The sequence below is a fragment of the Rhinopithecus roxellana genome, chromosome 17 (assembly GCF_007565055.1).
Source record: "Rhinopithecus roxellana isolate Shanxi Qingling chromosome 17, ASM756505v1, whole genome shotgun sequence".
In the NCBI taxonomy this organism is placed as follows: domain Eukaryota; kingdom Metazoa; phylum Chordata; class Mammalia; order Primates; family Cercopithecidae; genus Rhinopithecus; species Rhinopithecus roxellana.
This window is the reverse complement of record NC_044565.1, coordinates 65,333,795-65,405,883: the sequence shown is the minus strand read 5'-3', so window position 1 is coordinate 65,405,883 and position 72,089 is coordinate 65,333,795.

The following is a 72,089-nucleotide window of genomic DNA, read 5'->3' as shown; positions in this document are numbered from 1 at the left end:
CACTGGTAAGCATATGGACTATCAGAGTTCCTCAAAAAAATTACCTTATACTGCAGTCAAGGGTGCATGAATCCCCATTCTTCACTGGTTTGTTACCTTTTGAAGGTAAGATCTTATCACCAACTTATCTAAGTGACATTACATCACAGAAGTAATGGCTTAGATTAAGCAAGCACACTCTTCCTTCTTTCCTCCTTCCTTCCTTTCTTCTTTCTTCCCTTTCTCAATGTTTACTGATTTCATACACTACCATATCACTGTTTGGTTGAATTGATTGGATGTGCTTAATTATCCTTCTGTTATGACATCATTTCTGGATACACTTGCTACTGACAATTCTGGAGATATTTTAATTGTTTGAAGCAACAGCAGGAATCCAGTTTTAGGGTCTGTCAAGAGAGGAGCACCAAGAAAGAAGCAGAGGAAGAGGGGAGCTTTCTAAAAGATAGAGATGTTCCTTTGTCTCTTCATGTCCATTGTTTCCCTTCAGATCAGTTCCAGGGCAGAGCTTCTTGGGTATTGCATTAGTCAGGGTCTCCAGAGAAACATAACCAATAGGATTTACGTATAGGCACATAGAAAGGATAGAACCAATGGGTTGTGTGTGTGTGCATCTATGTGTGTATACATACATACAACATAAAATACACACAAATACACACATAAGGGGACTTCAAAAAGTTCATGGAATATGGAATTACAATATAAAAATTGAAAAGATAAACTTTATTTCTCAACATAAGCTCCATCAAGTTCAAGACACTTTTGTAAGCAAGGATATCAGATATTTAATCCATCCCTAAAGAACTGAGGGTCCTGGGAATTTAACCTTGTTAGCGCATTCTTTTCTATACTATTAACTGACAAAACATGGGTGCCCTTTAATAATTTTTAACATTAAGATACAAAAAGAAGTGCGAAGGAGCCACATTGGGAATGTAGGGTGGATGTCTAGTGATTTCCCATCACAACTCTCACAAACTTGCCTTTGATTGATGAGAGGAGTGAGCAGGCTCACTATTGTGGTGGAGAAGGACTCTGTGATGCTTTCCTGGGCATTTTTCTGCTATAGCCTTGGTTAACTTTCTAAAGACAATCTCATAATGAGCAAATGTTATTGTTCTTTGGCCTTCCAGGAAACCAATAAACAAAAGGCCTTGAGGATCCCAAAAAACTGTTGCTATGACCTTTGTTCTTGACTGGTTCTCTTTTGCTTTGATTGGACCACTTGCACCTCTTGGTACCCATTGTACTTTGTCTCCAAGATCATACTGGGAAAGCCATGTTTTGCTTCCTGTCACAGTTCTTTGAAGAAATACTTCAGGATCTTGATCCCACTTACTTAACATATTCATTAAAATCTCTGCTCTTGTCTGTAGCTCATCTGGGTGTAATGGTTTTGGCACCCATTGAGTAGAAAGTTTGCTTAACTTGAATTTCTCAGTCAGCATTTTGTGAATTTAACCAGTTGAGATGTTGTGGTGCTGGCTATTGTTTCTGCTGCTATTCATCAGTCTTCTTCAATTAGGGCACACACAAGATGAATGTTTTCCTCACAAATTGATGTAGATGGTCTGTCATCACAGGCTTCATCTTTAACATCACTGCATCCATTCTTAAAACGAATCACCCATTTGTAAACTGCTGATTTATTTTTGACATTGCCCCATAAACTGTTTGTAAAGCATCAAAGATTTCAACACTCTTCTGCTGCCTGGATAAGTCCCACCCACATCAGGGAGGGCAATCTACTTTCCTTAGTCTACCAATTAATATGTTAATCTCACCCAGGAGCATCCTCGTAGACATGTGCCGAGTAAAGACTGACTAATGTCTGGGCACTCCTGCTCAGTCAAGTTGATTTGACACATAAAATTAACCATCACAGGTATAATGAGGCATGGGCATCAGATGATCAGTAGTGGGTGACATAGTGTCCTAAAAGCAAATAAATAATAAATTATACTTCTTCATAGTGTGTTTTGTGCCAATACCTTCAGAAGTGTTTTCCTTGGCTCAACATGTTATAAAATACTTCTTCCTTACCATTCACTGTTTATTTCCACCTATGCCTTCATCAACAAGGCCTGGATATAGAGCACTAGCATGAAACATTCAATTTTCTCATCTTGTGTCTTATTAATCTTTTGCTGACCACACTCAGTACCTATTGTGAGCCTCAGGTGGAGATGACGAAACCTGACTCAGCAGCAGCTCGTTAAAGGCCAAAGAGAAATGGCTATAAAGCGTTATTCAAATTGTATTTAGTTTTGGGGTTGTCATCTGTCAGCCTCCACTTATTACCTCTGCTTAGAGGTTTTCCTTCCTCTGCTACATGGATCTGGAGCCAGTGAGATGATGAGAGAAGGCTAACAATATGTGTCTGAGCATATTGTTATCATCCTGACTTCTTTGCCAAAGCTCTTTCATTCACTATTAGCAAAGTAAGAGAGGAAAGAATAGCTTCCCGAAGCCACTTGATTTTTTTTTCCTCCAGAAACACAGGAGGCTAACACAGATGGTAGGAAGACAAAATGTGGTTGAACAAGCTAGAGATTTGGTCTTCATGTTGCTGCATAATTGATTTGACTAATTTCTGAATCTGCCAAATTAGCCAGGAGAGTGCTGCAGATGCTGCATTCTTCAGTGCAAAGTCCCTTTTTCCTTTAAAATATGATCCTTTTAAAAAGATACTCCTTTGCTACATCTATCAGTAACCATTGCTCAACACTGTGATGCTATGTTAGGACAGCACAGGTACTGTCCTACCACTAATCACAGGACACAAATAAGAAATCAAATGTCCATGCCACAGACTGGGTGGAAGGGTTCCCATATGTGAAAGGGCTTTCATCTCAATTTAGCTTAGCGGAATACGATAGGGTTTCAATATTGTAAAACCTACATCGACAAATTGATGAGAAAACAAAAGAAAATCCTTTGAAGTGCACAGAATCTGGATGATCTTACAGAACAGTTTTTTCAATGTTTCAAAGTCACAGGATTTTTCTGCAAAAACCTTGGCTGAGCAAGTGAGCTGTGCTGAAGTCTGCAGAACGTACCTACTAAGATGAAAAGACTAGAGGTACAGAGGTATGAAACGTCTGCTAAGGTAGAATGCAATGAAAAAAAATATTTTAACTACTCCCTCCTCGTTGTAGCTCCTTTTGAAAAATCAATTTCTTTAAAAAAATTGTGCATTGTCTATTTTCATGCAAATCACTGTCACCGTACTCTCCCAAATGTAGGACCCACAAGTTCAAGAATGTTGCCTCTTATTCATATTTATAGTTTCCAAATCAAGAATGGTTTATGAGGCAAAGTAGACTCTCAGGAAATATATTTGAACTATTTGAATGAAATCATACAAAAATTGGAAAAATATTAGTGCTTGAAAGTATGGAAAACAAAGTGCAAGCCAGTTCAGCCTGAGAAAGAAAAGAATCAGTTGACTCAAGACTACCCACGAGTGGCAGGGTGCGGTGACTCAGGCCTGTAGTCCTAGCACTTTGGGAGGCCAAGGTGGGTGGATCACTGGAGGCCGAGAATTTGAGACCAGTCTGGCCAACATGGTGAAACCACATCTCTACTAAAAATACAAAAATTAGCCAGGTTTGGTGGCGCACAGTCCACTTGGGAGGCTTAGTCCCAGCCACTTGGGAAGCTGAGGCAGGAGAATCACCTGAACCAGAGAGGTGGAGGATGCAGTGAGCCAAGATCACACTACTACACTACTGCATTCCAATACGGGTGACAGAGCGAGGCTCTGTCTTAAAAAAAAAAAAAAAAAAAAAAAAAAAAAAGTATCCACAAGCAAAGAAAGAGTTGTCCCCAGGGTCATATGAATAGGAAGATCACTTAATATTATCCCATTTGCACTCTCAAGGTTGGAAGTCAAGATGTAGCCATGACACATTGATGGGGGAATGCTTAACTGATGACTTATGGAAATTATTCAGATGCATATAAATAAAACAGCAGGCAAGGGTGCTCATTTACAGGTGTGTTTTAGCACGCATGATGTGAATTGAAGTGTAATCCATTTCTATGGCAGTATTCAACAATATCAGAGCACAAAAAAAGGGAAGAAAGTCTCTTTAGTAACTCACAGCTTCCTCCCTACATAAAGCTGGAATGTATAAAGCTAAAATCTAGCAGAGCAACATAATCCTGGTGATCCTAGTGTTAATTTTAGGAAGTGGACTCAAATAATATAATCTAAAGTGAATCAAATGGAGAGGATAAATTGAAGCTATTGGAGATAGCAAGAGTGAGTAAAGGAAATAAATTTATGAGAAAGGATTGGAGTACAAATTCAAGGGCATAAGTAGCTAGGATTTTCTCATAATGGACATAAAATCATGAAAGACATAAGGACTGACAAATGCATCTTGTCTCTAAATCCCGGGAAAAAGAGGTAAAGGTAGTTATAAATATACAATTTTATCTTGGTGGGAGAGAGGAACTGATAAAGCTTGAATATTTGTCCCCTCCAAATCTAGTGTTGAAACTTGATCCCCAATGTTGAAGGTGGGGCCTGTGGGAGGCATTCCGGTCATGGCATCAGATCCTTCATGAATGACTTGGTGCTCTCCCCACAGTAATGAGTGAGTTCTCTCCATATTAGTGCATGTGAGAGGTGGCTGTTTACAAGAACTTGGCACCCCTTCTCTCTCTCTCTCTTACTCCCTCTCTTGCCATGTGATATGCCAGCTCCCCATGCCCTCTGCCATCAGTGGAAGCTTCCTAAAACCCTCACCAGAAGCAGATGCTGGTGCCATGCTTCTTGTACAGCCTCTAGAACCCTGAGCCAAATCAACCTCTTTTCTTTACAAAATGCCAGCCTCAAGCAAGACAAACACATTTAAAAGCTAGCAGAAGGCAAGAAATAACTAAGATCAGACAGAACTGAAGGAGATAGAGACACAAAAAACCCTCCAAAAAATCAATGAATCCAGGAGTTGGTTTTTTGAAAAGATCAACAAAATTGATAGACTGCCAGCAAGACTAATAAAGAAGAAAAGAGAGAAGAATCAAATAGATGCAATTAAAAAAAGGGGATATCACCACCAACCCCACAGAAATACAAACTACCATCAGAGAATACTATAAAAACCTCTATGCAAATAAACTAGAAAATCTAGAAGAAATGGATAATTTCCTTGACACTTACAATCTCCCAAAACTAAACCAGGAAGAAGTTGAATCACTGAATAGACTAATAGCAGGCTCTGAAATTGAGGCAATAATTAATAGCCTGCCAACCAAAAAAAGTCCAGGACCAGATGGATTCACAGATGAATTCTACCAGAGGTACAAGGAGGAGCTGGTACCATTCCTTCTGAAACTATTCCAATCAATAGAAAAAGAGGGAATCCTCCCTAACTCATTTTATGAGGCCAACATCATCCGGATACCAAAGCCTGGCAGAGACACAACAAAAAAAGATAATTTTAGACCAATATCCCCTGATGAACATTGATGCAAAAATCCTCAATAAAATACTGGCAAACCGAATCCAGCAGCACATCAAAAAGCTTATCCACCATGATCAAGTGGGCTTCATCCCTGGGATGCAAGGCTGGTTCAACATACACAAATCAATAAACGTAATCCAGCATATAAACAGAAACAAAGAAACCACATGATTATCTCAATAGATGCAGAAAAGGCCTTCGACAGGCCTTCATGCTAAAAACTCTCAATAAATTCGGTATTGATGGAACGTATCTCAAAATAACAAGAGCTATTTATGACAAACCCACAGCCAATATCATACTGAATGGGCAAAAACTGGAAGTATTCCCTTTGAAAACTAGAACAACACAGGGATGCCCTCTCTCACCACTCCTATTCAACATAGTGTTGGAAGTTCTGGCTAGGGCAATCAGGCAAGAGAAAGAAATCAAGGGTATTCAGTTAGGAAAAGAAGAAGTCAAATTGTCCCTGTTTGCAGATGACGTGATTGTATATTGAGAAAACCCCATCGTCTCAGCCCAAAATCTCCTTAAGCTGATAAGCAACTTCAGCAAAGTCTCAAGATACAAAATTAATATGCAAATATCACAAGCATTCTTATACACCAGTTACAGACAAACAGAGAGACAAATCATGAATGAACTCCCATTCACAATTGCTTCAAACAGAATAAAATACCTAGGAATCTAACTTATAAGGGATGTAAAGGACCTCTTCAAGGAGAACTACAAACCACTGCTCAGTGAAATAAAAGAGGACACAAACAAATGGAAGAACATACCATGCTCATGGATAGGAAGAGTCAATATCGTGAAAATGGCCATACTGCTCAAGGTAATTTATAGATTCAATGCCATCCCCATTACGCCATTACGCTACCAATGAGTTTCTTCACAGAATTGGAAAAAAACTGCTTTAAAGTTCATATGGAACCAAAAAAGAGCCCGCATTGCCAAGACAATCCTAAGTCAAAAGAATAAAGGTGGAGGCATCATGCTACCTGACTTCAAACTATACCACAAGGCTACAGTCACCAAAGCAGCATGGTACTGGAACCAAAACAGAGATATAGACCAATGGAACAGAACAGAGTCCTCAGAAATAGTACCACACATCTACAGCCATCTGATCTTTGACAAACCTGAGAGAAACAAGAAATGGGGAAAGGATTCCCTATTTCATAAATGGTGCTGGGAAAATTGGCTAGCCATAAGTAGAAAGCTGAAACTGGATCCTTTCCTTACTCCTTATACGAAAATTAATTCAAGATGGATTAGAGACTTAAATGTTAGACCTAATACCATAAAAACCCTAGAAGAAAACCTAGGTAATACCATTCGGGACATACACACGGGCAAGGACTTCATGTCTAAAACACCAAAAGCAATGGCAACAAAAGCCAAAATTGACAAATGGGATCTAATTAAACTAAAGAGCTTCTGCACAGCAAAAGAAACTACCATCAGAGTGAACAGGCAACCTACAGAATGGGAGAAAATTTTTGCAATCTACTCATCTGACAAAGGGCTAATATCAAGAATCTACAAAGAACTCAAACAAATTTACAAGAAAAAAACAACCCCATCAAAAAGTGGGCAAGGGATAGGAACAGACATTTCTCAAAAGAAGACATCCATACAGCCAACAGACACATGAAAAAATGCTCATCACCACTGGCCATCAGAGAAATGCAAATCAAAACCACAATGAGATACCATCTCACACCAGTTAGAATGGCAATCATTAAAAAGTAAGGAAACAACAGGTACTGGAGAGGATGTGGAGAAATAGGAACACTTTTACACTGTTGGTGGGATTGTAAACTAGTTCAACCATTATGGAAAACAGTATGGTGATTCCTCAAGGATCTAGAACTAGAAGTACCATATGACCCAGGCATCCCATTACTGGGGATATACCCAAAGGATTATAAATCATGCTGCTATAAAGACACATGCACACGTATGTTCATTGCGGCACTATTCACAATAGCAAAGACTTGGAATCAACCCAAATGTCCATCAGTGACAGACTGGATTAAGATAATGTGGCACATATACACCATGGAATACTATGCAGCCATAAAAAGGGATGACTTTGTGTCCTTTGTAGGGACATGGATGCAGATGGAAACCATCATTCTTAGCAAACTATTGCAAGAACAGAAAACCAAACACCGCGTGTTCTCACTCATAGGTGGTTGCTGAACAATGAGATCACTTGGACTCAGGAAGGGGAACATCACACACCAGGGCCTATTATGGGGAGAGGGGAGGGGGGAGGGATTGCACTGGGAGTTATACCTGATGTAAATGATGAGTTGATGGGTGCAGCACACCAACATAGCACAAGTATACATATGTAACAAACCTGCACGTTATGCGCATGTACCCTAGAACTTAAAGTATAATAATAATAAAAAAATAAAAATTAACATAAAAAAAGAAAAAACAAAACAAAAGCAAAATGCCAGCCTCAAGTGTTCTTTTATAGCAATGCAGACAAAGACAGAAAGCAGTTAGAGAGAATATTGATGAAACCTCCAATCTTCAAGAAATAACAGGCAAATTTCTCCACTGAGAATAAAAGGATGTATTTAAGTAAGAAATTTAAAAGAATATCTAAATTCTAAAATAATAATTCACAAGAATCAGAGTCATTCTACCAGGAAGTAAAACAAAAATTATTGCTGGGTGATGCCGAGGCTCTTCTAAGGGCAGGTGGACATGGATTTACACTGTCATCCACACATGTGATGGTGTTTTCTTCAAAAGTTCTCTGTCAGCCAGGCATGCAAATTAGAGTCCAGATTGTGGCATCCACCTGGGATGGGTCTGTTGCGAGAAATAGGTGGCAGATAGCAAGTTAACTGACAGTTCTGGTGAGAGAGGGGTTCAGATGAATTCCTTCACTCGGTTGACGGCATAACTATTCCCCTGGCCCTCATCACTTCAAAACTGTCACAAGTAGTGCAGAGTGACCTACCCAAAATGGAATCACCCCTTAAATTCTCTTGGAACCTCACTAACAACAAGTTAAAATCCAAGCACTCTTCTACAGACACTATGAGATACATCCCTTCATGATATGGTCCCTGCCTGCCTCCTCAGCCTTACATCCAAATATATGCCCCTTTGCAAAATCTTGCTCAAATGCTCCCTGGGTCCCTTTTCAAATGGGAACAATTCCTACATTACAAATGATGATAGAGTGGCACCTACATGTGACTGCTAGAGTGTTTCAATCCTCTGTGGTTTTACACAACCTGTTTCCTTTCCCAGAAGTCGTCATCTGTCACTCCCACTGTCATGCTTTCACTTCACAATGTCAATGAGTTTTGACATATGCAATGCAAATCATTCTTCCCTTTATACAAATTGTATACCCAGTTCATATTTTCCAAACTTAATTTATTGTAATTATGTGTTTACATAATGTTTCTACTAGATTGTGATCCCATTAATAGCAATGACTTTGGCTCATTTACTTTTTATGCTCAGGACCCAAGTATTATGTGAAACACAGGAGTTACCCAATAAAGATGCATTGGATGCAAGGCAGGGTGACTGTGGAAATGAGCATTGGGGGTGACATGACCTTGAGCTGGGAAGGGGCACCAAGAGGGCAATTTTGAGAGAAGGAGAAAGATGCAAAGAAGAGACTGTCGAGTTTGGATGATAATGACGGACTTGCCTTTATTGATCCCTTTAAAGAACAAGACATAATATAGACAAGTATATCAGAACTAGACTGTTGAAAACTTTAAAATTAGATAATGGAGATTAGCTGCAATGTCATTGAAAATTAAAATCCCAATGACCAAAAGGACTTTATTCTCTTCTCTGGAAAACATTGCCTTACGAGGTGAAATTACTCAACATCACATTATTGTAAGATATTTACTAGTCCACCCTTTACTACAGCCATAGGTTAACTTATTTTTTTATTCACTTAACTGAGCTCTTAAGACATTTTAAAAAACTATTCTAAAATGAAAACTATTCTAAAAAAAAACTATTCTAAAATGAAAGATGCCATACTTAACAAAATGAAATTACAAATAACAGAAGCCAGACACAAATTAGTCTAGTTTCATATGATTCCATTTATTCAAAGTACAGAAACATGAGAACACACTAATCTCTGCTGTTAGAAGTCAGGATAGCATTATGCTTGGGTCAGGTGGGGAACCGAGTGGATCAGGAGAGGAGCTTCTGGGGTGCTGAAATATTTCCTTTTATCTGTGATTTGAGTGCTAGCTACACAGAGGTGTTCAGATAGTAAAAGTTCATCAAGCTGTACATTTTTCTGAATATATGTTACTTTAATAAAAACATTTTAAAATTATAAACGTGAGACTGAAGGAAAACATTTGAAAATAATATATAGTACACAAGGTTACCATATTTAATGTAAGAAGATTTCCAACAAATTTATTCAAAAAAGAAAACTTAGGAGAAAAATGAACAAAGAACATTAACAGACAACACATAGAGGCATACAAATGGCTAATAAACATGTTTTAAAAATATTTTTAAGCCATGTTGTTCTGGAAACTGCAAATTCAAATAAAAACTAGCCACCATTTTTCATCTAACAGGCTTGCAAACATTAAGAAGACGGGTAATACCATAATGAGCAGCCTTTACTGAGTACACACTATGTGACAACACTCTTCTACATAGTTATTTTTTTTTCCCATTTATCTCCATTTTATAGAAAATATCAGTAATTTGTCTCATATAGTAGGTGGCAAATCTAGGCTTCAAATCAGGCAGTCTGACCCCAGAACTCATTATTTTAACTACCATTTTATATTGCTTCTCTGTTAGAATTCTGCCTGTTAGTAACGGCCATTCCTCCTGCTTCCCTACAGGCACTGACCGATTCACAAACTAGTCACAGGAGTAAGGGAGAAATTTAGAAATCTATTCTTCTGGCCGGGCGCGGTGGCTCGAGCCTGTAATCCCAGCACTTTGGGAGGCCGAGGCGGGCGGATCACAAGGTCAGGAGATCGAGACCATCCTGGCTAACATGGTGAAACCCCGTCTCTACTAAAAATACAAAAAACTAGCCGGGCGAGGTGGCGGGCGCCTGTAGTCCCAGCTACTAGGAAGGCTGAGGCAGGAGAATGGCGTGAACCCGGGAGGCGGAGCTTGCAGTGAGCTGAGATCTGGCCACTGCACTCCAGCCTGGGCGGCAGAGCGAGACTCCGTCTCAGAAAAAAAAAAAAAAAAAAAGAAAAGAAATCTATTCTTCTATTATGGTGGTTACTAAAATTGCTACATTAGTACTTTTCTTTGTCAGGGAACTGAACACAATTATCCTAAAGCTAACCTAAAGACAATCCTCCCATGCTCTTTTTAAAAAAGAAACTATTAACCACTTGAAAATTAAAACTCACTCTATAGTGAAATAGTGTCTAATTTATTTGATTACACAACCGACGTTGGGATTGTGCTTTAAAAAGGAGCATTTATTCACAAATACTGAAAGTGTAAGAATCCTATAACTCAACAAATGGTGGAAAACAGGGATGCTAATTTCTTCATTTTTTATAACCAAAAGTCCACTAAAATTAGGCAATTAAGAGAACAAGAAAAATAAAGAGAAAGTAAAAATTATTTAAATGTTATTATTCTCGAATGGATGATTTTTTAAAAAGTGATTTATATAAGTTATAGTTACCTACAGGAAGCCACTAGGAGAAAATGTATAAACATCCAAAATTATCAGAACACACATACAAAACAAAGCAGTCACCACATTGAGAAAAATAAAAAAAAAAACTAAATATGATTTTAAAATTTAAAGCAAATATATCTGTCATATATGTGCATGTAGAGATTGCCTTAAAACTCCAGTTGAAAGAAACTTTATCAGGTGGACCACAAATCAGAACCTCATATGCCCTGTACAAGAGAAGCACTTAAATGACTAAAAAAGGTTATCAAAAGTTTTAATTACAGTGAGTTGGTAAAATGTCCTTCACCCACACAGGCAGAAACAATAGATAATGATGTGGCTTCAGAAAGCAGAGATTAATCATAAGTCTCTTTCTCTTGTTTCTGAACCACACTGAGAACTTATGCAGGAATACAAATGAGGCACAACGCAGTGCCTATTTTGGTAAAACTATATTGGGAACATGACTTGGACTCAAGGCTCACTCTTTAATCCCGAAATTGAGTTTACCCACTGGGTGGCATATGGAGGACCTCGGACCTTGTAGGAGCCACAACCCTGTGATCCTACCACACAAGAAATAGAAGTTAAAGTACATTTTACGGCAGGACCACATATAAGCAGGAGGAGTGAAAAAGGGGTAAAGTGAGAGACAGAAACACCAGGAACACTTGTTTCCTTCCGGAAGGTGACCACTGAAGTCTTGTAAATAAGTTTGTGAGTGAATAGCATGAATTCTCCTTGACAGGGAACAATGGAAAGAGACCAAATTTGGGAGAAAGGATGTAAATCTAGTTTTACACATGATGAATTTAGGATACCCAAGATGAACATCAAGAAGACCATTGGTTGTATATGCCTGGAATGAAAAGTAAAGCATATGATTTCTCCAATGTTTCCTTTTCCCACTGTGGGATTTTATTAGTCATTTACTATGCCTGAGATTAAATATGTCATTTCTTCCAATGTCATTTACTTGTAGTATAATACTTAAAAGACATCAAAACTCATCAACAATCCTCTTTATCATGGTCTTCCTATTCATGGTTTTGGCTATATTTCATGGTTAAGGTGATTTTTGACTTTGGTTTTATTTTGCTTTTTTTTAATTTTTGTTACTTTTTTCCAGGATTGGCTCTCAGGTAGAACAGTTTCCTGAGCTTAAAGCTGTTTGACAATGTCTTCTTCTAACATTTTAATATGAAAGAAAACTTACCTTGCTATGATTTTTCAGTCATGTACTATTTTCCACTGAACTTGTAGACCTAAGCCCTTTTTTAAAAATTCAATATTGCTCCAGAGAATTAGAAAGGGAACATGACTTTTTCTAAACTTTAAGAGAGAGTTGCTTTTTTCTGCTTGAGGGACTGAAAATTTCTTCATTCATGAAGTTCAGTAATTTCATGAGGATATGTGTGGTTGGTGGTGGCTGTTTTTATGTATTCTTCCTGCAAAAGCCATAAACTATGTTTGTTAAAATCAGGTTCAGCTGCAATTGCCAGCAAAACCCAAAATAACAATGAGTTAACGGCCGGGCGCGGTGGCTCAAGCCTGTAATCCCAGCACTTTGGGAGGCCGAGACGGGCGGATCACGAGGTCAGGAGATCGAGACCATCCTGGCTAACACGGTGAAACCCCGTCTCTACTAAAAATACAAAAAACTAGCCGGGCGTGGTGGCGGGCGCCTGTAGTCCCAGCTACTCGGGAGGCTGAGGCAGGAGAATGGCGGGAACCCGGGAGATGGAGCTTGCAGTGAGCCGAGATTGCGCCACTGCACTCCAGCCTGGGCAACAGAGCCAGACTCCGTCTCAAAAAAAAAAAAAAAAAAAAAAAAAAAAAAAAAAAAAAAAAAAAAAAAACAATGAGTTAACAAGATAATAATTTGTTTTCCCTTCATGGTGAAGAAATCTGAAGGAAGCCATCATGTCAACATCCCAGGCACCATAGGAAGAAATGTCAGCAAATGAGAAAACTGTGTTCCTTTGACTTAATTCCTGGAATTCGTACATACTCTTCTTGCTTACATCCCATCGGCCAAAACTTCATTGCATGATTACACTTGAGTGGCAAAAGCAGCTAGGAAATGCTGCCTTTATTCTAAACAGATGTTTCCCAAATCCTTTGTTTTGATATGGTTTAGATGGATTTCCTTGATCTCTTTTCCACTTCATATGAGTCATTTGCTTACGCACTGAGCTGCCATTTAAGGACATACTAATAGTACACTTCTTATTTGTTTGTTTGTATCCTAAGAGGCATAGGTGATATTATGGAAAAGAAAATGGGAACAATAACATAACTAGGGAGACACATACATATCTTGGAAGCTATGTACTCTGAATTCTCCTCTGAGGTCATTTAGCCAACTCAGGAATTAATCCCATTCTCACTGAGTAATGCCCTTGAGTCTCAGTACAAATAAGACCCTTAATTTCCATCCAAGGCAACCAGTTTCATTATTCTTTATTCTTTTTGCTCACTAAAAATACCCTACAATGGTTTTCACCATGCCACTGAAAAGTCAGAAGAGGAGAAATATACTGAAGCCTGTGGAGAAGGACCATTTTTCCATTTTTAATAATTCAAGCTAAGAACTAGGGGAACTTCCCTGAGGCTCTCAGGAAATGCACAGAACTTATATAAAGAAACCTTACTGAGGTCTATGAAAAAGACTTGAAAGAAGAATGAAGACATAACATTAACTTAAATGTTCAGAATTGATATTATAAATCTTGTTAAAAAATCAGAGATAAAAAAAGCAAGGAAAACCCATAAATATAATACAAACCAATTGTATCCTGACATAATTTTCTTAATAAATGAAAACAAATATCTAATTATGTGAATGATTTATATGGAAGAATAATTGTCTAAGGGTTGCAAATTAGTTTTTATTTTAAATAAAGAGTGATAAGGGTGGATTTTCTCTAATAAAAGATTATATTTTAAAGCTACAGTAACTAAAGCGTGTAGTGTTAGGCAAAGAACAGGCAGAACACTTAATGTCATATGCTGGAAAATTCAGAGTAAAAAAATATACATAATGATAGCATATGGGCAGATAAGCCTTTAAAATTCAGGGAGAAAAAAACTTAAAGACAACAAAAGCTAAGTACCTGGGAGAAGAAAACCATATAAGATTCTCAAGCTATATCTGATACCAAAAATTTTAAAAGAATGCACTGAAGTTTCAAACTTAGAAAATGTGATCAAATATGCATTAGTAAAAAATAAGATGATACGATTAAGCATATTCTTCCAACATTTCTTTTTTTCTGATGAGCAGAACATTTTTAAGCAACACATCAATGGCAGAAATCTTAAAGCCATGATGGACAGATAGACCTTGAAAAACTGAGTTTACAAACTTAAAATGCAGACAAATACTAGGTAATAATCTCAACATAAATGAACGATAAAAACAAAATTAATGGAAAACAACTGATAGAGAAGAAGGAGGAAAGACCATCCTCCTGCTTAGTCAACTAAATGCTGCTGATTCAGCCTGTTTTAGTTTGTTTTAAAGTTGTTTTGTTTTTTGGTTTTTTTAGACGGAGTTTTGCTCTGTTGCCCAGGCTAGAGTGCAGTGGCGCAATCTTGGTTCACTACAACCTCCGCCTCCCAGGTTTAAGCAATTCTCTGCCTCAGCCTCCTGAGTAGCTGGGATTACAGGCACCCACCACCACATCCAGCTTTTTTTTTTTGTATTTTTAATAGAGACAGGTTTTCACCATCTGTACAGGCTGATCTTGAACTCCTGACCTTGTGATCCACCTGCCTCTGCCTCCCAAAGTGCTGGGATTATAGGCATGAGCCACCATGCCTGGCCTTGTTTTGAACTTTATTACTCCTTCCTTCCATTCTTTTTACTTACTAGCATGGTCTCTGTTTACTTCAAAGGAAATACACTCATATCTTTTTTGGGTGAGTATAGTGCACCAACTACACCTTTCAGCCTGATGTTGACACATGCTCAATTAGAAAAGCTTCCCCATCACATTTAACAGATCAATGTGAATATAACCAAAAGAAATGTTTGAATAGATGTTTATATTTTTATCAAAAAAGGTGTACTAAATAAACTGAATCTGGTGTCCTACTTATGCAATGTCAATTGTTGTGCCCAGGTTTACATAGAAAAAGTGTACCTCTCTAGCACAGGACTTGAACTCATCCTTGCCACAAGGCCTCAGCTCTGCTTCTAACTCAGACGGATTCGTGGGCTTGGAATGCTCCTCTCACCTGACTCAGAAGTTTGATATTTCCCAAGGCTCAGCTTCCCAACTAATACTCCTGCTCCCTAACCAGTCTCTATAATTCTGCTTGGTTTTCCCAGTCTCACAGGCTTGAGGGTCTCTAGTTGTAGTTTCCTATTTCCATTTCCATCTCAGTGTAGAGCAAAACACACCTTCAGGTATTCTTTACTACAAGACCAACTGAAGGTCCAAAAGATACCAAAATAGATCACTACTTTGATCCACTCAGGCATTCAGCTGCTTTGCTAACCTATTAGAAGCACACTGATTTTTTTTTGTGTGTCATCAAAACCATTCTTAGCATCACAAAGGAATAGAGAAAAGTGTCAATGTGATCACTAAGAAGTGGCCAGTTGAGGAGGCCACTCAATTTTTTAATATATTAATAATGCAAAGATCAGCAATCAAATGGTTAACATGAATTTAATGTTATGAATCCTAACTGGCAATTGGCTTGGGACCAATTAGAAATACTGAAGAATTAAAACAAATCAATTCCATTGAATTGACTTCAGATCATATGGCTGACAGCTAAGTGCTTTGTGAATTTTTTTTTTCCTTTTAATATAACTAGCAGATCTGTTTTCAACAACTTCCGTGCCTAGCGCAGTGGTTGACAGGTCCTATGGGTGGGAATGCCGGGAAACACATTTCAGGGAGAATGAACAGCAGAAAGTAATCACAATACTCAGTGGAAATGTTGGTAGATGCAATTCCTGCTCCAATTGATAATTCAATATCGTTTACATACACTCTTTCGTCTAGCTTCACCATGCAATCCTTAGATACTGAGATACAAAGATTTTTTTTAAATCCAAAATTCAGTACCGTTGATAAAAATATTCACAAATACCATTACTGATTTTGAGTTGAGAACAGAATCATACAGTGATAGCTCTTGTTTCTAAGACAGAATGTTTTTCGCTACTCTCTTTGGGCTGCTTAAATCTTCAACTATGATTTTATGATATTTTTGTCATTGGTGACATTAAGAGCAAAACCACTTATGAGGTTCATTTATGACTCAATGACCCTTCTGATTAATATCACATATGCAAGTAGAGTTTATAGAAATATCATGTAATTATGATGATAGTAAAAATAATGCAGCTGCTTTTTATGGAGTATTTACTCTATGCTAGTTGCATCTAGACATTATTTTAAATGTAATCATCAAAGAAATAAAAGAAAGGGACCTTGGAGATCTACAGCAGTGCATTCAGATACGAGATTCATTTATCATCCCTAACGTAAGCTGACGTTAAAGCTCATCATCACAGGAGTAACTGTAATTGTGAATGCAAGTTGTAGAGACAGGCAGAACCAAGTAGAAGGGGTAATTCCATCATTTACCAGCTTTTTTTAGCCTGGCGCAAGGTCTTTTCTACAATTCAGTTCTTCGTCTGCAAAATAAGGATGGCAATAACAGGGACCTGATAGGATTGTTGCATAGATGATGCAAGAAATATGATGCTCAAAGTGCCTGACTCAAACATGTTTTCTAATACTACAAATTGTGTTACTTATTATTAGTGTGCATTCATTCATGCATTCATTTTTTGAATATCTTGTTGTTGCCCATGATTTACTCATTCCTGGGGTGTACACTAGAAATGGTCAGTGCTACCCTTTCAGTTGTCAAAGGTATGATTTCAGTAATGCCTGGCTAATTAAGCCCTCCTAAATATACATACTTCATTTGGAATTTCTGAAAGCTTTAAATCTCATCATGAATGGTTCATTTCTGCACTTCTTATAGTAGGCACCAGCCACATGTGACTATTTTAATTTGAAGTTAATTGAAATGAAATAAAAACAAAACTGAAAAATCAGTCTCTCCGTTTTATCAGCTACATTTCAAGTGCTTAATAGGGATGTGTGACCAGTAGCTGTAGACGTGGACAGTTATGTAACATTCCCATCATGGCAGAAAATTCCATTGAACAGCAATAGATACTTACAATTGTTTCATATTAAAGTGCAAGTAACCAATAAATTATTCAGTATTTATGCCTTTGGGACAAAGTCAGTTTAGATACTTTTCTAAGACCCTATTTTAATACAGAGAAAGGAGAAGGAAATATGAAGGCACTGGGGAAAGTCTTCCAGACCTTTTCATTTCAGACATATTCAGCTTTGGTGCTATGTGTGCACTCACAGCATATGAAATTAAGTCTGTAGATCTGACACCTTTGAAAGAAAAACCTCTATGTTTCCCGATCCTACCATTTTAATTAGCACACCACTGTTTGGCATTACTCAAGGATATTGGTGTGAGCTAACCTCACTCGTGAGGAGAAGACATCAGTCTGAGAACAAATGCTCCTGAGTCAAGAGGAGAAATCAATCTCAGAGGGCTTGGGAGAAGTGATATTGTCTGAAATGCTCATCTTGCCCTTATGTTTACCCCACCCTCCCATATATCAGGACCAGCACAAACCTTTGAAAGCTCCAGATATTATGCTTTCTTAAGATCAGAATTTGCCTTCAAAAATGGACCAGAGTCCCATTGCATGTTCATACACACAAACCCACAATTAAATAAAATTAAACAATAACACCCAAAGAAGCCAGCAACTCTATTTGAACAGATCTTATCTTACTTTCCAAATGAAGGCAAAACTCATCACTTCCCAGGTTAGAACAGCTGAGACCCATCAACAAACGGAAAACAATTTGTTCAGAGGAGAAGCTGTCACCAACTATTACCACGTGGAACGTGAAGAGCTGCTATAGACCTCAGCTCCCTGATTCTGGAAGGCCTGCTCCCATTTCACTTGACAGCTGTGGACATTGGAATAATACAAAACATAACCTAATCAACAGACTGTGAAAAATCTGAAAGCTAAAGACAGATGTTCAACTACCATCACCACCTTTCATATTTAATTATATTTATGTGGGGGAAAAACAAGCAGTGAGTCAACTCCTTTAAGAAGCTCTACTTGACTGTAAACTTAGTGACGAGATGGGTAGGTATGGCTTTCTCAGTCAAACAATGGGCTGCAAATGGCCTAAATCTAAGTTATGGTGGCAGATGGGCCTATGCTGAATCAGCCTGTGTTCCATACTACAGTCTGCATGCTTTCTCCTACTTTCAGAGATACCTCATTCACCTTCACTTTTCCTTACCAGACCAGCCTGCCAATGTCAAATCTATATCCAGCAGAGGCTGAATGAAGTTAGCATATGCTAGTCACTGCCAAGCAGACTGAGGGTAAATACATTTTTTTCTGACTTGAAAAACAAACACACACACAAATTTTCCTTTCTCTATCTTAATCCACAAAGATCTCAAAGAAATATCAGAAATGAAAAAGAAAAATACTATATTACCTACTATAGTGTTCCATATCAGGAAGTGACTTGTTATAAGTTAAGCAGGGGTCACAAAGTTGTCTGCTGATAAATTAAATGAATGAAATGACCTTAGTTTCCTCATTAGGGGCCCCAAAGACAGTTAAGGGACCTGTGGAAAACTGAGGAATTCATGCCTGTTCTGTAGTTCAGCCCTTTAATACCACTTAGGAATGTGGTTCACATATAGATCAATTGGAGAGATGCTAGAAATCCAAGATTGTATATAAAATATAATTTCTAAATGTTGTCAATTACTCATATTTTTCCAACATAATCCATGGTGTGGAGGCCAAATAAAATGTGTATATTCTAAATATAAACTGACTTTTGCAAGCTTTGACTTAAAAGAGTTCAGAACTACTAACTTTTACAAAATATTGTTTTTCATGAGAGGTAATGACAAAAATACATCTATGTTTCTACAGGGCAGCAAGGATTAGTGTAACAGCCACTGAGCTAAAATTGAGAAGACTAGTGTCCTGCTGAGCTCTTGCATTTATAATCTGAGTGACTTTGGACAGATCACATATACAATCAGTGTCTCAGTTTCCTCCTATTTAAATTAGAGTCTCACCTGGCGTGTCTCCTTTATGTTTTTCGGATATCAAATAGTGAACACACTTTTACAATTGCCACACATTCTATTTCAAGGAAATATTATCTATTCATTTTTCTACAAGTTATTAATAAAAATTTCCATTGTTTGTCATGTACAGTACTCCCTCTATCCATCCAGAAGAGGTAGCTCTTGAGTACTAATAGATGTAGTTCAAATCATACTGTTAAATTCAAAGTAAAAGAATACATGTTTCTGCCATTAATTTAAGCAATTCCCTTAACATCTATGGGGATAGGTTTTCCTGTTGTCAAATATAATATTGATACTCTCTATCTTTATTCCAGGAATATTATGAAGCTAAAATGAAATAAAAGATATTGGGAAACAAACCCAGTAATACTGTAAGGTAGCATTTTCAATTTTGATGACTATTATTAACAACAATTTTTCTTTCAAAGGTAATCATTTTCCATGGAAAAGGAAAACAATGCTATCATTATATTAATTACCTTAATATTAGTATCATGCATAATGATTTATCACATACCAATTATACAACAATGTATATATTATAAACCAGCTCTACACGCTCTGTGAGATACACACTCTTGCTGAACCCCTAAAATCCACAACTCTTCTGCCTCCCTTTCTTTTCTTTTGCTAAGAATTGAGTAGTTTTATTTGAGGCAGCAATATTCCCAGCCCCATTCTCCACACTTTCTTTCTTAGAGTCCCTTGCAGGAAGGGGTAGACGCATAGCAAACAGTTCACATTATGCCAGAGAAGCGAAGTACGTGGGGGTTATAGGAAGGTTTTGCTTTATCTATGTAAGGCAACAGGAGGCTGAAACTTTCATTCTTCTTGTTTCTGCTCCAGACTTTTTCTACAGTTCCAGAGGCAGTGAAAAGGATAGAGAAAAGCTAAGCAAACTGTAGATCTGTTGTGGGTGAAATTTTCAAATAAGGAACCCAATGCTGACAGTTGACAAAGCCCACATTTCTTTTTGTGTGAGATCTATATTCCCCAACTTGTTCAAATCTCTGTAAATTATTCCTTTTATTTTTGACACTCAGCAATCTTAGATGAAAACTCATCCGTTTGCTTCTAACTCCATGATGTTAAGCCCTATTCTGCAAGACATGGAAGCCCACATGTGAACAATGAAATGAGAGAAGTTATTAATCTTTCTGGAAACTAATTCTTCCATCAATAAAATGGGGGGCTGTAACAAAAACTTCAGTGATTTTTGTAAGAATCAACAGAAGAGTTTGTATAAAACTATTCCATGAAAATTAAAAAGGGCAATAGAAATCAGGTCTTTAGTATTGTTCATGCAGATTAAAACTTCACAGCTTCTGATTATAAAATATGATTTTAGAATATTGTGGCACATTTTCTAAATATTTCACCCATGGAAAATCAGTGATGTCTGAGTATATTTAATGGTTCTTCAAGTTCCTTCAAAAAAGCTACAGATTATCTAATGTCATTCTATTACATTGGACTCTCTTTGGAAGATGCTTTCTTGGTTCTTGTTCAAATCCACATACCAGTCAAAATATCACAATATTGCCTCTTTAGCTTTCCTATGCAGAGAATTCAGGAAGATTTGTGAGGCCTTGAGTTTCCCTCACCTATTATAGAAGGTATAAAGGTATTTCACAGCAGAAGATATATGGGACAGAAGGCTGAATAGCCAGACAGTTAAATAAGAAGTGCTAAGATGGATTCTAATGTTTGAATGTGCAAGGGCCAGTGAGGACAGTGATGTCAAATACCTGTAGTGGAGAACGAGAGTTGAGAGAGAACAGTGCACTGAGCATCCTCTATTATTAGCAGCCAAATCAAACATGTAGCATACCTCATTTAATCCACACAGAAATTGAGAGATAGCTATCTACACTTGAGTTTTACAAATATTAGAGTGGTTTGCTTCTTTGCCCAAATTTACAAAAATTTGAAAAAGCATACTTAGAATCCCCATCTAGGTGATGTGAACTCAGACCACTAAGATATATTTCATTCCAGTTCCCATAACTGAACAGGGATGGGTCAACTGCTACCAGTTGTCCACAAAGACATGAGGATAAGTAGAGAGCCATTCTTCTAGGAGTTAGCAGATGAAATTACTAAGGACAGATTTTGATCTATGAGTGACTGGCATGCCTGAGACTGCAATGGTATTTTCTGGTCAGGATGCTCCACACATACTGGGTTAAATGAGTAACAAGAACATGTGCTAGTTTTCAGTTGGTGCAGTATAAAAATGTAAAGTTCAGGCCCTGGATTCAGACTGGGTTTGGATCTGGAGTCTGCCACTTACTAATTGTGTGAACCATGACATTAATTTAAAATCTTTTGCTTCAGTGTTCTCATTGTTAAAATGGGAATAGTATCAATTCTGCCTCATAGATTGATTGTTGGAATTAAATAAAGTAATTAATTTTAGCAGTTATATTTAAAGGAAACTTAAGACTGCTAGAGCTTCATTGTGTTTACTTGGTGTCTAAATTTACTTTAATCTGGAGGGCAATGAAGGCAAAAAGGCAAAATGAACTCTAGAAATGCATACATCACAATTCATCTTGTCAAAAATTTTTCTTCAGGGAATGTAAATTAGATCAATTTGAAATGAATAATTTAAGATATATAGAGAAGTACAGGGGATCATGTGAATGAGCACTTCAGATGTGGATATTTATATTCTTTTGTCAGTTGTTTTCTGGAGACAAGGTCCTGCTCTATTGCCCAAGCTGGAGTGCAGTGGCATGATCATGATTCACTGCAGCCTCAACCTCCTGGGCCCAAGTGGTCCTCCTGCCTCAGCCCCCCGAGTAGCTGAGTCTACAGGTATGCACCACGATGCTTGGCTAATTTATTTTTATTTCTAGTGGAGACAGGGTTTTACTATGTTGCCCACACTGGTCTTGAACTCCTGGCCTCGAGTAATCCTCTCACCTCAGCCTCTCAAAGTGTTAGGATTACTGGTGTGAGCCCCCAATGCCCTATGATATTTATATTATAAATTACAAATTATAACAGACAGCTTTGGTGGGTAACTGCTTAGGCTATACGTCCCTTAGGAGAATTGCTCCTGATCACGCTTGGTGAAATGGAGCAGCCAGGTCGGAACTGGATGACCCATCTCTCTCGCCATCACAGATTGAACTATTTACACAGTTTTGCCTAACAGACTGTGTCTCCTGGGAAGTTAAAATTGGAACTCAGAGAATGTAGTCAATTTCTGTCAGACACTTGAACTTGGAATATGTGCAATATTGGGGCTGGGACAGTCTAGTAAAGGCTGAAGCAGCAAAGTAGAAAAGGCAGGTTGGCCGAGAATAAAGAAAAACTGAAGTCGTGTCTGGAGCCAGGCAGCTGAGACCAAGTCAGGACTCTACTTTTTGTTATTTGCCAGTTTGTATGACCTTAAGCAAGTGACATAACTTCTCTGTACTCAGTTTATTCTCTCATTGTGATGACTGAATGAGTTAGGATAGGTGAAGCACCTGCAAGGGGATTAGGGAACCTGGCACAGGCTCTAGAGCGTTATCTCATTTCTAATTATGGGTTTCCTCTTTTTCTACTATCATATGTCTGTATTAATCTGTGTGGGTGATCTGTTATCACGAGAGTGCAAGTTGGGGTATGAAGGAGCACCTTATTCCCTGATAACGTTCTAGCTTCTTGACCCAGTCATGCACAATGGGACTTCATGTTTTTGGATTCCTTGAAATCACCCTATATGCTTCCAATAAATTATCTTTTTCCCCTCTATTAATAATAGTTCCAGGCCCTGTAAATACTTAATCTCTGAAGAAGAAACACCAATTTGCACCACCCTTTGGGAAAATTTGAACTACCTGTTCCTGATATTTTGGTGAACAATTCAGTATTAAGCATACCCTTGCTACCCCTGATGTAGAGGTTGTTATTGGGTACGTATAGAAATTTTGCAGTGCTCTATTAGAACAGTAATAATCAAAGAGAGTGCTAGGCATGAGAGTGATATGAAACTCACAGATCATAAAGGTGCCTCCAAATTATTATTATAATCTACATCTAAAATCATTTCTGTTTCATAGCTCCCTTTGGTAAAAAAAAAATAAAACTCATAATTCAGTTAGGTAGTTTCTAGATGTGGATGCTATTCAAAGAATTTCAAAACATATTCCCTAAGACCCTCTTATGGGTAAGACTGACATAATCATAAAAAATAAAAATGCTATTAAATAGACTATAAATTTCAAAATGATACAGAAATGCAATAACCAGCCAGAGATTTGAAGGAAATAATAAAAGCAAACAAAAACTAAATAGACCCTTCCTCCAGTAGAGATTATACCAAAGCCACAAGACAAGGATCAAGGAGCTTCTACAGTATCACCTAGTTCAGGTAAGAGATAGGGCTTTGAAGAGGGTCAGATAAATTGCTACATGGGCAGCCAAACCACAGTGCTTATAAATGTGCTTATAATGATTTCATTAGGAATTTAACTAAAAGCATAGCAAAATAGATATTTCATATTTTTTTGTATACAATATAAATGCACTTTGCTAGAACCTAAAAGAAAATCTATGTTTGTAAAATGTATGCAAACTCTTCCCATAAATCTAAATCAGGGATGATTTCTGGCTTTGAAGCTCTGTGGTAGTGTGCAATGCATTGCAATATGAGATTCTGGTGAAACAAGGAATAAAATCAATTAAGAAAATTTAGTCTGCACTGTAAAACCTAACTAAGCAAATAAAAAACAAAGTTATTTGTAAAATCTTTAGAGACAAGCTGATCATTGCATTTGCAGCACTATTATTGAAAGCATTTATTTCATTGTAGGTACTTCTCCATGCCACCCAGACAGGCAACTTAGCCAGAATTTATGACCAGTTATACAAGCTGAGCTCCCTGTCATGAGCCAATTGCAATACCTCTTTCACAAATGTATAATATGCCACAGTGTTATTCACATGGCATTCACCAGCCATGCTCACCATCGAGTACCAAGTCCCCAGGGTCAATGGCACCTGAAATATCTGTCATAGAGGCACTGAGATTCCCCCTAGGTAGCCAGAAGTATCACCTCTCATAGAAGGGTGGGAGTAGTTGATGATGGTTGAAATGTGGTATAATTCTCTGATCCGTGAAATTTTACAATCAAATTTTCTTTCATTTATAAGTCCGTGTTTGACTTTTTTGACCTATTTGTGGCATGTCCATGGGGCTAGGACTCATGAAAAGATTCTCATTTCAATTTTCATTGTATTGAAGAAACTGAGGGTTGGAAAGCTGTAGCAAATTCTTGTGGCTACCCAGATGCATGAGATCCAGATGGGATCCAAGTTTCCTTTAGTCATCCTGAATCTTCTTCAGCTCATTCCCAGGAATTCTTATATGTCTCTATTCTACCTGAAAATTATTTTGTAATTTTTCAAGCTTGATCTCAAATATATCTGGCCACTGCCGATCAGTAAGAAACTCCCTCATCTGAGAAAGAAGCACCAGAGAAGAAGTTGGAAGGAATGAAAACAACCATGTTCTATGCCACCCCCTTCTCCAAGCTTTTAATAACTCTACATTTTTGGACTTCTGGGGAGAAATTAGACATTGCAAATCATTCTGCTTCTGCAGCTACAGAATTACCTGAGAGAAAAGGTACTGTTAAAGTCTACAACTTCACAGCATCAGATTATTCTCTTAGAAAGAGCAAAGGAAGCTTTTAGGGCTACAAATCATATAACTACAACAGGTCCTAAAGTCACATGTTTTAAAACATGTCAGAAGCACCAGAAACTGCAGCAGGAATATCGTTTTTACCTGAATTTCTAAAACATGCAATAACATGTATAGGAAGAAGGGAAAACGTACCGTACTATCTGGGAGGCTGTGGTGGTAGGAAACACATTATAGCAAAGAATTACCTGTTGTTACCTCTCCGATTAAGATAGAGATGTATTAAATATTTCTACTGTAGTTTCTACCAAAAAGTTGGTAATGAGAGGTGTGTGTCATAAGTAACACCACTTCATAAGTCCCCTCAGATCTGTATACAGGTTTTGAAATTCTGCTGCATAGGTCTGCAATCCCACCCAGGATAAATCACTGCTGAGTGCCATGTCCCCAACAGGGGGCTGTTAATTAGTTTTAAAGGCTCCTGCAGTTCCTCTACTGTTTCCAAGAAGTATGCACACCCAGCAATATATAAAAATCCATTTTTTTTTTGTTTGTTTGTTTTAATGGTCAGCCCAGGCTGAGATTTTATGAGCTTCCCATGGCTGTATAAAAGTTAAGCTATATGCAAATGTGCAAAGAGAAGGCTGTTAAAATTGACTGGGATAAATGCTTTGTTTATCCTGCAGCTGGAATGCAGTGAAACTCCACTGAAATGGAAGGGGAAAGGAGGCCAAATATCATGTGTATCCACCCGTGAGGCTGGGGCAGGGGAGAGCTGCTCTGTGTCTCTGGATTCATTCTAGTCTGCACTTAGCCTAGCTTTGGAGCTGTGTTTTGTATTCCCAGAGAGTAAAATTTTTTCATCCTCAAACATAGTAGACTAGGAATAGAAAGCCTGTGAATTCTAGCATCTTAGAACTGGTGTGGAGCTTAGAGAAGGGCATCTTCTCCCTCCCTCCCATGTCACAAGCACAGAAAATGAGATCCACAAGAACCAACCTCAAAAATAGTCATACATATATAAAAACAACACACTGTACCCTAAATATATATGCATGTATAATTATTTGTTAATGAAAAACAAATAACAATGAATTTCAAGAATAAATGAAATCCAAAAAGTACTCATGACAGCGCTCATCACTGCTTATTAGATCCAGCAGATACCCTAGAGATAATTACTAATCAAAGTCAATAATACATTGGATTTGATTCCCAGTTTAACAAATACTTATTAATCATCTACTAGGTACCAGGGACTGTGCTCTGAACATTGAAGGCTCTAAACAATCTCAGGTCTCAAAGAACTTGTTTGAGTTTTTAAATTTTTAAATTACATCTTCACTGATGTATAATTTAGATACAATAAGATGCATAGATCTTAAATGTACAGTTTGATGAGTTTTGACAAGTGTAAATACCTGTGAGATTATGTCAAAGAACACACACACACATCCCCCACAGATACATGCACAATTATGACATTATATCTTTGTTTATAATTTATTTAAAATATATTTCTGAGTTGGGAACTTTAATTCTCATTTTTTTAATCCTAAAAAGCCCACAATCCTCAAGTTATCCAAGAGGTCAGTCGAACATTTAGTTCTGCACGCGCACGCACACACACACACACACACACACACACATAAACTTTTCTTCTTGCTGTGATAAAATACTATCCTTGTGAAGTCATATAATCTCTCTTTTATTCTGCATATCAGTAAGATAACATTGAACACTTCCAAGAAAGTGGGACATCAATGTTATGACAGCTAATGTATAGTGTTAGCTCTATAAGGAATATAACTGACTTTTTCCCACTGAACCTCACCAAAAACTTCACGAAAAACTTGGACTTGGCACAGTGATTGCCAACTCCATTTCACAGAGTGCCTCTGAGGCATAGAAAGTTCAACTGCCTAGTCAAGTAGGTGGCAGGAGAATACAATGAACCCTTATTTTCTGATTCTGGAGTCTAAGTTTCTTAACTTCACACAAGATGATCTCCCATAATAAGATAAGCACCTGTGTAAAGACTAAAGTTTTTTTTTGTTGTTGTTGTTTTGTTTGTTTTTGGTCTGTGAGTCCCTAAATCTGTAACCAGAGCCACAACTTGGTCACACAGGGCAGTCCTAATACCTAAAATAATACAGAATTCAAGATTCTTTTGAATTTAAAATGATAGATAAGTATCTATCTAACCTAAAATAGGTTTTTTCAAACAGCTAAAATATAGATAACTAAATGCCAGAATAACACTAAGATTCACTATTTAGCCAATAAATGAAATAAAAGACAATATCTGGTATACACCCACATGTACTCTTAATTGATTTACAGTCACCCTTGACTCCAGCCCTTTCCCTTTGGTTAATTTCATAAAGATTCCTCTCCCTTTTGCACTCATCCAAGCTTCAAAACCTACATTTTTTTTTCTATATTTAAAGTTATATAATTTACATGCTTAGGCAATATTGGACAACTTAGAGAACTCAATGATTTCAGGTAACATAAATAATACCCCAAATCTCCCAACTACATAAGACAGTTTTCTTTGGTGATCTCCTTCTGATAAGAGAAGTAGATAGGCATATCCTAATTTGCCTTGGTATTACTACTGCTTTAATCAACTTATCTGGCATTTTTCTATTACTTTTTAAAGATAATTAAGCCAAGGTGTTCAGAGTTATCAACTGGAATTTTTTAAAAATTACAAAATCAAAAGCAAGAAGGCTTTAATATTTTTATCTCAGATGCACAGTATATTTAAAAACCTCTCTTACAAAATATTAGATGATTTTCAGGGATGGTAAGTCCAGTTGAAGGTATGATAGGTGGGGCCTCTTAGGTCCCAGCCAGGGTGGTAATGGGCAGAGTCCAGTGAGGCAGATGGTCATTTGGAGAGCCATTTCCCCAGCAATTGAGGAATAATCACCAGTCAATGGGGAAGGGTTGAATATTTAGTACAAGTAGTTGGAAAATTATCTAATTGGATAATACTTACAACATGCCACCTAGATATACAGAGATACATATCTTCCAGGTAATTTAACAGATCACTTCTAAGAAGTAAAAATATAAAATTCTACAATCATCCATTAGTAAATATTCCACTCACGTTAAGGATAACTTGAGGGTTGTGAGCTCTCAAAGATAAAAGAAAGAGAAGTAAAAACATCAGCTCAAGAATATGTATTAAATAGATTATAAACAAAGAAATAATATCATGAATAAATAATGTGCCCCTGAAAACAAATAAGAAAAGCACTAACACAATAATAGACAAATGGGCTATGAACATGAAAAAAATGTTTTACAAAGAAGAAATATAAACATAATACGTCTGATAAACATGTGAAAGAATAACTTCTCTAGAAGAAAAAATGCATATTAAAACATATGGATATTCTTTGTTATCAAATTATTTCAAGGTTGGTGATAGTGGAGTGTGGCAGGCTTTCAAAATGCTTCTATTAGGGGAATAAAACAACACAGTGTTCCTTGTAAATCAATTTGGCTCCATGTTTCAAGATCATTAAACATACTCCTGTTTTACCAAATGATTCTATTTCTCAGAATTTATCTTTTGAAAAAATTATTTAAATATGCAAAAAGATGCTCATGATATTTATAATAGCAAAAGAGAAAATGGAAACACTCTACTTGTCCAATCCCAGAAGATGTTCACTCTATTTCAAAATATTTATATAAAGGAATATACCAGTTCACATTTCCAAAGAATAGCAGAGATGAGAAAAGAAATGGTCATGCTAAACCAGTTAATTAGACAAAAAGTAGAAAAGACAAATTTTAAAAAAATTATCAGTGGTCGAGGAATGAAAGATTTTTTTGTTTTGTTAGAGAGTTAATATGATAGTTTAGAGAATTTGGTTATTATGTTACATTTTGTTAATGCAGAGGAAATACAGCAAATGTACAGACTTGTCAAATGCAATGCAATTCGTTCTGTTGAGAACAACTTGCTTGTTTAGACTTGATGAAAACACTGAATCTAGTTATCTGTAGAAAGGAATATATACCTATAACTTCTAATAATTATATTGTGACTCTTTCGTCTGGAACAAAGGACTATGCATCATTCAGATAATTGGGAAGAGAAGTTGGATATGCAGGAGGGTAGGCCTGATCACTTCTGCCTGAGAGGAGCAGGGTCACTAACAGCCCCCTGGGCTCAAATGGCACATTTGTATAGGTGAAAAAAAGGGCACCCATTCCTCCTAACGCTTCACTACCATGTGCCCAGAAATACTCATGACTGTAACTACAGAAGTAAATGGTGCCCTCTGGAATAGCATGTCACAATGGTCCAAAGTAACTCAGGCTACTAAGAAGATCAGAAGTCACTTAGAGACTGGGTCTAGCCAGAGGCTAATAGGGGGAAAATAAATAAGGAATGAGAAGGGGAGAAGCTACACCCCCAACCCCTGTCCCACACTTCACTGCTTTCCATAGTGACATGGGGGAAGTGCAGGACTAGAAGAGCAGGCAAGTGATCATATCTGATTATCCCAAGGAGTAGTTCAGAGATCCTTTCATGACAGAGGGTATGCTGGGGCTGGAGGCAGACAGGACTCAGTACATGGTTCGAAATGGACAATTAGAATAGACACTCCGATCTACAAAATTAGGAAGAAAGTACCTCTCTTGTGGGATTGTTAGCATGGAATTCCATACATACATATGCATATAGACATATATTACTTGGCAAGTTGTAAAGGCTTACACATGATAACAATAATATAAAAACCTGCTTCATCTCACTGACATTTCAGCAAATTCTAGAGAAATTCTCATTAGCACTGCTAAGTGTTCCTCATGCTGTGTTAGAAGGAGCCAGGCAGCCAAGAGAGTCAGCGTTAATAACATCTCCAGTTCCACCATTTCTAGCTAAAGGGTAAATCCTTTAAACTTTTAAGATCTATGTTTCTTTATACATAGGGCTAAAAGTACTATTGCCCCTTCCCAATGAGATCCTGTCTATAGAATGATTATACACACTGAAAGACCTGCATAAATGCAAGAGATATTGTGGAAGTGTTTGCATGCATGTGTTTTATGGTTATTCTTCACCCCTCTGTTCCTCTGTTTTTACCAATAGTAAACACATGAAACCTAAAAGAAGCCTCCATGCTTTGTATTGAAACAAAAAGAGGCACCTGGGAAACTGTTCTGCTTTGTTACTTTAAAGAAGAGGGATCTTGACAAGACAGCAGCCAAGGCCTTGAGGTCTTGGGGTCTAGAACAAGCAAAATAAAAGGAGCTGAAAAAAATGATTCATGGGTAATTTTTTTTTTTTTTTTTTTCTAAGACAGAGTCTCACTCTGTCGCCCAGGCTGGAGTGCAGTGACTCGACCTTGGCTCACTACAAGCTCTGCCTCGCAGGTTCACCCCATTCTCCTGCATCAGCCCCCGGAGTAGCCGGGAGTACCGGCGCCCGCCACCACGCCCAGCTAATTTTTTTGTAGTTTTAGTAGAGACGGGGTTTCACCGTGTTAGCCAGGACGGTCTCGATCTCCTGACCTCATGATCCACCTGCCTCAGCCTCCCAAAGTGATGGGATTACAGGCGTGAGCTACCATGCCCAGCCATGGGTAAACTTTTAAATAAAAGCAATCTCAATCCTCTAATATCTTCCCAGATGCTCCATGAGAGACATTTCCTGGTAACTCTTGGGAAGCTTTCCTTGAACTTGGAAAAGGCAGCCTTGGAATTTACTGTAGACATGCACTGACTAAGTATTTCAGTCTTTTTTTTTTTTTTTTTTTTTTTGAGACGGAGTCTCGCTCTGTCGCCCAGGCTGGAGTGCAGTGGCCGGATCTCAGCTCACGGCAAGCTCCGCCTCCCGGGTTTACGCCATTCTCCTGCCTCAGCCTCCAGAGTAGCTGGGACTACAAGCGCCGCCACCTCGCCCGGCTAGCTTTTTTTGTATTTTTTAGTAGAGACAGGGTTTCACCGTGTTAGCCAGGATGGTCTCGAACTCCTGACCTCGTGATCCGCCCGTCTCGGCCTCCCAAAGTGCTGGGATTACAGGCTTGAGCCACCGCGCCCGGCCGTATTTCAGTCTTAACCAAAGGAGAGAGGAGAACCCATTTTGGTGCACACAATCTAACCAGCTAAAGACTGAAACTCTTGATTATGTCATGATTTCTGTATGAACCCATGAGTTCCTGCACATTAGTTAAGATTATATTGTAGGTTTTTCTGCCAACTTCCCATATCTAATGCCAAAGGAATTGAATCGAGGAATCCATCACTTATCTGCTTCCAACATAACAAAAATGCCAAAGTTTTGGAATTAGAGTTAAAATATATATAGGTGCTAGTTTTGTAAATAAAAAGTTATAAGAAAGTCCATCAATGTTAGCAACTCTTCTTCTGGGGGCATTGCTAGATTGTTTGTACTTCTGTCCCTTACTCTATTTCATGGATTAATAAATCAAAGGGTGCCAGATGAAGAAGTTTCTTCGGTCTGGATATTCACCTGTTAGCAGAAATCTCATCTAAAAAAATATTTGCACAGATCCCTCTTTTTTTTTTTTCCTATGCTTATTTTTGATGTAAATGACTTGCTAACGTTGAACTTCATTAACTCTAAAATGTGTGAGACTCATCTTGTTTTTTCTGGTTTAGCATTCAGAAAGTGACACACATTTACCTATGTAACAAACCTGCACATTCTGCACATGTACCTCAGAACTTAAAATTTAAAAAATTAGAGAAGTGGTTATCAAATTATGAAAATTTATTTCTAGTGAGACTAAGCCACAGCATGCGGGTGATTTGGGGCACAGTTTTCTATACTTCACCATTCCATAAGCTAGCAATAAATACAGGGGCAAATGTTATTGTACATTTTCCACATATAGGAAGAAGGCACTTTCTAATTTCAGAGCTTAGTGTAATAATATCATTCAGATATTACTTTTCTTTCCTTTCCAAAGTTTTCTTATCTCTGCTTTTCCTGGATATCCTTAGGAAACTTACAGGGGTGCTTATTTCTTATAGACAGGTCACAGGTGGCATTATTTTTCTGTAGCATGGAAGGAAAACTGGGTCAACATGGAACCCTGGTGGTTCACATGAGTTAGAGGTGGTAGGGATGTCAGGAAAATTGAGGGAAGCAGAAAATGCAGAATCTGGAAGACAATAAGGCAGTTGTCCTGTCCAAACTTGTTAACAGATATTTTTTTGTTTTTCTTTTCATATAGGCTCCACACCTACCACCTCCTCCTCTCTTTACACACATAGATCCATATGCCTCTCAAAAGTCAAACACTAATGATGCAGTATTTTCCTTAAGTCTTTAGGGAACAGCATTGGCACCCTATGGTCTACTCGTCAGCCAGCATTCTTTGGACTAATGTTCAATGCCCTTCATGACGCTCTTCCAATTTACATCATTTCTGATGCCTCTTTATCATGAATCCTTGCCCCCCAGCTGATGAGGGTTTCTGCCAATTTTGAGTGAAAGGACATTGTTTTAGTCTTATAAAGCTATGTTTAGAGAGTAGCAATTTACCAGAAGTGAAAGATGTCAAGGCACAGGGTACCCACTTGGATTATACATGAACCAAAGAGAACCTATAACATTTAGAGGCTTTAACACTAACCTAAAATACAGTTTCATCCCTGATGCTTTACAATTGTGACTGCCATGGTGTGCACCTGTTAGGGTTCAGGTGAATTTTAGGAGTATGTCCACCTTCTGCTTTCAATTGCGGAACGATTGAAACAATAAATGTGCCGAGCACCTATAGTGTTCCAGACTTACAGCTAAGCATTTGTGTATGTATCAATGAGACAGGCAACAATATTCTCATTTTACAGAGGAAAACTGAGCACAAGTAGAGACTAAATGACCAAGGACACGCAGCCAGTCAGGGAACTAGGACTCACACTTTGGTGGTTTGCTGTTGTTGTTTAACTTCTTTCTCAAGCTCACTTCCTGGAGAAATGGTTTCATTTTCTGTTTGAACGAAGGTCTACTGATCACGCAGACTTCTAGATATCAGGTTAATTTACTACTATACTACCTTTGTCTTACACAAATTATACAAAATTCAGTTAATTTCAATGCTCCAATAAAAATGCATTCCATTTCTCCTTTTCACTAGGAACAGTCGTAAACTTCATGAAGCCAGGGAGTAGGGATATGCTGCAAAACATTTTATCTCCTATGTCCAGCAGAGTTCCTGACACACAGATAGTGATGAAAGTCTCTTAAATGAATAGATTATAAATAGGACCTGTGCTCAGTCTAATATACCAGTCTGTCTGAATATTGACAAGAAGTAGACAAGCCAACTTGTCCAAGGTCACTAAGTGACTGCTCACTGAAACAAAAATTTTCTGAATACTTATTATGCAGAAACCAAGCTATCACCAGGTGCAAAGTCTAGACTAAGAGAAGTCTGGAAGAGGAGGATGTTTGGTCTCTGTCCTTAAGAAGTTTAAAATCTGATCTAGTTCCATCTTCCAATGCATTTCTTATGGTCTATACCAAGCCACCAATGATGTAAATAAAACATTCAGGTTTCTTGTAGAAATGTTGCTCCACTATCCTTCATGCAATAATGCAGCACTTTGTAACAAGCTTTATAATGAGGCTATGAATTAAAGTGATGCATGGCTTTTCTGAGCTACAATATGCATCACAACAGCCTGTATTAACAATTTAAAACCGTATAATGTGCTTTATAAGCTAATAAAGTAGCTGCCTCTAAATGATTTATCAAATATGAATAATGCATCCAGAAATAACTTACAGGAACAGAGCCAGCATCCCCCATTCCTTCGCTAGCTGACTTTCTACACAGATGATGCTGAGGACACATGGGAGCTGAGTTACTGAGCTCTAGACACCAGGCTCCTGTTCTGCCAGGAAGCCTGCCTGAGTTCTCCCAGGAGCCCCCCTTGTAATCATCTATTTTCAATATTTCAGCCAGCCTCTCAGCCTTTTCCCTTCTGGCTCTCTCTCTAACCCTTTATTCTCCCCTATAGCTTTCTCCTCTTTTAGAATCTTCTTCATTCCATCATCCTTTCTGCTTATTTAAAGGGAGGACAGAAGTTATCTTAGAAAGTTTCTGTATAGGAGCAGCTATATGAAGTAGATGAATCAGAAGGGAGAACTCTAAGGTCTAATAACCCAGAAAGAGAACAGTTCTACATGCTTTCTAGACTTCTAAGATATATTCACATTAGATTTTAAACTGCCCATTATTCTAAGTGAAGTAACTCAGGAATGGAAAACCAAATATCATATGTTCTTACTTATAAGAGGAAGCTAAGCTATGAGGATGCAAAGGCATAAGTGTGGTATAATGGGCTTTGAGGACTCAGTTGGGAGAGGAGTTAGGCATAAAAGACTACATATTGGGTACAATGTACGCTGCTCAGGTGATGGGTGCACTAAAATCTCAGAAATTACCGCTAAATAAGTTATCCATGTAACCAAAAACAACCTGTACACCAAAACTTACTAAACTAAAACTAAAATAAAATACTTTGAAGAAGTGGGGGATAAAAAATGGCTTCCATCTACCCTTACAGGTTCTTTGGCTGGTCTATGAATTAAATTAACATAAGACAGATTAATAGAAGAAAAAAGCATATATAATTACCTACATATACATGGTAATCCCACAAAATAGGAGACTCAAATAAGTGTCAGGTAATTAAAACTTTTATAGCATTGTAAGCTACAGAAAGGAACAGAAGCTTGGGTCATCTAGGTGATGGAGACACAAGTTAAAGGAAGGTGGAAGGAGGAAATGTATGGTGAATAAAGGTTGTCTTGTTATGAAAAATAAAAGAAGTGTTTCAAACATATCTGAATTTATAAAATAAGAGTAAATGTCCTACCTGATGTGATACTGCATTGTATGTAAAACTATGTGCATATATTTAAAAAAGAAAATCACATATTGACATCGTTAAGCATTATTTAAATAATTTTCTTTAAAATATTAGGTTTTCTAAAATCACATTCTAAAACCATCCTTATTTTGAAATCAGAACATACATTAGTACAATGTATTATTAATCGTAAAATTAGTAGTAATAGTAACATATATTAGACCCATTATTAGAGAAAGAAATAACAATGAGTCAATTGGTGAACAATGCCTCACTTATAAATTTATTTTTACATAGTTATGAAATGTACGTGGGAACTAGAAAATTTGATTCAAATCCTATAGAGTACTAGCCCCAGACTCAGGTTACACCAACACAAACACTCATTCCCGTATGAAATGCAAAACAGCAAATATGCCAAAGGCCAGCAGGAATGTTCACAGAAATCTCTTTTTCACAAGTGGACTGCAGCTGTCTTCTGAAAGTTGGAATGGAGCAGCAAAGACGAGAGATATCTTCGGCAGCACAGAAAGCAGGGGACGTGGTGGGAATTAACATAGAAAATTCTTTAGTAACCAAAAAGCTTAGTGCTCGTCTACAAGCTAGCACTCGCTAGAGCGAGATCTCCCAGCATTCAGAAAACTGGCAGCTAATTTTTAAAGGATGAAGAGAACTCTGGAATATCTCTACTGTTCAGGTCCTGAGCCTTTCTAAAGGAAATCTAAAATCCCAATATAGCGCTAAAAAAATTGAAATTAGAGGCAAACAAAATCAATTAAACCTGCAAGAATAACCTGACAGAGGCCATCAAAAGATTAGACTCACTCAGAGCACTCCCCTCAATGTTGTCCTGACAGAAGATGTGGTACACTATTATTTGGATTCAGACCTTGTTTACCTGTCTTTGTTGTTCTACTTGAAAAAACGGCTGGCGTTCAATCAAAAACTCCAAGGCACATGATGAAGCAAGGAAATGCAAGAGAGAAAACACTTAAGAAATGACTACAATGGAAATAACAAACAAAGATAATAAAATAATTATGATGAAGTTTCCACTTTTGCTAATGGAGAGATGGCTTACAAGACTAGCCCTCCCCCCATAACAGCTACAGGACTGGATAATATAGAGTGGCCAACTGTTTCTCAGGCAATGGAAAACAGGCAGCACAAGACTCCAAACTCACGAGAAGGAGTCTGTGAGATGAGCTTTTTCAATTATACAGCTATCTGCATGGGAAAAAATTTTCTCATTTGGGCAAAAAGTGATGCGACTCTAGTAGAACAGGACTGTCCAGTTGAAACTAGGCAGCAGAAATCATAATTTGAGGCCACTGAAAAGGGTGAAATCTGAGATGGAACATTGGGGAGGTGGACCAAGAAGATAAGGTGTCCAGAATTTACTATAAGGGCTCCCTATGAGTCTGTGGTTGAGAGACAGGCTTTCTTGTGTTCGGGAAAATCCAATCAAGGTTTACTAGACAGCTGCTGTGAGGTTGAGAATGGAACAGAGATACTGATGCTGAACGCTTATGGGGGAAAGCAGGGCTGAGAAATGTTGGAATCCTGACCATGCCAGAGTAAGTCTCATTGACCACTTCTTTGTAGCCCTAGAAGCCAGAGAAAATCATAGAAATGTCACTCTGTTAATAGAAAGGAGTAAAGATAATCGTGGAGAGTAAGACCTACCCCATACTCACTTTGAATAAGACTAAACTCAAGCCTTAATAGGATCCCGAAGGAAGACAGATTTGAAAGTTTTGTCTCACCAAGTTATATGGGTTTGGGAAACTGAGAATTTCACAGATCTGCATCAATAAACCAAAAACAAGGCAACAAGTTTAAGGTAATCACCCTTTAATGGCACTGCCTGCTGAAACAAGAATAAATATTCTGCAGAAGAGAATAGAGAAGATATTTCGTACAAATACTTAGCATAGAGAGGTTGGAGTGTTTATCTTGAATCATACAGAATAAGATGTCAAAGCAAAGAGTAATGGTAAAGTGTCAAATAGTCAAAATACATAATAATCATAAATGTAAATATACTTCATAAAAGTGTTTCAAATACATGAAGCAAATGATGTCAACAAAATGACAGATTAGGCAGCTACAGCCACCTCTCTGTACAAAGAGACATTGAGAAATAACTATAAATGGTCAGAACCAATTCTGTTAGATTTCTGGAAAACAGTCACAGGTCTACAGCAACTAAGAAAACTATATATCAAGAAAAAGGCAACTTAAAAAACAGTGGGAAATGTTTCTGGTGATTCTACCTACGTTTCTTTGGCTTCATGACAGTCTTGAATATAGCAGCGCACAGCCTCAGTCAGTATGGGAACCTGGTCCCTTGTTCCAGAGAGAACAGAGCAGATCTTATTCACACATCATTGTTTCTATCTTTGCTAACCTATCTGGAGGCTACTTGAAGGACTGATGCAAGGTGCTTATCTCTATTTTACTTAAATCAAAACTCATTCAGAGAAGAAAACTAATAGGTGTTGCTGTAAAACACTGCAAGGTGGAATAAGAATCTGATAGTATCTGGGGAAAACTTACCATTAAGACATACATTAGGTGGTTTAAAGTCTGAGAGAAAAATATCAGGGGAAGGGGAGTCTTGGGAAAATTAGGGCATTTGAAAGTACACATGTGTGTTGGATAATATAGAAAGTAACATGCATGTCAAAAGCATTCAAAAGCACACATGTATGATGAAGAATTTTGAAAATCAAATGCATGCCCTAATGCTTTACCTCTGGCTGATCACCAGGAACAGTGCAAGTAGGTAATGAAGCCTTAGGCAGAGTTGTAAATGGCCTGGCAAAATGTTAAAGCAGTGCCCCAGCACAGAGAAAATCTACAAATGGGCAATGTGGTTTTTGTTGTTGTTGCTTTTTGAAATCTCTTGGCATTAAACACTAGTTGAATTTCCATCAAACACTAGTTGAACACAAGCCATAGGAACTGAGACATTAGTGACCGTGGGACAATGAATATAAACTTTCAAAAACAATTTGGAAAATCACTAAGCAGATAGGTGTGGCTATCAAAAATCAACAACAGCAAACTGTAGTGAAGAGAAAGAATCTGATTTCCAGATTTATCACATTCGTTTTCTGGTTTTCAAGTGAAAAAAAATACAAACAGTACAAAGAAACAGGAAAGTATGGTTCATTCAAAAGGATATATACGTGTGTGTGTGTTTATGTGTGTGTGTGTATTCACAGATACTGTACCTAAGAAAGCCTGGATATTTGACTTAGTAGAAAAAGATCTTGAATTACCTGTGTTAAATATGCTTAAAAAACTAAATAATAACTGAATATAGTTTTACAATCACTGAAATGAAAAAAAAAACTACAGCAGTTTGACAATAATGTTAAGCAGAGAGAAGACAGATTTAGCAAACTTAAATATAGGACTATTTAAATTACTCCGTCTAAGGAGCAGAGGAAAAATAATGGAGAAAAGTAAACAAAGCCTAAGGGACCTGAAGGACACAATCAAGCAGATCAACATTTGCAAATATGTAGCTCTCAGAAGAAGAAGAGAGAAAGAGGCTAAATAATATTTAAAGAAATAATGGCCCAAACTTCCCAAATGTGATGGAAGACGTGAATCTATACATCCTAGAAGTTCAAAGAACTCCATGTAGGATAATCCCAAAGAGAGCCACACTGAGACATATAATAACAAAATTGTTGACAAAGACAAAGACAAACAAACTTGAAAACATCAAGAGAGAAGCAACTTATCACTTAACCAGTTATCCTCAATTTGTTTAACAGCTGATGTCTCATCAGAAACCATGTAGAACAGAAGGTAGTATGAGAGTGTAAAGTGCTAAAAGAATAATAAATCTCAACCAATAATTCTACAACTGTCAAGTCTATTCTTCAAAAATGATTATAAAATTAAAACATTCACAGATCCTAAAAGTAGAGAGAGTTTATTATCAGTAGCTCAGCCACACAATAAATGCTAAAGGAAGTCTTTCAAGTTGAGATGAAAGGACGTTAGAAATCAATACAGAGCCGCATGAAAAAAAGTAAAGACTTCTAGCAAAGATAGCTATATAAGCAAATTTTGAAACCAATATTATGTATTTTTAGAATGTAATTCTACTTTTCATTCCTGAATCATTTTTAAAATGTATAAAAATAACTATAAATCTATATTATATATAATTTATATTGATATGTTTGACAACAGCATAAAAAGTTTAATTAGAGATGTATAATAGATTTTTTGTATGATATTGAAGTTTAAGTTGAGATATTAATTAAAAGGGGATATTAAACCAAAACCAAATTTGAATAAATTCAAAAGATATGAAATACATCCTCTAACCACAATGAAGTTAAAAATTAATAACTGCAGAAAAACTGGAAAATTTTAAAATATGTAAAAATCAAACAGCACATTTTTAAACAACGAATGAAACAAGAGAAAATACACAAAGGTAATTAAAAATATTTAAAGATAATGAAAAGGGAAATATACATGCCAAAATATATGGGATGCACCAAAGGCAGGGCTCTGAAGGAAATTTATGGCAGAATATACCTACATTAAAAAATAAGAGAGACCTCAATTCAACAAACTAATGCTACACCTTAAAGAACTAGACAAAGAAGAGCAAACCAAATCCAAAGCTAGCAAAGAAAATAAATAATAAAGCCAATTAAAGAAAAGTGAGTTAGAAACTAAAAGCTCTAGAGATAATCAATAAAAACAAAGGAGAGTTTATGGAAAGATTAATAAATTGAGATATCTTTAGCTAGAACAGCAAAATCAAAAACCAAAAAACACCATGTAAAGTCAGAAACAAAAATGAGAATGCTACTACTGGAATAAAGTACTGCTACTTACAGAAATAAAAATAATTATAAAAACATCCTATGAGTTTTTATACCAACAAATTAGATAACCTAAATAAAATGGACTAATTCTTAGAAATACACAAATTATCAAATCTGACTCAAGAAGAAACAGAAAATCTGAACAGACTTAGAAAAAGTAAGGAGATTGAATTCCTAATCAATCATCTCCCAAAAATGGAAAATCCAGAACTAGATGGCTTCACTGGTAAATTCTACTAAACACTTAAAGAATAATTAGTATCAATACTTTTCAAATTCTTCAAAAACATAGAGCAGGAAGAAATACTTTCTGACTCATTTTGAGGTCAGCATTACCATGATACCAAAGCCAGAAAAACAATATAAGAAAATAAAATGACAAGCAAATATTCATTATAAATATAGAAGCCCAAATCTTTAACAAAATATTAGCAAATTAAATTCAATAGCATGCTAAAAGGATTATACATCATGGCCAAGCGAGATTTATCCAAAGAATGCAAGGATGTTTTAATATAAGAAATTTAATCACTGTAACGTACACATTAACAGAACAAATGAAATTTATATATATATCAATTTACATAAAAAAGATTTGACAAAATTTAATACTATTTCACAACATTCAGAAAATTAAGAATAAAAGGAAATGTTCTCAACATGATAAAAGACATTTATGAAAACCCAGCATCTAAGGTTACATTCAACGGTGATAAACTGGAAGTTTTCCCTCTCAGATCAGGAACAACACAAGTAGGCCTGCTTCTACTATTGCTATTCAACATTATACTGAAATTTTTGCCAAAGTATTTAGGCAAGAAAAATAAATAATAAAGCATTATTATTGGAAAGAAGGAAATGAAACTATTCACAGGTGGCATGATCTTCTATAGAAAAAAAAAGCTAAGAATCCATAAAAAGTAGCTAGAGCTAATAAAGAAATTGAACAAAGTTGCATGATATAAGACCAACAGGGAAGAATCAATCATGTTTCCATACACCAGCAATAAACAACCCAAAAAGGAAATTTTAAAAGATATATATTTACAATACCATCCACAAGAATGAAATATACCTATTCAAAGTCGATGTCAGACCAAAAACACGTCTGAATAATTTTAAGACTAAAATAATGCAAAATATATCCTGCAACCACAATGGAATGAAGTTAGGAATGAAATACTGAGGCTTAAATTTAATCCAATATGTGGAAGACTTGCAGGCCAAAAATTGTGAGGCATTGCTGAAATAAATGTTAAAAGATGTAAACAAGTTGAAAGTTATCACGTGTTCATGAACTGGAAGACCTGATATTGTTAAAATGGCAACACTACCCAAGGTGATCAACACATTCAATGCAAACAGTAGCATTTCTTAAGCTCATTTTCTGAAGAAATGGAAAAGTGAATCCTCAAATGTATATGTAATTGAAAGGTGCCCAAGGAGTTAGAATAATTTTGAAAAACAAGAACAATGTTGGAGGATTAGGAGTTCCCAACTTTAAATTCACTAGAAAACTGCAGTAATAAAAATAGTGTGCTTTTGGCATAAGAATAGAGACTAATGGAACAGAATTCAGAATACATCAATATGTCCATCTATCTATGACCAGTTGATCTTTAAGTAATTGCTAAGACTATTCAATGGGGATAGAATAGCCTCTTCAACAGACAGTGCTGGGACAACTAGATATTTATAAACAAAAAAATGAAGTTGGTAGAGTACTCTTCAGCCGTAAGAAAGAATGAAAATACTGTCATGTGTGACAACATGAATGGACCTGGAGAACATTATGTTAAATGAAGTAAGTCAGACACAGAAAGATAAATACTACATTCTCTCGCTTATATGAGGTAGCAAAAAAAAAAAAAAAAAAAAAAGCTTATGAAAGTAGAGAGTAGAATACAGGTTATGAAAGGCTAGGAATGGGAAGGGAGAATAAAAAAAGACTGGTTTATGGATACAAAGTTACAGCTAATGCTAGGAATAAATTCTAATGCTCTGTAGCACTATTGGTTGAATATGGTTAACAATACTTTTATTTTCAAAAAGCTAGAAGAGAGAATTTTGAATGTTTATGACAAAAGAAATGATAAATATTCAAGGTGATAGGTTTGCTAATAATCCTGATTTGATCATTATGCATGGTATACATGTATGAAAATATTACTCGTATCTCATAAATATGTAAAACTATTACATGTCAACTAAAAACAAAATAAAATAAGCTCAAAAAGAATAAATCACGCCAGGCGCGATGGCTTACACCTGTAATCTCAGCAGTTTGGGAGGCCGAGGCAGGCCAATCTCCTGAAGTCTAGAGTTTGAGAAAAGCCTAGCCAACATGGTGCAACACTGTCTCTACTAAAAATACAAAAATTAGCCAGGTGTGGTGGCGTCTGCCTGTAGTCCCAGCTACCCAGGAGGCTGAGGCAGGAGAATCACTTGAACCCAGGAGGTGGAGGTTGCAGTGAGCCAAGATCGTGCCACCGCACTCCAGACTGGGCAAAAGAGTGAGACCCCCTCTTAGAAAAAATAAATAAATAAAGATTGAATCAATTTCTAAATACTTGCTTAAAACAGTAGCAAAACGTGTTTATTAATCAGGGAAACCTAAACACTATTATATACAGTGCCAAAACAACAATGGCTCGATGCAATGAAAGTTTCTCATTCAAAAAATAGTAATAAAAATCAAGAAAATGTAGTTGGACCCTCAACCTAAATCTTGTACACAAAATAGTTGTAAATGAGTCAATGACCTAAATATAAACATTAGAACAATGAAACTTACAGAAAAAATTATGGATAAATCTTCATGACCTTGGATTTACCACCGGATTCTTACATATGACACAAAAAGCATGCACAATTTAAAAAATAGAGAAATAGAATGTCACCAAAATTTTAAAGTTTGTGCCTTAAAATGTATTGTCTAAAAAGTGTTTTAATTGGAAAATTAAAGAGAATGGAGAATCTAGTGAGTCTACAGAAAATATTTGCAAATCATGTATTTAATAAGGGTCTATTAAACAGAATATATAAAGAATTATTAAAACTCCACAACAAAATTCAAACAACCTAGTTTAAAAATGGACAAGGGATTTGAATAAACATTTTTTCCAAAGAAAATATTCAAAGGCCCAGAAAACTCATAAAAATATGTCCAACATTATTAATCATTAGCAAAATTGAAATTAAAATGCCAGTGAAGTACAACTTCCTACCCACCAGGAGGACTGTAATTTTTTTTTTTTTTTTTGAGACGGAGTCTCGCTCTGTCGCCCAGGCTGGAGGGCAGTGGCCGGATCTCAGCTCACTGCAAGCTCCGCCTCCCGGGTTTACGACATTCTCTCGCCTCAGCCTCCCGAGTAGCTGGGACTACCGGCGCCCGCCATCTCGCCCGGCTAATTTTTTGTATTTTTTTTTTTAGTAGAGACGGGGTTTCACCGTGTTAGCCAGGATGGTCTCGATCTCCTGACCTCGTGATCCACCCGTCTCGGCCTCCCAAAGTGCTGGGATTACAGGCTTGAGCCACCGGAGGACTGTAATTTTTTAAAATGGAAAACAACAAGTGATGGTGAGGATGTGGAAGAATTGGAATCTGTACACATTACAGGTGGGAAGTTACAGCTGCTCTGTGAAGGATTTTGGTAATTCCTCAAAAAGTTAAAGACAAAATTATGAAATAACTGCAATTTTAGGTGTATACTCACAAGAATTTTAAAAAGGCACTCACATGAGTATGTGTGCATTCATGTTCATGGTGGCCCTATTCACAATAGCCAAAAGTTGGAAACAGCCCAGATTTCCATCAATGGATGAATAAACAATTGTACCATAGGCATATAATGGAATTATTAAACCATAACAAGGAATGAAGTACTGACACATATTTCAAAATGGAGGCACCTACAAGACATTATGCTAAGTGAAAGAAGCCAGACAGAAAAGAACAAATAAGATATGATTCCATGTATATAAACTCTCCAGAATAGATAAGCTCATAGAGACAAAGCACTGATTGATAGTTGCCAGAAGCTGAGAAAGAGGTGGAAGGGGAAGAATTGTTTCATGGGTAAGATGTTTTGCATTTTATGGATGGAAATGTTTTTGAACTAGATAGAGGTGGTGGTTAAACAACACTGTGAATGTATTAAATGCCGCTGAATTGTTCAATTTAGAATGTTCAATGTTATGTTATATGAATTTTACCTCAATAAATTATTTTAAAAATATGTGAAAAAATAAACAGATACAACCAAAGGAAAATATAAAGAATTACACAGGGAAATATAAGACATCCATATTTACAATCATTTATAGAACATCCAGACCAAAAATCATTAAGGATGGAGGATGTGAGAAAAAGCCAACAATAGCAGCAGCAACAACAAATTATCAACCAACTTGACTGAATTGACATTTAGAGAACATTACACTCCCACACTGAAGAAGGCACATTAATTTCAAGTGAACATGCAACATTCATTAAGCTAAACCATAGGCTGAGCTTAATCAATATTTTATAATTTAAATAAGCAAAGCATATTTTCTGACAACAATGGTATTTAGGCAAGAATCAATAATAATATCAACAAGTAAATTTCTAAGTATTGGGAAATTAAACAACACAATTTTATATAACTCCTGGGTACATAAATCACATGGGAAATTAGAAAATCTTTCTAACTAAATGATAATGAAAGCAGAGACTATCAAAACTTGTGAAATGCAGCTGCACATTAATTATAATGAATTTTACAGCACTAAATGCCTACATTAGAAAATGAAGAAAAGTGTAAAACTTAATAATCTAATATTCCAGTTTATAAAAGTACCAAAAAAGAGTAAACTAAATCCAAAATAAGGAAGCAGTTAAGCAACAAATGTTAATATAGAAGCAAACATGAATTGAATAGAAAATGGACAAACAATACAGAAAACAACAAATGTATAAGTAGTTTCTTTGAAAAGTTAATTGATAAAAAGCCAAGATGACTAAACACAGAGCAAAAGACAAATCTCAAATGATCAATATTAAGAACACAAAAAGAAAACATCACTATAGATCCTACAAACATTAGCATGATAATGAGGAAATATTTAAAAAATGGCAATAAATTTGTCACTTTAAAATTAGTAAAATTATTCAAAAGCAGCTGCTACAAGTGGAAATGAAAAACCTGCATAGAACTATAAGTAATTAAATCACAATCTGAAACATTGCCATAAAGAAAACTCCAGGCCTGGAGACTCCACCCAAGAATTTTATTAATAATTTAAGAGAGATTAACAGCAATGCTACACAAGGTGTCTGTTTCTTTGTTTTAGAAATGGATGAGGAATAAACACTTTCCACTTCATTTTATAGGTTCAGCATAATTCTGACACTAAGAGGAAATTTAAAAAAAATAATTACCGATGAATATCTCCCATAACGTAGAGGCAACCATTTTGACTAAATATCAGCCAACTAAATGTAGGAATATATAACATAAAGGCTAATAAATTTTAAGCAAGTGGGGCTCACCTCAAGATGGCAAGGTTGATGTAACATAAAAAGTAAGCAATATGATTCACTATACAGAATAATAGTTAAAATTATACTACTATTCTAATCTATAGATGTAGAAAAACCATTTGACAAAATCCAATACCAATTCATAATTGTTCAAACCTCTCAGTACACTAGGAATCTAAAGAAAAATAAAAAACCTCCTCAATATTTATGTATTTTGTCCATAAAAACTACACTTAACATCACATTTAATGATGCCAAATTAGTGGACATTTTTATGTTGAAAATGAGGAAAGTTACTCATTCTCACCACTTCCATTAAATATGGTACTATAAATGTTAATGTATTAAAGCAAATAAAGGAAATAAATTGTATGAATGTGATGAAAAAGAATTAAAACGATTATTCTTCAAAGATGACTTATTTTGTATGTATAAAACATGAAATCAGCCGGGCGCAGTGGCTCAGGCATGTAATCCCAGCACTTTGGGAGGGCGAGGTGGGCAGATCACGAGGTCAGGAGTTCCAGACAAGCCTAATCAACATGGTGGAACCCCGTCTCTACCAAAAATACAAAAATTATTCAGGCGTGATGGTATGCACCTGTTGTCCCAGCTACTCAGGAGACTGATGCAGGAGAATCAATTGCCTGACCCTGGGAGGCGGAGGTTGCAGTGAGCCAAGATGGCGCTACCGCACTCCAACCTGGGCAACTCTGTCTCAAAAAGAAAAGAAAAAAAAAAAAAAAATGAAATTTACAAAAAACTATGCTAGTATGAATAAATTAGCAAGATGCTGGGGCGCAGCGTTATTGCACCAAAATTAATTATATCTCTATGTATTATCCACAAACTGAAAAAATCTATATTAGCTACTATCTAAAAAAATATGAAAAAGTATTTAAAAATCTAAAGAATAAACCCAATGAATGATGTGTAAGACCTCTAAATTGTAAACTACCAAACATTAGTGACAGAATTTGAAGACTTAAGTAAATGGAGATATATATCATGTTTATGGACTGGAAGATTCAATATTGTTAAGATGTCAATTCTCACAAGAAATTTGTTATAGATTCAACCCAAATGCAATTAAAACCCCACAAGCCTATTGTTGTCATTGCTGTTGAAGAAATTGACAAGCTCGAATATGGAAATGCCTGTTATCTACAATAGCCAAAATTATCTTGGGAAAATAAAATTGGAGGACTTACACTGCCTGATTTTAAGATTTAACATAAATCTCTAGTAATAAAGACAATGTAGCACTGATGTATGATCAATGAGAGAAAGTGGATAAATCACCCATAAATATTTACTTAATTGATTTTTGAACAATGCAAAATCAATTAAATAGGAAAAGAAAAGCCTAAATTAAAAAAAAAATTTGGAAGAACCAGAATTCTATTTATGAAAAATAAACATTGACTCCCACTTCACACCAAACACAAAAATGCAAAATGAGTCATAGGTTGAAACATCTTAATAACATGAATGCTAGAGTAATAAAGCGAATGAAATAAAAATTCAAGAGAATATTTTCATTACATTGTATAAGAAATATTTTTTAGATGGAACACAAAAAAATCATAGAGTGTAAAAGAAAACAAGAGAGAGATAAGTTTTATTGAAATTAAATTTCTTCTAATCAAAAGGCAATATTTAAAAAATCAAAAAGCCATAATTGAAACAAATATTCATAGATGCTTTATTTTTTAAAACAGCATATATATGTATAGGTATATATACATGTGTGTATATATGTTTGAAATACACACATGTATATATACCTATACATATATATGTGTATATACATATGTGTATATACATATATAGGTGTATATGTGTGCGTATATGTGTGTATATATGTATGTATGTGTATATATGCTTTTGCTTATATTGAATTGTCTTCTATTGATTTCTACAATAAATTTAGATATACATATATGTAGAAATCAAAAATACAAGAAGACAACTCAGTATGAACAAAACCAAGCAAGATGTTTGAATAGATACTCCACAAATGAAGACATAAAAATGGCAAATAAACACATGAATAGGGAATATGTTATCAAAAAATGAAATCACAGCTACGGTGGGATATCTTTTCACATCCAATAAAGTGGCTAAAATAAAAAAAAAAAAAAAGATGGGCAATGTCAAATGCTGGCAAGCATGTGGAACAAACGGAGTTCCATTACCTTGCTGCCAGGAGTGTAAAGTGGTTTAACCATATTGGAGGACTATTTAGTAGTTCTGAAAAAGGTAAACATAGATCTACCTTAATCCTATGGCCTAGCTAGTCTACTCTTTGGCATTTCCTCAAGATACACAAATACATATGTGCACCTGCATGCATGCACACACACAAACACACACACCCTAATGAGGAATCTTCATTAGCAGCAATATTCATAATGGCCCCAAACTAGAAGTAACACAAATGTCTATCAGTAGGAAGTGCAGAAACATGTTGTACATTCATATGAGAGAGTTCTAGTCAGTGATGAAAAGGAATAAATTGCTGATAATTGCAACAACATGAATAAATTAGAAAGCACAGTGCTGATCCAAAGAAACACGGCACAAAAGAGCACACACAGTACAGTTTCACTTATGAGAAGTTCAAGAACAATCAAAACTACCGTGTGTTATGCCAAGTCAGGAAAATATCGTCAGGGCTGAGGGTGCAGAGAAAGTTGACCTGAGCGAAGCACAATATGACATGATGGAAATGTTTTCCATGTTTTTGGTGGTAACTACACGCATGTATAAAATTGTCAAAAATAATAGAACTGAATTTTTAGGATCTGCACATTTTATTGTATGTAAGTTATATGTAAGTAAAATATTACTCTATCAAAAAGAAAATCACAGTGACAATAAATATTAGGGTGGTAGTCTCTCATCACTTACCTTGACCCTTTTGACAAAATTGATGGTGAGGGGAAGAGGATGGAGATCACATGGTCTTCTTTGATTAAATCAAACATATCAGTTAAAATTTAAAATGATTACTGTTGGCCATACAGTAGTAATAATAGTAATAGTAAATGGCTTACTTAATTTAACATTTATTAAAACCTTACTGATGTCATGTAGAAGAAAAGAAACAGAAGCTTAACTTCCCTAATATCACACAGCTATTACATTGTGGATCCAAGATTTAAAAACCTCTGTCTGGTTTAGAATCCCTGTGTTACTACTATTCTGGTCTTCCTTCACTAAACATCCTGTTTCTAACTTGGGAAACAATATGTTTGAAATCCAACAGAAAAATAGGCAAAAGCAATTCATGGGAATATATGCTAAAATATTTGAAATTTCTCCAAAGAATAACTCAAAGTAAGTTGAAATAAGAAAAAAATGTAATTAAACAGAAATGAAACACAAGGCAACACTCATTAGAAGAGCAAAAATTGGAAAGGTGCCAGGATGCCAAATGGTGGTGAAGATGTGGGCAGACAAGAACTCTAGCACATGGATTATGTCAAAGTTGTTAGCCATTCTGGAAATTATTCTGGTGGTTCCTCATGTCATTAAGTTAGCATATGCCTTATAATCAATCGCTTCTACTCCTGAGCACATATCACAGACAAAGTTTATAAGGGGACATATATAAAGTAGTTGATTGAAGTGAGTGTGTGTGTGCGTGTGCGTGCATGCTTATTGTAATCAAAGATTTGAGGGATAATCAATAGAGGAGTGGACAAGTGATATGTTATGGATCCACTGGAATATATCATGGAAAAAATGAACTAGGTATAAAATGGTGCAACATGAATAGATATAAAATATAGTTTAGAAGAATAAAATAAGACGTAGAATGATATTAAAGCATAATAACATGTATGCAAGTTAAAACCCTGTATGCCAAATAACACTATCTAGAACACAAATGTATGCATTTTGGTGACAGACAGTGCTGAGAGGAGTGACTGTACCTGCCCTACAGCCCTTTTCCCACAGTGGCTTCCCAGGCTGATGAATGACCTGCAAATAGCATTGTCCCAACTTTCTACAATAAAATAAACAAAATTATCACATATTTAAGGCCCGGAATATCCTTCTTCAGTTTAGACACTGCCCCTCTGTAAGAGCACAGACTGGGCTTAGGGTTAGTATTATTTCTGTTACAATTTGTGTCTTCTAATGGATGGCAGTCTCACATATGAGACCTCTCTCTATTTAAGGGCAAACAAATGACAGTCTGCCAAATGAATGAATGAATGAATGAATGAATGAATGAATGAATGATTAAGCACAATACATATTTCATGCTCAATTTTATGGCACACCTAAGACATAATAGGTCCTTTTCCCTTACAGGACACCTAAACCATTAGAAACTAGAAAGCAGAAAACCAAAGAAGTATCCATAGGGATGGGTAATCTAAAAACTGGGTGGATGAGAACAGAGTACCTTAGGCAGATTTTGAAAGAGGGAAGTGCTAAATCACTGCCTAAAAACTCCAACTGGAAGCAGTGACAGGTTCTCATCAAGAGGAGTGCTAACTACTTTGAAGTGGCATTAGAGAAATTGTTTCTCATATGTTATCACTGTAGATTCATATTGATTCATCTCTGTAGCTGAATTATCTTTAAAAAATTTATGGTGCATTTTTATGGCAATAGCCAATCATGCATATCATTAGTGTGCATAGCAAGGAGTTTAAGACAAGAGGAGACTGATGGCTCTTCAATTATTGATGTAAATGAATTGCCAAGTGTAGCTAGTTTAAGAAATGCAATAAAGAGCAAAAGTCAAATCTCTGGTTCTGTGCACACACACATACACACACACAATCACACTAAACAAACTCATATATTTTATCTAGCAGTAAGTGAAGACAGAAATTGAGTTACTTAAAATTTAAGACACTCCTGGAATTTTGTATCATGAAATAAATTTTTTAACAAGACGCTGTCATTGTCGTTTAGAGGAGGGATACTCAGAATATTTAATTTAGAAGGTGCTTCAAAGTTATCAAATTCAACCCTACCGTTGCCAGAATCTCTGACAATGCCTCTAAGCTGGGATCATGAGCCTTTGCTAAAACACTAGCTCTTTCTAGAGGTTGGTGGCCAGTGTTGCTCACAGAATGAAAGTCATTTTATGAAGAAAGCAAACCTAATATACTTTAGAAACATTGTTTGTCCAATATAATGTGGTCTCATCCCTGAGTTTCTGAGTTTCATCTCTGACTTTCTGGGTTTCCCGGAGCAAGTTACTTATTCTCCTCAAACATTTTTTTCACTTTTAAAATGGAGATAAGAGTAGTATTACTCTATAGGGCTATTTGAGGGACTTAAATAATAGCATATTTTACAAAATGGTTGGATTCAGGTTACAGCAGCTTGACATGCTTATGCTGATAACATTTGACTCTATTTCAGTATGACGGCCACAAATTGAGTTATATTACACACTCTAAAGCACCACAAGGAGCTCCTACCCTCCACACTCAGTTCAGCTTTCATGTTACTTGGCAACTCCTTTACTTGCCTTTAATCATTTCTCTTGCCTTCAGTGCCATTCCAACATTCAGCACTGTACTCAAGCTGATATCCAGTCTCATTCATTTTACATCTAGTAGATACTCTCAGTTCCTAAATCATGAAGAAACTTAGATCAGAAATGACCTATCTCACTTCTCACATACCCATTAACTGCAAATATCTTCCTATCCCTTGCATGCCTGCCCTTTTTCCTCTAGTCTTAGAGAAAACTTGCTTAGTCTCAGCCAGTGATCTTACACATATTCTTTGTATCATCCCTTCCCCATATCCACAACCACATCTTGAGTCCATATATTCATTCTGTTCCCCAGACTAATGTGTCTATATATCTACCAAGCATCTGCACTTGGATGTTGCATAGAAACCTCATATTTAGCATGTCTTAAATGGAATCTCGATTTCCATCTCCAACAAAAACTCCTGTGTTCACATCATGAGTCTACCTAGTACTCAAACCATATAACTTTTTACAGTTATTGAGATCTCCCTTTCCATATACCTGGTATCCAATTGCAAAGCTGTGTCAATTTTAGCTTTCCAACTATTTCTTGAATCCATTTGCTTATCTCCAACTTAATTGCTAGCCCTTCTAATTCAGTCCATCTCTGTCATGAGAATTTCAGTAGATTCCTGGCTCATTTTCTTGACTCCTGACTTGCTTTTCTAAAATCTAATTGCCATGCCACTCTGAGAATTATAGTTCTAAAGTATTTATCTGACAATTTTCAGAGGGTAAGCCTTTTATGATTTGGCCCTGCTTCCCTCTTAAGCCACATTTCTATGCATTATCCTCTCATTCACAACGCTGCCGTCAAGCTAAGCTTCATGCAGCTCCACTCTGTTGTCAGTGGTAGTTTTGCACCATTTGTCTTCCTATCTTCTTGACTGGCTCCTATTACTCATGTGTGATGTATCAGTCTCCTGTAATCTCCCTGATACTCCAGATGGTGTTGGATGTCCCTCTTTTCCATCATTCATATCATTCTGAACTGTAGTTTCCTCTTTTGCTTCTTTCCACTGAAATGTGAGTTTTTTAAGGGTAGGAGTGCCCAACAAGTAATTGGTAATAAAGTTGCAAAACTTTTCAGAAAAAGTGTACCTAAAAGCATATGATTATAAATACAAGCATATTTATATGTGGTAAAGTATGGGTCTGGAAGGAACACAGCATCTAGAATGGCAAGACTGCTAAAGACAGAGCACTGGGGATCACTACCCACTACTAAATTTCCTTTGTAGGGAACCAAGGCACTAAATAAGAAGGAAAAGCAAATGTTAGATGCATGTGAGATTACAGGGCAGCAAGAAAGCCACGAAGAAAAGTGAAGATGGAGGCATATGGCAAAGGAATGTCAATGAGCTGAAGGGAGCTCACACTTAGAGAACTACATCTAATCCATAAAGAGAATTATCTGGCTGCAGTTAATAAAGACGACAAATCTGAGAAGCAAAATCAAGGACATTGCTTAGACTATGCAAATATAGAAGCATCCTATTTGGATGAATTTTTCTGGTGAAGAGAGTGAATGTATGAAACAAAACAAAATTGCCCATCAAGACAAAGGAAGTAACATATAATTAGTAAGATTCACAAAATACACAAAGAATGAATTTGGCCATTTTTACAATCCTTTATATCAGATAAAATTGAAACAATAGTGTATAAATATGACTACACAAGGACTTTTTGTTCTGAGTTCCACCTCTTTTCAAAGACTTGCAATTCCTTGACTCATTAATACCATTAGATTTATTTTTGTATAGGTTAAATCACCTGTTGTTAGAATGTGGTTCCGGGTCACTACACAGTGAATTTTAATAAATTAAACCTACTTTCCTTCTCAAAAACAACACATAGGTCAACAACTATGATTAAGTTGTCTATATTAATAAGTAGTTATCTCCAGGATAATTATAGTTTCCACTAAATGATTTGTAGAAACGGGAAATGTCTTTAAATAGTTTCAAAGTTATTTATATCCTTCCCTTTGATACTGTGATATGTCCTGTGTGTTCAAACATTTGTGTATGTACTCCCAGGGGTTCTAACTTCAATTTACTACCCTGAGTTACTTTTTTCCCCTCAATATACAAGCAGGATAGCAAGCTAGTTAAGGGCACAGTTGGTGGAGCAAACTTTCTGGTTTAGAATCTTAGTTTTGTATTTAGATCTTTTACCTTGGACATATTTTTATCCTTTCTATCACTTAGTTGCTTATTTGTAAATTGCAGACATAATAGTATCTATCTATTAGAGTTATTCTAAAGATTAAATGAGTTAATATACTTATAATGGGTTACAAAAAGAAAATGTTTTGTAAAGTTCTTAGAACAGGGTCTTGTGTTAGTCCGTTTTCACACTGCTATAAAGACATACCTGAGACTGGGTGGTTTATATAGAAAAGAAGTTTAATTGACTTATAGTTTCACAGGGCTGGGAAGGCCTCAGGAAACTTACAGTCGTGGTAGAAGGGGAAGAAGCACATCTTACATGGTGGCAGGAGCAAGAGAGAGGTGTGAGGAGCAAAGGGGGAAGAGCTCCTCATAAAACCATCAGGTCTTGTGAGCACTCATTCAATATCACAAGGACAGCATGGGGGAAACCACCCCCATGATCCAATCACCTCCCGTCCCTAGACATGTGGGAATTATGGGGATTGCAATTCAAGATGAGACTTGGGTGGGGACACAAAGCCTAACCATATCACGTCTGGTACAGAATAAGCACTTAATAATTTAACTTTTACAGTGTCAATCATTCTAGTCCTGTCTTTTACATTGAGCAACATTGCTTGCATTTTGTCTTATAGCTGTTTCTTCAATCACAAGAAGGTACTTAGGCAGTGAAAAGGATGATAAAATGGTAAACAGGAAATACAAAAGGAGAAGAAAAAGAATACAAACTATCACATAGAACATAAACAATATAGTACTATAATATTAAGCTTATTATTTGCTTCAAATTCAGATAAAACATAGCCTTGCAACTCAGATATTCTCTATTTCAAACTCTAAATTTCTATTGCTGATGAAGACAAATTATTATTTTAGTTGATGGTTTGCCAGGCATGACTTTTTTTTTTTTTTTTTTTTTTTTTAGGAAAAATGGAAAAAAATCTGTTTGATTAGCTCTGAGAGAAAGTATTCAGTTGCAATGAGAGGCAGACCTTCACTGTAGCCTGAGTCACATCCTTTGAGCTTTGTGAAATATTATGTCCTCCGGAATTTAACCTTCTGGAAGCTAGTGACAAGGCTGGATGCCATTCATGCATTCTCCTTCATGTAGCTCACAATGTGACGCATGCCCACTTGTCTTTCAGATGTATTCAAATACCTATAAATGACCAGAAACCTGCTAGATGCCAGGGATACAAAGATAAACAACAGTCCAGGTGCTGTGACTCATGCCTGTAATCTCAGCGCTTTGGGAGGCTGAGGCGTGAGGATCACTTGAAGTCAGGTGTTTGAGACCAGCCTGACCAACATGGTGAAAACTGTCTCTACTAAAAATACAAAAACATTGATCAAGCATGGTGGCAGCGCTTGTAATCCAAGCTACTCTGGAGGCTTAGGCAGGAGAATCTTTTGAATCTGGAAGGTGGAGGTTGCTAGCCAAGATAATGCTATTAGACTAAAAAAATATATATATAAAATATATGATTATATATTATATATACAATATATATAATCTTATATATTACATATAATTATAATATATATAATTAATGACTATAAGTATCCTTAGGCCAGCAGCTTCCCATCTGTCTCTCTACATATATATACAGGCAAGTGTCTTTGCTCTCAATTTTTTTTTTTTCCCCGTCACTGGAGAATAGGTCAAAGAGCTAGTTAGAGAGCTGGAATGTGTAAAAGTGTAACTCCAAAAGCAGTACCATGGAAAATAATTGATGGGGAAAAGGAGTTTTTATGAAAAGCTTTGAGAGCACATGAAGTGAATGATTAAATGTATTGTGGGAGGAGTGACAAGAGGAAAGGGAAGTGTGTTAATATGAGACTTCACCTGTTGAGTGATATCAGCAACCAAAACCATTTGGCCATATGAAGGACATACAGGGAGTGAGGTCTAAAGTTCAGTAGAGACCAAGTGAAGGTAAACAAGGGCCCAGTTCCAGCCTGGCAATAACTGGCTCCATTCATGAGACTGAGAAAGATATACTTTATCCTGTAATCAATGAGAAGAGAAATACTATCAAGATTTGAATCATACAGTACATTTTCATTTTAGAAAAACTCTATGAAAGGAGGCAAGGAAATGAATTAGAATACTCTAAGAGAGGAAGGAAGTTTGGGGGCCAAATAAAATGTTCCCTTTACCTTTTGAAGGTTCACTGAAAATCAGCTGACAAAAGGCAGATTAACAGGAGAAAAGGCATACCAAATTAATTTTTTCTTTTTTTTTTTTTTTTTTTTTCTCTTTTTTTTTTTTTTTTTTTATTATACTTTAAGTTCTAGGGTACATGTGCATAACGTGCAGGTTTGTTACATATGTATACTTATGCCATGTTGGTGTGCTGCACCCATCAACTCGTCAGCACCCATCAATTCATCATTTATATCATGTATAACTCCCCAATGCAATCCCTCCCTCCTCTCCCCTCCCCCCTCCCCATGATAGACCCCAGTGTGTGATGTTCCCCTTCCCGAGTCCAAGTGATCTCATTGTTCAGTTCCCACCTATGAGTGAGAACATGCGGTGTTTGGTTTTCTCTTCTTGTGATAGTTTGCTAAGAATGATGGTTTCCAGCTGCATCCATGTCCCTACAAAGGACGCAAACTCATCCTTTTTTATGGCTGCATAGTATTCCATGGTGTATATGTGCCACATTTTCTTAATCCAGTCTGTCACAGATGGACATTTGGGTTGATTCCAAGTCTTTGCTATTGTGAATAGTGCCGCAATAAACATACGTGTACATGTGTCTTTGTAGTAGACTAATTTATAATCCTTTGGGTATATACCCAGTAGTGGGATGGCTGGGTCATATGGTACATCTAGTTCTAGATCCTTGAGGAATTGCCATACTGTTTTCCATAATGGTTGAACTAGTTTACAATCCCACCAACAGTGTAAAAGTGTTCCTATTTCTCCACATCCTCTCCAACACCTGTTGTTTCCTGACTTCTTAATGATTGCCATTCTAACTGGTGTGAGATGGTATCTCATTGTGGTTTTGATTTGCATTTCTCTGATGGCCAGTGATGATGAGCATTTTTTCATGTGTCTGTTGGCTGTATGAATATCTTCTTTTGAGAAATGTCTGTTCATATCCTTTCCCCACTTTTTGATGGGGTTATTTGTTTTTTTCTCGTATATTTGTTTGAGTTCTTTGTAGATTCTGGATATTAGCCCTTTGTCAGATGAGTAGGTTGCAAAAATTTTCTCCCATTCTGTAGGTTGCCTGTTCACTCTGATGGTAGTTTCTTTTGCTGTGCAAAAGCTCTTTAGTTTAATTAGATCCCATTTGTCAATTTTGGCTTTTGCTGCCATTGCTTTTGGTGTTTTAGACATGAAGTCCTTGCCCATGCCTATGTCCTGAATGGTACTACCTAGATTTTCTTCTAGGGTTTTTATGGTATTAGGTCTAACATTTAAGTCTCTAATCCATCTTGAATTAATCTTCGTATAAGGGGTAAGGAAAGGATCTAGTTTCAGCTTTCTACTTATGGCTAGCCAATTTTCCCAGCACCATTTATTAAATAGGGAATCCTTTCCCCATTTCTTGTTTCTCTCAGGTTTGTCAAAGATCAGATGGCTGTAGATGTGCGGTATTATTTCTGAGGACTCTGTTCTGTTCCATTGGTCTATATCTCTGTTTTGGTACCAGTACCATGCTGTTTTGGTTACTGTAGCCTTGTAGTATAGTTTGAAGTCAGGTAGCGTGACGCCTCCAGCTTTGTCCTTTTGACTTAGGATTGTCTTGGCAATGCGGGCTCTTTTTTGGTTCCATATGAACTTTAAAGCAGTTTTTTCCAATTCTGTGAAGAAAGTCATTGGTAGCTTGATGGGGATGGCATTGAATCTATAAATAACCTTGGGGAGTATGGCCATTTTCACGATATTGATTCTTCCTATCCATGAGCATGGTATGTTCTTCCATTTGTTTGTGTCCTCTTTGATTTCACTGAGCAGTGGTTTGTAGTTCTCCTTGAAGAGGTCCTTTACATCCCTTGTAAGCTGGATTCCTAGGTATTTTATTCTCTTTGAAGCAATTGTGAATGGAAGTTCATTCCTGATTTGGCTCTCTGCTTGTCTGTTGCTGGTGTATAAGAATGCTTGTGATTTTTGCACATTAATTTTGTATCCTGAGACTTTGCTGAAGTTGCTTATCAGCTTAAGGAGATTTTGGGCTGAGACGATGGGGTTTTCTAAATATACAATCATGTCATCTGCAAACAGGGACAATTTGACTTCTTCTTTTCCTAACTGGATACCCTTGATTTCTTTCTCTTGCCTGATTGCCCTAGCCAGAACTTCCAACACTATGTTGAATAGGAGTGGTGAGAGAGGGCATCCCTGTCTTGTGCCAGTTTTCAAAGGGAATTTTTCCAGTTTTTGCCCATTCAGTATGATATTAGCTGTGGGTTTGTCATAAATAGCTCTTATTATTTTGAGGTACGTTCCATCAATACCGAATTTATTGAGCGTTTTTAGCATGAAGGGCTGTTGAATTTTGTCAAAAGCCTTTTCTGCATCTATTGAGACAATCATGTGGTTCTTGTCTTTGGTTCTGTTTATATGCTGGATTACGTTTATTGATTTGCGAATGTTGAACCAGCCTTGCATCCCAGGGATGAAGCCCACTTGATCATGGTGGATAAGCTTTTTGATGTGCTGCTGAATCCGGTTTGCCAGTATTTTATTGAGGATTTTTGCATCAATGTTCATCAGGGATATTGGTCTAAAATTCTCTTTTTTTGTTGTGTCTCTGCCAGGCTTTGGTATCAGGATGATGTTGGCCTCATAAAATGAGTTAGGGAGGATTCCCTCTTTTTCTATTGATTGGAATAGTTTCAGAAGGAATGGTACCAGCTCCTCCTTGTACCTCTGGTAGAATTCAGCTGTGAATCCATCTGGTCCTGGACTTTTTTTGGTGGGTAGGCTATTAATTGTTGCCTCAATTTCAGAGCCTGCTATTGGTCTATTCAGGGATTCAACTTCTTCCTGGTTTAGCCTTGGGAGAGTGTAAGTGTCCAGGAAATTATCCATTTCTTCTAGATTTTCTAGTTGATTTGCGTAGAGGCATTTATAGTATTCTCTGATGGTAGTTTGTATTTCTGTGGGGTCAGTGGTGATATCCCCTTTATCATTTTTTATTGCATCTATTTGATTCCTCTCTCTTTTTTTCTTTATTAGCCTTGCTAGCGGTCTGTCAATTTTGTTGATCTTTTCAAAAAACCAACTCCTGGATTCATTGATTTTTTGGAGGGTTTTTTGTGTCTCTATCTCCTTCAGTTCTGCTCTGATCTTAGTTATTTCTTGCCTTCTGCTAGCTTTTGAATGTGATTGCTCTTGCCTCTCTAGTTCTTTTAATTGTGATGTTAGAGTGTCAATTTTAGATCTTTCCTGCTTTCTCTTGTGGGCATTTAGTGCTATAAATTTCCCTCTACACACTGCTTTAAATGTGTCCCAGAGATTCTGGTATGTTGTATCTTTGTTCTCATTGGTTTCAAAGAACATCTTTATTTCCGCTTTCATTTCGTTATGTACCCAGTAGTCATTCAGGAGCAGGTTGTTCAGTTTCCATGTAGTTGAGCGGTTTTGATTGAGTTTCTTAGTCCTGAGTTCTAGTTTGATTGCACTGTGGTCTGAGAGACAGTTTGTTATAATTTCTGTTCTTTTACATTTGCTGAGGAGTACTTTACTTCCAATTATGTGGTCAATTTTGGAATAAGTGCGATGTGGTGCTGAGAAGAATGTATATTCTGTTGATTTGGGGTGGAGAGTTCTATAGATGTCTATTAGGTCCGCTTGGTGCAGAGATGAGTTCAATTCCTGGATATCCTTGTTAACTTTCTGTCTTGTTGATCTGTCTAATGTTGACAGCGGAGTGTTGAAGTCCCCCATTATTATTGTATGGGAGTCTAAGTCTCTTTGTAAGTCTCTAAGGACTTGCTTTATGAATCTGGGTGCTCCTGTATTGGGTGCATATATATTTAGGAGAGTTAGCTCTTCCTGTTGAATTGATCCCTTTACCATTATGTAATGGCCTTCTTTGTCTCTTTTGATCTTTGATGGTTTAAAGTCTGTTTTATCAGAGACTAGGATTGCAACCCCTGCTTTTTTTTGTTCTCCATTTGCTTGGTAGATCTTCCTCCATCCCTTTATTTTGAGCCTATGTATGTCTCTGCATGTGAGATGGGTCTCCTGAATACAGCAGACTGATGGGTCTTGACTCTTTATCCAGTTTGCCAGTCTGTGTCTTTTAATTGGAGCATTTAGTCCATTAACATTTAAGGTTAATATTGTTATGTGTGAACTTGATCCTGCCATTATGATATTAACTGGTTATTTTGCTCGTTAGTTGATGCAGTTTCTTCCTAGCCTCGATGGTCTTTACATTTTGCCAAGTTTTTGCGATGGCTGGTACCGGTTGTTCCTTTCCATGTTTAGGGCTTCCTTCAGGGTCTCTTGTAAGGCAGGCCTGGTGGTGACAAAATCTCTAAGCATTTGCTTATCTGTAAAGGATTTTATTTCTCCTTCACTTATGAAACTTAGTTTGGCTGGATGTGAAATTCTGGGTTTAAAATTCTTTTCTTTAAGAACGTTGAATATTGGCCCCCACTCTCTTCTGGCTTGTAGAGTTTCTGCCGAGAGATCTGCTGTTAGTCTGATGGGCTTCCCTTTGTGGGTGACCCGACCTTTCTCTCTGGCTGCCCTTAAGATTTTTTCCTTCATTTCAACTTTGGTGAATCTGGCAATTATGTGTCTTGGAGTTGCTCTTCTGGAGGAGTATCTTTGTGGCGTTCTCTGTATTTCCTGAATTTGAATGTTGGCCTGCCCTACTAGGTTGGGGAAGTTCTCCTGGATGATATCCTGAAGAGTGTTTTCCAACTTGGTTCCATTTTCCCCCTCACTTTCAGGCACCCCAATCAGACGTAGATTTGGTCTTTTTACGTAATCCCATACTTCTTGCAGGCTTTGCTCATTTCTTTTTCTTCTTTTTTCTTTTGGTTTCTCTTCTCGCTTCATTTCATTCATTTGATCTTCAATCGCTGATACTCTTTCTTCCAGTTGATCGAGTCGGTTACTGAAGCTTGTGCATTTGTCACGTATTTCTCGTGTCATGGTTTTCATCTCTGTCATTTCGTTTATGATCTTCTCTGCATTAATGAGTCTAGCTGTCAATTCTTCCACTCTTTTTTCAAGATTTTTAGTTTCTTTGCGCTGGGTACGTAATTCCTCCTTTAGCTCTGATAAGTTTGATGGACTGAAGCCTTCTTCTCTCCTCTCGTCCAAGTCATTCTCTGACCAGCTTTGATCCGTTGCTGGTGATGGGCTGCGCTCCTTTGCAGGGGGAGATGCGCTCTTATTTTTTGAATTTCCAGCTTTTCTGCCCTGCTTCTTCCCCATCTTTGTGGTTTTATCTGTCTCTGGTCTTTGATGGTGGTGACGAACTGATGGGGTTTTGGTATAGGTGTCCTTCCTGTTTGATAGTTTTCCTTCTGACAGTCAGAAGGACTCTCTGTTGGTCTGTTGGAGATTGCTTGAGGTCCACTCCAGACCCTGTTTGCCTGGGTATCAGCAGCAGAGGTTGCCGAAGATAGAATATTGCTGAACAGCGAGTGTACCTGTCTGATTCTTCCTTTGGAAGTGTCCTCTCAGGGGTGTACTCCACCCTGTGAGGTGTGGGGTGTCAGACTGCCCCTAGTGGGGGATTTCTCCCAGCTAGGCTACTCAGGGGTCAGGGACACACCTGAGCAGGCAGTCTGTCCGTTCTCAGATCTCAACCTCCGCGTTGGGAGATCCACGGCTCTCCCCAAAGCTGTCAGACAGAGTCGTTCGCGTCTGCACCGGCTCCCGCTACTTCCCCTGTTGGTCTTCAGCTGTGCGCTGTCCCCAGAGGTGGAGACTACAGAGACAGGCAGGCTTCCTTGAGCTGCTGTGAGCTCCACCCAGTTCGAGCTTCCCAGCGGCTTTGTTTACCTACTTAAGCCTCAGCAATGGCGGGCGCCCCTCCCCCAGCCTCGCTGCTGCCTTGCGGATAGATCGCGGCAGACTGCTGTGTTAGCAGTGAGGGAGGCTTCGTGGGCGTGGGACCCTCCCGGCCAGGTGTGGGATATATTCTCCTGGAATGCCTGTATGCTTACAGCGCAGTATTGGGGTGGGAGTTACCCGATTTTCCAGGTGTTGTGTGTCTCAGTTCCCCTGGCTAGGAAAACGGATCCCCTTCCCCCTTGCGCTTCCAGGTGAGGCGATGCCTCGCCCTGCTTCAGCTCTCGCTGGTCAGGCTGCAGCAGCTGACCAGCACCGATTGTCCGGCACTCCCTAGTGAGATGACCCCAGTACCTCAGTTGAAAATGCAGAAATCACGGGTCTTCTCTGTCGCTCGCGCTGGGAGTTGGAGACTGGAGTTGTTCCTATTCGGCCATCTTGCTCCGCCCTCCAAATTAATTTTAACATTGGTGGAGGTGGGAGGATCACAGAAGAATGATTACCCAAAACTCAGTGGGGTACAGATGTTTATATACTTTTCTTCATAAGGTAAGGGGAAATGGGGAAAATGTGGCAATTTGAATGATAGTAATGAACAGATATGGAGAATATACAAGGGCCTAGGTCAAAGTCTATTGAGCCTGCAGAGCAGATAATGGGTGGTAAATGATTCTCTTTGAAATACTGAATGAGACTGCAACACAGTGGTTGGTGACAAAAGACTGTACAAGTGTATTAACAGACCTCAGTCTTCCTTCTCATATGAGTTAAGTTAGCGAAAACTCAGGGAAGAGACCAGAGATAATTGTTTTCTTCTTTAGAAGGTCTGTACTTTAGTCAGATAAGGGAATTTTGGTATTTTGTTGTATTGAGAGAGACAGAGAATTGAGTCTGAAGAGGTGCAAGAATGGTCAGAGAGACCTTGAGGCTGCTTCTTTAGTCCATCATACCCAAGTGCTATATTTTGGGGTATCAGTTGTTGAGTCCCAAAAAAGTCCTAAATCAGAACAGTGCCAGTGGGAGAGGTAAAAAGGGGGAGCTGACTGAGCAGCTCTGTAACTCGCATGAACCACTACGACTCAGTAATTAATTATGTGAAAAAGTAATTAATTATGAAAAAAACACAAGGAAAAGACCAGGATAACTCAGTGATTTCCAGGTGAATGATTAGCTTGTGTCTTAGTCTAGAGGTAAAAGCAACAGTCTTGTTAGAAAAGATGATGATTTTGTTTTTGACCATGGTGTACATGAAGGGTCTATGTGACATCCAAGGTCAGATGTTCATGAGTTGTGGGAATAAGGTTCTGGAAGACAGGGAGAAATCTAGGCTCAAGCAAGAGATTCAGAACATGGGCATGTAGGTGGTATTTAAAAACAGATGAATATAGGAAAATAAGGAAAGGGAATAAGGGCTTATGAAATCTAAAATTTAATATGTAAAAATGAAATACAAACAGAGGGTAAGGAGATTGAAAAGGAGTGGCCAAAGAGAGAAAAGGGAACAGTGACTCAAAATCACAGAGAGTCAGCCGGGCGCAGTGGCTCCAGTAAGGTCTTTATGACCTGTATCTTATGCTGACGTCCTATCTCATCCCGTGACTAAGAATGTCTAACCTCCTGGGAATGCAACCCAGTAGATCTCAATCTTATATTATCCAGAACTTATTCAAGATGGAGTTGCTCTGGTTCAAGTGCCTCTGACATAACGGACTATGAAATAGAATATTCTTAGGATTAAGCAAACTTTACTGAGGCCCACTCACCCACTGCATATGATATGTGGTAGCAGACTCCAAAAAGCCTGACTTCTATTTAACTTTATGTATAGTCTCTTAGGGCACTGAATAATATATAGAAAAATAATCTGGGCTCTAAATTTTCCAGATTGACTTTCATTTCTAACTTCTCCATAAGGCTTTCCCTGAGTACGTAGCCTCTACAGAGCCGGACCACCTAGCTCTAGCATTTAGAATCCCCTGCTCCCAACTGAAACTTCCCACTTCCCTGTCATTGTTCTCCATTAGCTAAAAGTCCCTAAGAAAGTTTCTAGCTTCTTTTGTTTTCCACATAGGCTCGAACTTAATGAAGACTGCATTTCTTGTCTAAAATCTAAAGTTTGTTTCTTGTTGAAAATAAAGGGAACAGAAAACAAGCAATACTAAGTGCTGGCAAGTCCCTGGAGACATGCAGTTCTCTTGTTCTTTGAAAGCTCTCAGTAGTTTTTGCGGAATTACCAAGGTTCATTCTAGAGACAAATAAAAAGCATAGTTCTGTAGTGACAATTCTACTCACCATTAAAGAAAAAAAAATCAAGAAAACCATTACTTAAAAGCCTAAATCTTTGGTTTCAGGCAATATTTTACTTAACATTCCCTTCTAATCAATCTTGAAAACCTATTTTAGCTTGCAAAATATACGACTTAAAAGTATCAAAGGTAGCAACCTTCACCTAAAGCATAGTCTAATCATTGAAAACATGGTCTTAGAATACTGAGACTTTTGTGATTTATACGAAAGAGAAAAAATCAATTTCATTGAGATTTTCATTTACATTTTTTGCATAATCCTGTTTGGGTCCTATACAAACTGATTTCTCATGAAATGTTTTTATTTTTATACTAAGAAAGAATAGAAATGGATTTTATGTAATTTAGTGACAAACATATTTGTAACTAAAGCTTATGTGGCATTCTATCCCTAAATTGACCCATACACTGCCAATATCTCCTTCAAGAAATACTTTTCAGCCCTCATCCCCATCCTCTTCAGATAAACTGAGCATCAACTTTGTGGAGTGTGTACAAAACTATCCTCAGCATAAAATGTGCATATGGCTCCAGAATTTTGTAAAGATGTTACACTTCTGTACCTTCCTCTCTTGTTGTCTCTGGTATTTACAGCTTACACACTAAAAATGTGTGTAAAATATATCATGCTGACTCCAAATCCCTCAATTTCTTTTATTTCTGAATAGTTTCCTTTATTTAGGACTCAATTACTTATAGGTATGATCATTTCTAAGCGTTTCAATGTTTTGTTCACTATTGACAAATGGTATTTCACTCTCCAAATGACTATTGGAGTTTCATTGAAGGCTGTTTATTATTTTTTTAATAAGCCTTTTATTGTGAAAACTTTTAGATCTACAGAAAAATTATTTAGATTATTCAGGGAGTTTCCATATATCCTGCATCTAGTTTCCATTATTATTAACACCTTATATTTAGTATGCTATATTTGTCCAAAGTACCACATTGATACATTATAATTAACTAAAGTACATAATTTGATCACATTTCTAAAGGTTTTACCTAGACTATTTTTTCAATTCCAGATCCTATGTTGATATGTTACATTTATTCATCATAGCTCCATAAGGTCTTCCTGACTGTGATTATTTCTCAGACTTTCCTTGTGTTTGATGACCTTGACAGCTTTGAGGAGGAGAGATCAAGCATTTTGGTGAAACGTCCTTCAACTGGATTCGTGTGATGTTCTACTCATGATTAAACTGCAGCTATACATTTTTTGGAGGAAGATCACAGAGATAAAGTGTCATTCTTATCACTTTATATTAAGGGTACATACTATCAGGATACTTTACCAAGGTTAGGTGATATAAACCTAGACTACCTGGCTGAGGTAGTGTTTGTCAGAATTCTCCCCATTTTCATACTGTACTCTTTGAAAAGAAGTTGCTATGCTGAGCTCATTCTTAGAGTGGCAAGTTTCATTCCACTTCATTAAGGGAAGAATATCTACACAAATAATTTTGATTTTTTTGTAGGAGATGTATGTCTTCTCACCTATTTGTTAATTTATTATTTATGTATATCAGCATGAATGTGTGCAAATGACATGAATAGACATTTCTTAAAAGAAAATACACAAATGGACAAGAAACATTTTAAAAATCAACTTCACTAATCATCAGGGAAATGCAAATTAAAATCACAATGAGATACCACCTTATCCTAGTCATTATGGCCATTGTTTAAATGTCAAAAAAAAAAAAAAAAAAAAAAACACAACAATTTTGGAGTGGATGCAGTGAAAAGGGAAGTCTTATGCCCCTTTTGTGGCAACATAAATTAGTACAACCTCTATTGCAAATAGAGGAGGCTTCTCAAATAATTTAAAGTAGATCCACCATTATAACCAGTAATTCTACTACTAGATATCTACCCAAAGGAAAATACATCATTATATAAAAAAGACACCTGTACCCAGATGTTTATCACAGCACAATTCACAATTGCAAAGATATCGGATCAACCTAAGTGCCCATCAACGAATGAATGGATAATGTGGTATATATACCATAGAATACTGCTTATCCTGAAAAAGAATAAAAGAATGCCTTTTGCAGCAACTTGGATGGAACTGGAGGCCACCATCCTAAGCAAAATAACTCAGGAACAGAAAACCAAATACCACATGTTCTCACTTACACTAAACTATGGGTACACAAATGCTTACAGAGTGGTATAATGGACATCAGAGACTCAGAGGTGGGAATCTGTGGACAAGGGATTAGGGATAAGAAATTACATGTTGAGTACAATGCACATGATTCAGGGGATGGATACACTAAAAGCCCAGACTTCATGACCATAACACTTATCTGTGTAACCAGAAATGACTTGTACCCCTAAAGCTATTGAAATTTTAAAAAAGAAGTCTGTGGATAATTATCTTATACTTTAGGTTATTAGTCATTGCTACTTTACTTGTTTAGTTACTATTTTTTTTTCCATCTTTGTCCATTAAGAGCTTTTTCAGTGGGCTCCTATGTCCCTTTATTATACACCTATTTTATTTTTGCTTTGATTTTTTTGTTTCTTCATGTTTTGGTTTGTTTTTAAGCATTGCCTCACTTTCTGGCATTACAAGATAATAGGGTCCTCTATATACACACACACACACACACACGTTTTACGTGTGTGTGTGTATATATATGTATATGTACATATGCGTGTGTGTGTGTGTGTATGTATCTTGTCTCATTCCTAGAATCAGCCATTGCTCCAAGAATCCACTTGGAGCACTGGTTCCTTTTACTGGAGAAACATTTCGGAATCCATGATCTGGGCACTTAGTATGCACATGGCTATTGAGGTGTTGGTTGCTTCTAGGCACTATCAGCTGAGAGAACGAAAACATGTATGTGTATACTAATGTTTGCATTTGCACGTATCTGTGAATACTCCTATAGGTCTGACACAGTGGCTCATACCTGTAATCCCAGCACTTTGGGAGGCCAAAATGGAAGGACTGCTTCAGGCCAGGAGCTGAAGACCAGCCTGGGCAACATAGTGAGATCCTGTCTCTAGATTGTTTTTTAATTAGCCAGATATGGTGCTGTGTGCCTATAGTCCTACTCAGGAGGCTAAAGTGAGAGGAACACTTGAGCCCAGCAGGTTGAGGCTGCAGTGAACTATCATTGTGCCATTGCACTCCAGCCTGGGCAACAGAGAAAGACCCCATCTTTAAAAAATAAAATAAAGATAAATTTACTTATCTTTATGTTTATAAATTTATAAACATGAATTTATACAAATGTCTCCAACTCTCCTAGTTCACCTTCTCTGCCACTGTGATGCAGCATAAAGCCCTCACCAAGTTCAAGGCCTTGCCCTTGAACTTTCCAGCCTACATAACTTGCTAAATAAACCTCATTCTGTGTAAATTACCCAGTCTCAAGTATTCTATTCTAACAACACAAAACAGACCAAGACAACAGTTTAACAGTTGTTTTTTTGTTTTGTTTTGTTTTGTTTTACATTCCGCATTTTGTTCTGGGACACCCTAACTGCATAAATGGTTTTTTCAATTTGCATATAGTAAGGCTCATTTTTTTTTTTCTTATGTTAAGTTCTAGGGACTGAGAAATGCTTAATGGCATGTGGCCAACATTACAGTGTTATACAGAATAGTGTCACTGCCCTAAAACGTTCCCTGTGCTTCACCAATTCAAACCACCACTGCATCTTTCTCAGCCCCTACAATCACTGATTTTGAAACTGCATTATAGTTTTGCAATTTCCAGAATGTCATATAAATGGAATTATACAATATGTACATTTTCTGACTGGCTACTTCACTTAACAATATGAATTTGACATCCATTTATGTATTTTCATGACTTGATACCTCATTTCTTTTTATCATGGAAGAATATTTCAGTGAACGGATATACCATAATTTGTTTTTCCATTCGCCTATTGAAGAGAGTATCTATAGCTTCCGGTTTGGAGAATTTATGAATAAACTGCTATAAACACGTGCATACAGGTTTTTGTGAGAACATAAGTTTTCAACTCATGGGCAAATGCTTAAAATTAGAATTGCTAAATCCTATGGTGGGACTATGTTTAGCTTTGTAAGAAACTGAAAGTGTCTTCCGAAGAGACTTTCTTATTTTGAATTTCTACCGGCAATCAGGGTTCTTGTTGATCTGCACCCTTGCCAACAATTGCCAATATTACCTAAGTAGTGTGTTTTCACTTGGTTTATTTTTTATTCATTCTAATGAATATGCAACAGGAACCTCATTGTTGTTTTAATTTAAATTTTAAAATGAGAAATAAAGCATCTTTTCATACGTTTACATGCTGTCTGAATGTCTTCTCTGGTAAGGTATCAGTCCAGATAAGTCACCCATTGTTTAACTACATCGTTTATATTTCTTTTTTTTTTTTTTTTTTTTTTTTTTTTGAGACAGAGTCTTGCTCTGTTGCCCAGGCTGGAGTGCAGTGGCCGGATCTCAGCTCACTGCAAGCTCCGCCTCCCGGGTTCCCGCCATTCTCCTGTCTCAGCCTCCCGAGTAGCTGGGACTACAGGCGCCTGCCACCTCGCCCGGCTAACTTTTTGTATTTTTTTTTATTAGAGACGGGGTTTCACCATGTTAGCCAGGATGGTCTCGATCTCCTGACCTCGTGATCTGCCCGTCTTGGCCTCCCAAAGTGCTGGGATTACAGGCTTGAGCCACCGCGCCCAGCCCATCGTTTATATTTCAACTCTTAAAACTAACAGTTTAAAATAAAATAAACAACTTAAAAATAAACTAATAGCTAAAGTAAAATAAACAACTAATAACTAAAAAATAAAACTGACAGTGTTAAGAGTTCTTTGTATATAATAGATTCAAGCCCTTTATCAGATGTATGTGTTGGAAATATTTTCTCCTAGTTTGTGGCTTGGTCTTTTTATTCTCTTAACAGAACCTTTTGCAGAAGTTTTTAACTTTAATAAAATCTAACATAAATTTTTATAGTCATTCTTTTGGTATTGTATCAAAATTATCAAACCTACATTCATGTACATTTTATGTATTTTATTCTATAAATTTTATAGTTTTTCACTTTATATTTAGGCTCATCATCTATTTTAAGTTAATTTATGAGAAAGGTGTACGGTCTGAGACTTCCTGACTTCCTTCCTGCCTTCCTGCCTGCCTTCCTTCCTGCCTGCCTGCCTTCCTGCCTTCTTCCCTCCCTCCCTGCCTTCCTCCCTTCCCTCCCCTCACTTCCTTTCTCTCTTTCTCCCTCCCTCCCTCCTTCCCTCCTCCCATCCTTCCTTCTTTCAACATTTAGTTCTTCCAGTATCCTGTTGAAAAGACTATGCTTTCTCCATGAAATTATCTTTGCCCCAAATTCAGAGATCAGTTTTATATCTGTTTAGTTCTCTTTTTACGTTTTCTATCGTTTCATAGATATAGTTATCTAGTTTTTCACAAATCCTACAGTCTTGATTACTATTTATTTACAGTAAGCTTGGAAATCTGGTGGTATGATTCCTGCAACATTTTTGTACTGCTCCAATATTGTGTTGACTATTCTAGGTCTTCAGCCATTCCATGTACATTCTATTTATTTATTTATTTATTTATTTATTTATTTATTTATTTATTTAACATAGAGTCTTGCTCTATCACCTAGCTGGAGTACAGCGGCTGTCTTGGCTCACTGCAGTCTTGACCTCCTGGGCTCAAGCAATCCTCCACTTCAGCATCCTGAGCAGCTAGTACCACAGGTGTTCACCACCAAGCCTGTTGGGGCTTTTTAATTTTTTATACAGATGAGGTCTCACTATGTTGCCCAGGCTTGTCTCAAACTCCCGGGCTCAAGGAATCCTCCCACCTTGGAATCCCAAAGTGCTCCATGTAAACCTTGAAATCAGTTTGTGGTTACTAACAAAATACCTGGCTAGGATTTTTGTTGTGATTGTTCTGAATCTATAGATCAAGTTGAGAAGAACTGACATCCTAACAATATTGAGTCTCTCAATCCAAACATGGATCATATCCCCATTTGTTTAGATATTATCTATTTTATCAGAGTACTGTGGTTTTCAGCATATAATCTGTATATATTTCATTAGAATTATACTTAAGTATTCATTTTTTCTTTTCATTGTTTTGTTATTATAAATAGTGTATCTTAAATTTCAATCGCCGTTGCTGACATATATGGAAGCAATTGACTCCTATGCATTAAACTCATGTTCTACAATCTTGCTAGACCCACTTCTTACTTCCAGAATTATTTTGGTCTTTTCTTTGATATTTTCTGCATAGACAATCATGTCATCTGTGAACACAGAAACTTATGTTTCTTCCCTGACAATCTGTATACCTTTTATTTCCTTTCCTTGTCTTATTGAACTACCTAGGATTCAATTCAATTGAATTCTAGTACAATTTAATTTATTGCACTCCCTAGGATAGTACAATGATGAATAGGAGTGGTAAAAATGATATCCTTGCCTTCTCTCAATATTAGGGGAAATTGCCCAGTTTTTTAACTGTCAAGTATAATGTTGACTGTAGGTTCTTTATAGATGTCCATTATCAATTAGAGGAGGTTTCTCTATAATACAAGTTATTGAGAATTTTTATCCCAAATGGCTGTTGGATTTTGTCAAATGTGTTTTTTCTATCTATTGATAAGATCATGTAATTTTTCTTTTTCAGCCTGCTGACGTGATAAAAATACATTGACTTTTAACAAAGTCTAAAGTTGGTTTTCTGAAATGATCAATAAAATGATAAAATTCTACCCAAGCTAAAAGCAAACAAACAGGAGAGAAGATACAATTACCAATATAAGATGTGAAATGGGACATTACTACTCATACTCTGGACATTAAAATAATAAAAGAATACTTTGAGAAATACTATGCCTACAAATTTGATAACCTAGATGAAATAGGCCAATTTCTTGAAAGATGCAAACTATCAAAACTCATACAAGGAGACATAATGATATGGGTTGGATTTGTGTCCCCCCACCAAATCTCATGTCAAACTATAATCCCCAATGTTGGAGAAAGGGCCTGGTGAGAAGTGATTGAATCATGACAGCAAATATATCCCTTCCTTTCTGTTAATAGTAAGTCTCATGAGATATGGTTGTTTAATAGTGTGTTGCACCTTCCCCTTTTCTCTTCCTGCTGCTCCGGTTATATAAGACGAGTTGCTTCCCCTTTGCCTTCTGCCATTACTGTAAGTTTCTTGAGGCCTCCCCAGCCATGCTACCTGTACAACCTGTGGATCCATGAGCCAACTAAACCTCTTTTCTTTATAAGTTACCCAGTCTCAGGTATTTCTTTATAGCAGTGCAGGAACAGACTAAAACATATACTTACACACTCAAACAAACGTAAGAAATTAAATCAAATGTAAATGACTCATGAAGCCAACATTACCCTAATACCAAAGCTAGATAAAAAATTACAATAAAGCGAAACTATAAACTAATGTTTCCCATTAACATATGTGAAATACTCTCAACAAAATATGACCAATCATACCCAAAAATATATTTTAAAGTTAACACATTATGACCAAGTGGAGCCTATTTCAGTAACACAGACAGAACTGGTTGAGTATTTGAGAGTATGATGAAATCTAATTGTTTTAAATTATAAAAGCTATGTCATCTTGTTTCCTGGAGACACTAAAAATGTTGCCTTTATCATTGAAAGCCAAACATTTTACAAGGATATACAGAAAAGCAACAACAAAGCAGCATATTTAAGAAACTAATAGTAAAAAGGATCAACCTTTGCTCCTGGATTTAAGGATAGGCTAATAGTGGCTTATAGGTCTTTTATGTACGTCATATTGTTAAGTAAATTCTCTCAGAGTAAGATGTGACTTTTTATTTACTTATAAAAATGAGATTTATGATCAAGAGAGAGACTATAAGTGGATGTTAGAGACATTTTGATATTAGTGATGGTATTTTAGGTTTCTGAGTACTATGGGAATAGTTCTCTGATGTTGAGTAAAATAAAAAAGAGGAATTGCTAGCTCAGAAATGTTTGATATTCACATTTATAATAAATAGTTGGCACACCTTGGGTAATTTTGAATTATATATGATCTCTCTTTAGATAATGCCCTTCCTTCAGTGAAGGATGGAGACTGAGATAGCAAGCTGTTGCCCACCAAAAATGGAGTTTCAAAAATTTTCTTAGACGCTCTACTGGACAATAAAAACATACAATGCTATCTGCCAAATTAAAAAATACAGAAGCTCTGTGCCCATATATCCGTGAGTAATAAAGTTAATGCTGAACTGTCCAAATCAGTAAAACATTTTTAAAAGTCATCAATATTTTGGATCAGAGCATTTAAATGTTTTATATGAGACTTGGAAGAAATAGTAAAGGACTTCAAACATTCCAAGGGAATAACTGTCCAGGTTAACTGCCGACTTTTCTTCCAAGTGAAAACAAATAAGTATACTTATTAATGGAAATGTTAATAAAAGCTGAGCAGACAATCTATTATAGTAAAGAATTTGTATAAATATGGAACAAGCATGCTATGTTTAGGTTTGGAGAAGTTAACTGTTAATTTGTTAATTGACAAATTATAAATAAGAGCATCAGACAGGCTCTTAGTTCCCTGATTCCAGAACTTGGCTCTTGCACAGCATTTGTGGACCTGTCCTGGGCCAGAGGAGAACCCACTGCCCCAAACGGTGAGTCCCAAGACAGGCAACATTCACAACAAACTGACCTAAGAGCCCTTGGGCCTTAAGTTCTGTATATCTTTGACAAATTTATATTCTTGAATATTAGATTATTTTACAAAAGCTTAACATATTACAG